At 36.3% G+C, this 60948-nt stretch overlaps 1 protein-coding gene across 1 annotated transcript; it reads left to right on the plus strand.

The window, feature by feature from the left end:
- The first annotated feature begins 6688 nt into the window (after positions 1-6688).
- LOC139739228 (uncharacterized) lies at positions 6689-59031 on the plus strand. The gene is made up of 23 exons (XM_071649845.1): positions 6689-6797; positions 16535-16640; positions 17316-17385; positions 22623-22775; positions 24453-24515; positions 25385-25498; positions 25895-25975; positions 26735-26866; positions 28901-28981; positions 30475-30545; positions 32145-32253; positions 33227-33440; positions 34581-34675; positions 36924-36989; positions 41039-41129; positions 42543-42774; positions 47789-47868; positions 49806-49861; positions 51232-51348; positions 54481-54566; positions 55128-55179; positions 57487-57627; positions 58684-59031. Exons 1-23 carry the CDS (start codon positions 6689-6691, stop codon positions 58804-58806), a joined length of 2442 nt encoding a protein of 813 aa, XP_071505946.1. The 3' UTR covers positions 58807-59031.
- The last annotated feature ends 1917 nt before the right edge of the window (positions 59032-60948 follow it).

Genomic DNA, 60948 nt, shown 5'->3' on the forward strand with positions numbered 1-60948 from the left:
CTTGCACATCTTATGTCCAAATTGATAATGTGAAAAAAAAAATACGGAGACATACCCTTAAAATAATGCTCATATAATGACGACGCAATGATGGCGGTGGCGATGATGGTGATAATGATAATGATGATGATGATGATGATGACAACGATGATGGTGATAATGATAATGATGATGATGATGATGATGATGATGATGATGATGATAATGGTATGACAGTGCTTGAATAGTGTCAGTGATATTTGGCCATAATTAAAGGGATTAAAACAGATTAATAATAAAAGAAACAGACACCCCTCCCCTGCCCCCCCCCAAAAAAAAAAAAATCAAAAAGTAGTAAGCCTTGCAGTAAGGCTAGATGAGACAGTGACCTCTACTTGTGCTTAGAATTCAGTTTGTTTTAGGAAGTAGAAGGCAAAGGTGGATGTTGAACTGAATTTGTCCATCACCAAACCATCCTCACTGACATGTGTAATTGTCCTACCTCTAAGCCGCCACCCGCCTACATGACCCAAACAGACTACCACACCACTGACCCCACCCATCAAGAAAGTCATACCCCAATTGGCCAGGGCAGATTTGACCCACCCAACACATGAACCCTCCACAGCCTGCTTCCTCCACCCACACATGTACAGCAAGTTCACATTCAATCAAAATGACAGGACCAACTGTGTTTTAACTTCTGCAGTTCTGGCCTCTAACCCTATGATCTTTTTGAAGTTCTGACCCCCCCCCCCCCCCCCCCCCCCCCCCCAAAAAAAAAAAAAAAAAAAAAAAAAAAACGGCTGTGGCAGATCTGACCTGACACAAACTCAGCACAGCAAGAGCAGTATGTCTTCCTCGGTATAAACAGATTAAGCGCAGTTCTTGCAACATCAGCAGGATCAACTTTACCAATCTATTAACCCGTTGAGGACGGACTGATTTTGCTACAACACGCATTTCCCATAGACACTTACCCGAGTATACTCAGGACTTGTCCTTATCCCATTGAGGACGATTTGATTTTGCTACAACACGCATTTCCCGTAGACACTTGCCCAATTATGCTCGGGACTCGTCCTCAACGGGTTAATGGGCTAAGATCAACTTGTGGACCCTAATTTCCACCTGCCTATAAGGGACATTCTAAAAACTTACCCTACTATGAGTGCGCATGACTGCCCTCCCCTCCCCTCCCCTCCCCCACCCCCTCCCCCCCCCTCTCCCACCCCCTCCCCCAATCCCTCCTATGACAGGTTGAACACCACCCTTCTATCTTGCACTGGTCTGATCCAACCTGACAACTGCAGTCATTTTTGACTGGCATCAATGGCAGCAGGAATGATCAACAAATATCTACACTTCTATATAACTCTCCCATAGCCAAAGTCAGTCCTACTGAGTATGAAATCAGTGGAATTCTTATGCTCCGGACTACAGAGGGTTAAAGGAAAAGTCCACCTTCAGATACAAAAGGATTGAGAGAATGCAGCAATATTAGTAGAACACATCGGTGAAAGTTTGAGGAAAATTGGACAATCCATTCAAAAGTTACAAATATTTTAAGTATTTGCGCACTCACTGCTGTGAGAAGACTACTACAGTGTATGATGTCACATGCGTACAACTACATGTATATAAGGAAAATAAAAAGAGAATTTCACAAAATTTACTTTTTGAATAAAGTGCACAGTTCTTCGACTTGCTACTGACATATGTTAAGGGTAATATTATTCCCCCTGCCTTCTGAAAGAGAGAAGTCGAGACAGTGTTCTTTTGTTATGCGAGAAAAATGGAAATATGTTGAATTTTCTTTATTCTTTCTTTATATCGTTGTACTCATGTGACATCACAAGCTATAGTACTCTTTTCATCCAGCAGTGACTGAGCAGAAACTTCAAAAATTCCTAACTTTTTAATGGATTGTCCGATTTTGCTCAAACTCTCACTGATGTGTTCTACTAATATTGCTGCATTCACTCAACCCACATGTCTATGAAGGTGAACTTGTCCTTTAAAGATCAGTGGCTGATCAACCCCATTGAGAGGGGGGCAAATACCAGTTGCATTGCATCATCCTCTCTATTTGTTCACACAGCATATTTCAAATATTTTTACCTAAACTTTGAGACTGAGATCACAGCCCAGTGAGCTCACGAGGCAAAGTTGTTGACGTACCTGTGTCAGTTTTCTCTGACCAAATTCTTAACTCCACCAAGAAGGTTACAGGGGCGGATCCAGGAATTCCATAAAAGCGAGAGGGGGCGAAAACAACATTTCTGGTGCTACTTCCGGGGTTTCATCTCATTTTTTTTTGCCTCTACCATGAAGTTTAGAATACAAAAGCGAGCTGTAAGGATTATCAATTGTACCAATTATTTAGCACCGACAAGCCCTCTGTTCAAAAGTAATAACCTCTTAAAGATTTTTGATATATATTCTTACTCCCTTGGGATATTTATGTACCTGTTAACTAAAGACGAATTACCTTATGCTTTCACTCCCATGTTTGTAAAAAATAAAGTTATACATTCCTACCCTACAAGACAGGAAAATTCATTTCACTTTTCTCCCGTGAGAACTGCATTCGCTCTTAAAACAATAGTACATACAGGTCCAACATTCTGGAATGGCCTTGACTCCGACATTATTGAATCGTTGTCATTGAACTGTTTTAAACGTAAACTAAAAAAATCCCTTGTGCAGGCTTATATCTAATAATACAACATGCAATTTTATTTGAACTCCCTCTTCTTTATCAGATTCGTTGTTTATCATATGTATTCCATGGTTGCCTTTTGTTTGTTTTTTACTGAGTCATTTATGTCAAGGCTATTCCTGAATTAATGAATCATTATGTATCATGTGCGTTTTTGCGCATTCTTACAGTTACGTAACTGTGTTGCTCGGGTGACAAGGAGTCTTGTTAACGCGTTACAGGTGGCTACTTTGTATTTCGCTATGCTTTCGTATATTTTATTCCTTTCCTTTGCTCTTTTTGCTCTCTTTTCTTTTACGTCCCTTTCCTTCCTTTCATAGTTTTCGTTTCTAGGTTGTTTAAGAAGACCAACACTTTCATATATACAGGGACCTACACATTACAAGCTTTGCTTTTTAGTAGGTCCCCACATTTCATGTTTGTTAAAGTGTCTTCTCTTGTATTTTTTTTTGTAATTTACGACGCTATGTTCAATCTTATGTTCAATCGATCGTATCATGTTTGATGTTTTGAAATGTGGAACAATAAAATCAAATCAAATCAAATCAAATCAAGTGGTACCAGAGGCATTATTTCTTGTTATTTCTTTTGTTTTAACAACAAATAAAGAGGGGGCGCGCGCCCCGTACACCCCCCTCCCCCCCTCTGGATCCGCCACTGGGTTATGTTTTTGCTGGATGTCGGTTTGTTTGTCTGTTTCAAATATAACTAAAAATAAGCTGAGAATTGCTTCAAATGAAACACACAGGAAACGTTGACAGTGACACAAGAAACAGATGATTATGATTTTGCAGGATTTATATGATTGGCAATTAAGTAAAGCCAACAAACGAGGGAGTTCAAGCTGTGCAAACTTGAGGTGTGCATTATATGTGCCATGAGAGTTCCCTTGAGGCGCAGGTAGCATGCAGTAAATTTGTGAGTGGAAAGAAGGCTTCTTCATCATGTGGGAAATATGGCAATTTTCACCATGCGAGTAAGGGTGGAAGGAGCCGTTTGGCGGAGGACGTACTGCACTCTCTGAGTGTTTTTTCTAGTTGTCTTTTATTTTGTTCTGTCGTGTTTGAAATGAGAATCTAGATCTTCATTCTTCTTCATCTTGTCCAGTTGTTCTATATCTCATTGCCTTTAATCCGTTTAGGATGGTTTGATTTTCCTACAACACACATTTCCCATAGAAGCTTGCTCGAGTATACTCGGGACTTGTCCTCAACGGGTTAAGAATGTAGAGTAATGCATAAACTCTTAGGACTTTGCATTGCCAGAAGAAAGGGAGAAACAAATGTCAGTTTTCCATTTGAGCTTTCATTTATTGCTTTGTCTTAGTAATTTAGCCATTCAGTTTCATGCTGATTACTAAGTTTGCAAATCAGACTGTCATATAATTGGTATTTTTTCTAATTTTTGTTAAATTAAAGTAATGCTCATTCAAGGAAAGTCAATTCTTTCACTGTGTAGCAAGTAAATAGAATCAAGGGAAAATGCTAACCAAGAAATATAGCACAGTAGAATACTGTAAGAGTGGAAATTTTTGTGGTGTTGAAATTTTCGCGTATTTTGTGCAACCAGAAACTAGCGCAAAAATAAATGCACACAAATATTTTTGCTTACCATAATTATGTTCCAATACTTTTTGTGTTGATTACACAGAATTAAAAACATGTGAAACACTTCTTATTCGGCCGAGCACGAAAAATTAGTCGCATGAAATTATCCACTTTTATATTACTGTGGTAAGTTAGTTTGTTAAATAAAAGGAAAGAAATCATCATTTTTAATAGTCATTATCCAAAGAAGAAGTGACAAAACAGAAACATTGAAGTTGACTCTCAGAGAGCTTTCATTTCTTTCATTTGATAAAATGTGTTATGTCAGCAGTGCTGTTCTGACATAAATGCAAATTGTATGCAAAGTAGGATTGAGACTCGGATGAAGCCTGTCTGAGCAGGATTTCCAAACCCAAGCTTGACATTCAGAAAAAATACATACAATAATGTCTACTTGTCATGCCCTTTGAAAAGGATGCACGAATAAAGAAAGAGGAAAAGGAAAAAAAAAAGGCACCGAGAGGATTTTTCTACGACCTTCCTCCAAAATGTCAGCTGCCAACAAACATCTTCCTACATTCATTGATATTGGAGTAGTCTTTCTTTCAGCCCCAAAATATCTATTTTTTATCTCTACACTCCTATGTGGTACTATTCTTTTTTGTTGTTGTTGTCTGTACACTCCTTTATCTTTAATGCCAGGCTTAGGTTCGTGCTTGTGGTGAGATGTTGTGGTAATCATTTGATGCAGTTGACAATATTGTTGTATGTAGGACACCACCAACCATGGGGAATTGGATGCCTCATGTGTTGTTCAGCTCTCTGTACTTTTTTAATGTTGCATGCAGAATTTTTAAGGTTATCAACTTCCCTTTAGCTATTTGTGTGAAAATGGTTTTATTGATTAAAGATATGTGACATTACTGTGTTTTATGTTTACCCATGTACATGTGTCTGAAATACTGAATAAGTAATAATGATAATAAAATAATGATAAAAGTAGTAGCAGTAGTAGTAGTAGTGGTAATAATAATGATGATAATGATAATGATGATGATGATAATAATAATAATAATAATAATAATAATGATAATAATAATAATAATAATAATGATAATAACAAATATACTACTACTATTAGTACTACTACTACTACTACTACCAATAATGATAATGATAATGATAACAATAATGATACTATTCATTGTACTACTACTACTACTACTAATGATAATAATAATTGTTATTATTACTGCAGTTTTTCCTTGAATTCTTTATCACCTGATGAATTGTCACAGTCATTTTCATGTCTCTGTTATCTGTTCTGGCATTTCTCAAAAAATGAACCCCTTCATATGATCCCATAGTTAAAGCTAAGTACCTTTTTTACTTGTACTCTCTATCGAAAATTGAATAGAAACTGTATGACAAAAGGGATTTAATAATACACATTTGCAAACACACATACACATGAAGAGTTTGTTTGCAAAAACCGATAAGTCCATATTTGCCAAATGGAGATATTTGCGATTAAAGGTCAAGAAAAGTAAAGAGAATAATAAGAAAATGTTTGCTTCTTTTGACCATAACTTCAAAAATATGCCTTTATATGTAGTGACCAATATATCATTTAAAAGGTATTATTCTGTACTTTATGACAGAGACCGTACTTCAAAATCTTTAAAAATGGACTTATCGGTTTTTGCAAACAAACCCTTCACATGCAAACAGACATGTACTCAAACACACACAAACAATTACTTACATACTGGAAAATTGGGCATAATACAATGCTTTTAATACCTCGTGGAAGATTCTCTTCACCCAAGGGATTAGAGTTTGCTTGGGGAGGGACGGTAAGAAAGTTGGAGACATAAAGAAGATGAGATAGGTAATACATATCTTACTCCATGACCTTTATTGAACAATGACAGCATTGTTGTTTTTTTTTTGTCTCATTCTTATTATCCATCACAGTATCCACCAGTGTCTATTTCCAATTCCAGTGTTGTAAAGGGTAGTGGTGTAAAAAGGTAGTGGTGACTGCTAAACTTGTCATTGAGGCTTAGCGCCGTCATGCAGCCTTTTGTTGCTAATGGAAGCGTTAAGCCGGCTTCACAGTTTCTGCCCGCCTGCTGCATCCCATTGCATTGGATGCCTAGCCAAAAAGCTGTTACCATGGAGACAGCCGTGCACCTCTTGTCTTTTTTTTTATTGTCTTTATGTTGTTTTGTTCATCGGTGGCAGTGCATCTAGTACTGGTGCAATTTGTTCCCTGAATTTTTTTGTGCCGTTTTGTTTTTTCTTGCGTCGTTGTTGATTGTGGGGGTGCAATAGGAGGACTTGCTAACTGTATATAATGCATGTGTGTGTGTGTGTGTTTGGGAGTGTATGTATGTGTATGTGTGTGTACACGTGTGAGTTTGGACTCTGTGTCAAGATGAAGACCTATCATCCAGTGAAGAATTCAGATTTCAAAACTGACAGTGATGAAGCCGCTCAAGAGGAGGATTCTGATGATGATGGTGATGGTGATTTTGGTGATCATGGTAACGGTTAAGATATTTGAATTAGTGTTTAGAGCGATTATAACAAGATTTTGATAATAATGATGACACCTATGAGTTGAACGCATGCACTGAATGCAATGGTAGTTATGATCCTTTCGGTGCTTTAAAAAAAATGTATGATGATGATGATAATGACAATTTTTTCTTTGTGTGAATGATTCAAGCGTTGATGAAATTGAATGCAGTGATTTGATTGTATTGCTCTTCAACACTATGATGATTGATCTTCACAATTGTGGAAAAGATGTAGGATAATGGGTCAGGGCGGTAATAATGTTATTCGTAATGAATGATGTATACAAGAATATTGTGACAGTGATAGTGAAGCTGATATTGATGATCAGGATGACAATGACATAACTATGACTGTGATTAGAATCCACTGCTGTCCAGCATCAGAAGAGATTTAAAGGGGTGGTATAGTTTTGGTTGAGATGGGAGATTCAGACTTTAACTTTTTTGCAAGATAACCACTTATAAAATACCGGGGAGCATACAATTCTAAGAGGAATTTAAAGTTTAAATTTTGAAGAAAGTTGCTTTTGAAATGACTGAGATATCCAAGAAAAAAGTAAAACAAAGTGGTCATATTAAAAGTTGGGTCCCACCTTTTGCTAGAGCCTCTTGGCTTTTGGATATCTCAGCCATTTCAAAACCAATTTTCATCAAAATGTTGATAAACTTTTAATTTGTCTTTGAATTGTATGCTCTTTCATATTTCATAAGAGGTTTTTTTTCAGTATCTCACAAAAAGGTGGAAACCTGAGACCGATCTCTACCAAAAGTACCCCATCCCTTTAGATTTGTATCATATATGTGTGTCTATGTCCTATTGCATAGGAATACATTTTTTAAAACATGGAGCTACAAACGGCACTCCATGTTTTAAAGGACAAGTCCACCTTCATATACATTAGGATTGAGAGAATGCAGCAATATTAATAGAACACATCAGTGAAAGTTTGAGGAAAATCGGACAATCCGTTCAAAAGTTATGAATATTTTAAGTATCTGCGCAGTCACTGCTGGATGAGAAGACTACTACAGTGTATGATGTCACATGCGTACAACTATATAAAAAAGATAAAAAGAGAATTTCACAAAACTTTACTTTTTGAATAAAGTGCACATTTCTTCGGCTTGCTACTGACGTATGTTAAGGGTAATATTATTCCCCCCGCCTTCTGAAAGAGAGATGTCGAGTGTTCTTTTGTTATGCGAGAAAAATGGAAATATGTTGAATTTTCTTTATTCTTTCTTTATATCGTTGTACTCATGTGACATCACAAGCTTACTTAGTCTTTATCCAGGTGTGACTGAGCAGAAACTTCAAAAATTCATAACTTTTGGCAGGACTTCACAATCATAGTTCATTACCTCCAATATCATGCAAAAAACCAAGCAATGACATATGAATCTTAACCCATTGAAGATAAGCTGCTTTTGCTATCAACACACATTTTCCAATCTATAGGTACACTTATGTAATTGCTTGAGTATACTCCAGGCTAGTCGTCAATGGGTTAATTTACTAGAAGTCATTCAGCATTCACTGGTGTCAAGCCTAACTACAATCTTACAGGGGCTGTGTGCCCTTAGTAACAGGATGCATGTGCCCAAATTATACAAGTTCTGGTTGTGCCTTGCGCAACTTTTATGTAGCTTTAACAATGAGTTCTAATGACCTGATCCCAACTTAAAGTTAGGGGTTGTTCGGTCACTACCTCATCGCGGTTAACAAACTTCTAGTTAACTTTAGAAGTTAAAGGACTTCTGTTGTACAAGGAGGGGGATTAAAAAAAATGTAACATACAATCAGACCAAGATATTGATAGAATTTGTATGAAAATTGAATGGAAAAGGAAGTTATTGTGTTTTAAAGTTTCAACTCTGCTAATTGAATGAAAACAATGCCATCTTTACATACCTCTACCTGTGGTTCTCACACTGAAATCTGTAAATCTTGTGTGTAGTTGAAGATTTAGAAACAACGAAGCTGTCTTGCCCTAAAAGTCATTGCTTTCAAGTTACTTTATGACTGCAGTGATATGATGTAAACAATACAGCTCATAAATTGACTGTGGTACAGTTGAATTGGCGGCTAGCTTATGATGTAATAGTAGCATAACCACATCTGCCAATACAAGTGATTGCAACTAATACCATTGATTTGTGATAACAGGGGATACTTTTTATTCATCATTCTATATTCCACATTTTACACTATTTTACATTATGTTTGATTTCAAGAGGGAGTAGAGCACAATGTAGTCAATTTGAGATGAAAAATAAAAAACCCAACAAATAGCAAATATCAGTAAATTTTAACATGACGAACATACAAAAAGCAGGAGCTCGTAGAATTTAGGCTCTGTAATAATGTCTAAAAAGTTTAATACAATGTCTTAATGACAACAAAATGACAACATATACAAGAATACAAACTGCAGCTGATAATGTATTGAAGTTTAATACATAATGCGTAAAACAATATAGGGCTGAAAGTACTCATGATCAAATCCATGGTAACAGAGCATAGTAACAATTGTCAAACAATTTAGTTTCCATAATGCCTTTTAAAATCAGGTCAGGTCAATTCAAATTAACTCTTTTTACCATTCTGCTTATCTGATATTACTCCATCAACTCTAGCCTATGGGATTATAGTGTATAGTTACCCTTTAAGGACATTTATCCTTGCTGGAGAGTGATTGATTATAGAGTTTGGTGTCCGGCTGTAGAGTGGATTGATATTGGCTCACGGGAGTTTGTGGGGGAATTTCAGCATGCTTATTATCCATGGCACCAAGGAATAAATGAAGAGTTTGTTCGCAGAAACCGATAAGTCCATATTTGCCAAATGGAGATATTTGCAATTAAAGGTCAAGAAAAATAGAGAGAATAATAAGAAAAATTTTGCTTCTTTTGACCATAACTTCAAAAGTTTACCTTTATATGTAGTGACCAATATATCATTTAAAAGGTATTATTTTGTACTTTATGACAGAGACCGTACTACAATATCTTCAAAAATGGACTTATCGGCTTTTGCAAACAAACTCTTCAAATACTCTGGGGAATTATGAAGGTGAGGATGACTCATCAAAACTGATGCATTTTTTTTTTTTTTGCTCTCTTGGTTATACCCCTCATCAGTCCTTCATCATCTGATTGATAACTTGAGACAGATGCTGATTGATTGATACTGAAAGGAATAGGTACAAAAAAATAGGTACCTAAAAAGAACAGAGAGATATATGTTTCACGTACAGAGTCAGTGGTATACCGGAGATCATGGAATAGATGGATAGATAGATATATATGTATATACATATAGAGATAGATGGATAGAGATAGAGATATATGAATAGATAGATAGAGATGTATATACATATAGAGATAGATGGATAGAGATAGAGATATATGAATAGATAGATAGATATGTATATACATATAGAGATAGATGGATAGAGATAGAGATATATGAATAGATAGATAGATATGTATATACATATAGAGATAGATGGATAGAGATATATGAATAGATAGATAGAGATGTATATACATATAGAGATAGATGGATAGAGATAGAGATATATGAATAGATAGATAGAGATGTATATACATATAGAGATAGATGGATAGAGATAGAGATATATGAATAGATAGATAGAGATGTATATACATATAGAGATAGATGGATAGAGATAGAGATAGATGGATAGATATATATGTGTAGAGATGGATGGATAGATAGATGTTAAGATAGATAGGTAGATAGATGGAAGGTTGATGGATGGATGGATAGATAGACAAATAAAGATAGATATACAAATAAAGATAGATATTGTCGCTGGGATGACAAGACCTTGTATCTGCAATTTTGGTGAAAATGACTTCTTTGGATGAATGGTCAGATAATCACTTAAGTGATGTCCTGTCCAAATTCTAGATGTCTTACCCCCAAAATGAAGCCACCATGTCATGTCAAAGGAATGTCTATCCCATTGGATACAGTGCTTTGGCTGCCATGTTTCTTTGCTCTCCTAAACATTTGACATTTTGTAGATACGAGGTTTGTTGCCCCAGCTACGATATGTATATATAGACTAGATTGATAGAAGGGTAGATAGAAATGTGGATGATGGTGGATGAATTGATAGATGGATACAAAAAGAAAAAGAAAAAGAAATGACTAGATATATCAATGTAGATTTTGATTCATCCAGAAAAAGCGTGTAAATTAAATCTGTTTGACCTGGACTTACTTCTGAAATTTCACTGAGCAGTTTTGTGACTAATCCGAGTCACTTCTTCAACTCTGTCTGGTTCTCGAGAAAAGATCGAAAAAGATGATGAATTAGACAGAGATACTAAATGACCTCTCTTGATTTTTTTTTTTGCAAAGCAGATCATATGAAAATGATAAAATGGTGGAGAAATGATTGATAGGTCCTGTGGGATGTCTCTAATCTGGGAAGATTTTTTTTTTGGTCAGTACTCTTTTTTTTTCTTCATAAATAAAAACTACTCGAACAAGAAATCTTGAGTCAGACTAAGAAACATGGACCCAATCCTAATCTTCACCCCTTCATTGGTCCTCTCTCGTTGTAATCCCGAAAGAGATCAAGAAGGAGAAAAAAAAAATTGATACACGAGGCAGAGATAATGAATGAGCCTCTTCTTATGACATAGAAACGAGTTCACTGGCTACTTCTTCAATCTGTTTTTCCCCCGATGAACCTGTGAAAATTGATATCTTCAAATTGCCTACCATCAATTCTCGCTGGTAATATCTATCTATCACAGATGGCACCAAGTGTGACACTTGCACTTTTATAACACATGTGGGTTACAAGTGGAGGTTATAAATTTGTACCTTTTTCATCTTGGCAGAAGTCACGGTGTTCAGGGATTTTTGTTGTACTTCTCTCTTCTTCTTCTTTTTTTTTTTTGAATATAAGTTTTCTTCAAGATATATTTTCTCTTTGGATATCTTATCCTTTTTACTGTATTGCTTTCAATGATATGCATTTCATGTCAGAGATTATGTTTTGTTAGACAAATCTTTTAACCCTTTATATGTCCAGGCACATTCTAGCTTTAACTTCCCAAGTTTTCTCATCAGCATTAAAGTCATACTTCCAAACTTGCCCTAATGTAGTTGTAAATTTTGCAAGCCCAGTCAGGTGTAGCAATGTGCTTCAGTCCAGCAGGCAAAGGCCATATGGTATTACCTGACAAAGTAAGAATTAAGGGATAAGAATAGTCTGTATTCACTTACCATTAGTTTTCTAGACATCATGTTGATTGGTAATGTGAGGGTTGGAATATGGGAAGGTTATTTCTCAATGCAAATTCAAGATGATTCTTTTTTAGGGGCAGTTTTAGTATTTACAGCAAATTCTGATTTTCTGAATCTCCATAGTTCTCTTTTTCAGGCCTCGAAACAGGATTTTGGAGGGGCAAGGCCATTTAGAAAAGGGCACTTTTTCCAAGAGGCCAGGGCACTTAAGTCAGTCAGAAGGGCACCAAGGCCACATTGGAAAGGGCATGTTTGGTGTTTATGAAAAAAGAAAGAAGAAAAACAAACCGAGAAAAACAAACAAACACACACACACACACACACACACAAAGTGCAACACACAACAAAAACCTCTTCCCTACAGCTGTAACACATTCCCGGTCTCCGCGTTTCTATCAGGTGAAACGACATTTTTTAAAACAGGAATAAAACAACAGTAGGTATTGATTGAAACTTGACACCCTTTCAGGCCAGCCAGGCCAGGCTGCCATGAAACTTCAAAGCACATTCCGACAGCTGGCTGGCAAAACCACAAGGCAAAGGAATTTGCATGCGCGTGTAGATTGCTATGATTAGTCTGTGACAGACAGTTCATGACCTCCAAGAATGCGCCAGTACGCGCGGTTTCTTCTGTTGATTGGTCTCTCTCTCTCCACCCCTCCCCATTCCCCAGTCTGGCACACCTTGGCATCGTGGGATTTTTCTTTTTTCTTGGTGAACTTGGTGTTCACTCTTTACTACTTTATCTGAATATGCGCTGCCTTATAGCTAGTACATACTCGACTCGCGGCCGCTGCGCTGCGGAGGCAGTCGGGACGGTAAAAGCCGGTCGGGCGTACATGTACGTACACATCGTCTCGTATCTCGGAAAGATACTTTGAGTTTGAATCAGATATATCGGGACGCGAGTGAACTAAAGGGATGATATTTGAGATCAGGAAAGTTGTTCAAGCTTATTTAAGAGACTTTGAGAAAGGGCATATCATACGTCATAAATAATAACTTTCATTCTAAAAGGGCACCACGGCCCCAAGAAAAAGGGCACATTTTTTTTGGCCGTAACTCTGATAAAAAAACAAAAGGCATTGCGGCCAACGAGAGGGGCACCGACGGCCATGGCCGTCGGTGGCCGTCGGTTAATTTGAGGCCTGCTTTTTGGTACACTCATTAGAAGCATGCCTGGATATGAATGGTGCTTTGAAAATCATGTCATGATGGATTGTTAGACTCCTGGAAAAATGTATGAGTCTTGGTGATTATCGCTCTTTTGCTGTAAAAAGTGAATGCAGTGAGCGAAGATTGATGGTGATGATCCCTTAACATGACGGATGCTCCAAGCAGCGTCCCTTTCTCTCATAAATCAAAAGATGGAACATGAAAATGAGGCAGACATTGCAATTAATTCCACTTTTCTTGGGGAATGTGACCAAATTTTGTCTTCAGTGGAGGGAAAAATGACTTATGACAGTGAGATCCCAGCTCAAGTTGATGAATTCATGGCTTCATTGTAAACATTCACACATTCATCTTCGTAAATTTGGCAAGACCAGGAAGCAAAAGTGGTTAGCCTTATGTCCAGGAGTCTCTGATGAAAAGGAGTTCTTTGCCTGTTGCTCAGTGGTGGGAATCCATTAACCCCTTTACTTCGGGGGTCATTCCACAAAACCAACGCCCACAAGTCATACAGCCCACGAGTTCAACATTGAAAAAAAAAGTCCACAAGTCATTGTACAGTCCATGAGCTTGACACTACGTAGGCAAATAAGGCCCATGAATACAACAGTTGGTAAACAAGCACCACAAGTTTGACACTAGGCAATTAAACAAGGCCCTTGAGTTTGACATACACTAAACAAAAAAGGCCTACATTCGCTAAGAACGTCCCTCAAGTTTGACATTACATCAAAGGGTTTTAATATGTTGGTCTTGTTGTTCTTGTTTGTGTAGTATCAAACTTGTTGTCTTTGTTTTCCTATTGTTAAACTAATAAGCCTTATTTGCATAGTGTTGAGCTCATGGGCTGTATGACTTGTGGGCTCTATGTCTCATGGGCCTTATGATTCCTGGGTGTTGAACTTGTGACTTGCACCCTTACTGCAGAGCATGGTGGTCATCCATATATTCTAAAAGAAAGAATACATAGTTACCCAGGGTATACCAAAATATATGAATTTGATATTAGGATCAACCTTCATAGCAGTGAAAACATTAAAAACCAGTTAACCAAATAACCATAACCTCACTTTTGTATCCATGGAATCAGGATAAGCAAAAAAAATAAAAAAAGTAGAAAAAATATATATATATTGCTGTAATATATATTGCTGTAATGACCTCATTTCTCATGTTGTACTAGTGTGACAAATTGTAATTATCAGTCACCAAACTGCATGAAATTGAAGTTACAAGCATGTATGATACTGAGTATACTTGAAGGGGAATCTACCCCAGAGTTGAGTCATGAAATGTACAAACATTAGTAGTACACATTAGTGGGATTTTAGAAAATATGTAGCAATATGATCTTACTGTTATCAGTACTGTCATTGTTGCTAATTACTTTTATTTACATGACTATCATTAAGTGTTAATATTGTCATTTAGATAATTTCATCATTTATTGTCATCAGTTATCATTAAAATTTTACAATAGCACCAAAACACGTAGGACTCTCAATACAGTGAAACTTCATTCAAAATAAGACAGCCCAGAAATGCATACTAGCAATGCAAATAGAGGGTATGGAAGTGAAAAAGGCCACTTGGAAACAGATTTTACCAGTATCAGGAAATCATAGTTATAATAATTTTTAGTAAATTGTCTGTCTTAAGAATGTCTTGATGGCATTTGTCTTCTTCAGCCACTTTGGTGCATGCATGCATTTTTAACTGTAATAATATTTGTTTTTGATATGGAAATGAAATGAAATGGTATGAATGAAATGAAATGCAATGAAATGAAATGAAATGAAATGAAATGAAATGAAGTGGAATGAAATGAAATGAAATGAAATGAAATGAAGTGGAATGAAATGAAATGAAATGATATGAAATGAAATGAAGTGGAATGAAATGAAATGAAATGAAATGAAGTGAAATGAAATGAAATGAAATGAAATGAAGTGGAATGAAATGAAATGAAACGAAATGAAATGAAGTGGAATGAAATGAAATGAAATGATGTGAAATGAAATGAAGTGGAATGAAATGAAATGAAATGAAATGAAATGAAGTGGAATGAAATGAAATGAAATGAAATGAAGTGGAATGAAATGAAATGAAATGAAATGAAGTGGAATGAAATGAAATGAAATGAAATGAAATGAAGTGGAATGAAATGAAATGAAATGAAATGAAATGAAGTGGAATGAAATGAAATGTCCCATTGTAGAATGTCTCCAGTGCTTCTCAGTATCTTGTATCACATCAGTTGGGCTGAGAGTTCTTTTTGTCAGAGAAGTCGCTAGGAAGCTGGAACGGTCACATGACTGTTGTACCAGATGAGTAGGGGATGAGCACTTACTGTTAACCCAATCTATACTGAATTCTGAAATGTCCATAGACTTAATACACAGGCCACTAGGTTCCTGGAAGGAATGGGTTAATATCCTCTGTCTGATTGGAGACACGACTGTAGCCTTGCTTGATCACGTGACTCACTGCTAGTCTTGACATGTCCAGACTCAAAGATTGATAAACATGCCTGATCTGTATTTTTCATCACATACATTTGTATACATATACATTCTTGCATTTTTCAAGAATGAAAAAAAGAAAACAGAGAGAAATAATTCAACAATCTTCCAAAATATTCCAGAATGCATGGGAATGCCCTTTTGATGTAATTACTTTTTACTTGAGCAGAGATTGTTTAAAATCTGTACCACCAGAGGGTTTGCAGGGCAGACACTTGCTTTTAGGCTTTGCTCATGAAGTTGTGTATTTCCAAGACTGTTGCTTTTAGATGTTCTAAAAGAGAAAACACTTTCAGATTGGTACTAACAAAACATTCACAAACTGTCATACATGTAAAGAACACAACTTTATAAGGGTATTAGCAAGAGAAGAGCAGGAAGAGTAAGACTATGTGATGTGCAAACTTTGAAATCATAATTTTTTTTTTATTACTTGTAATAGTTATCAATAAAATAGGTTTTCGGCCAAATTCATTGAGGTCAATGGTCAAAGTTCATCATACTTTGGCTAAACATGGCATTTTCTAAAGTTCTGTAACTTTATCTAGAAAGGAATGTCCAATGGTAATATGATTTAGCAAAGAGGATTGAAATAATTGGATTAGAATTTCCTTGACATGATAGTGGCAAAAGGTCAAAAGTCCAGGTAAGAGGTCAAAGTGGTTGAAAAATAGATGAAAGTCATTTTCCCTGTTTCCTGTTGCTTGCTTTTTCAGTTGCCGACTTCCACATCCAAGTCTCCAAGACCCACATGGACTTCTCACGTAGTCTTCAATCTCTCGTGGAAACGTTCAAGGAAAAGACGTTATTATCCAAGGAGAGGTGAGTTGGTAGCTTCCAATGCCATTTTTTTCTCCTTTATTCACAAAATGTTTGCCCCTTTATCACAAGTACGACAATATTTCATACGTCCATGACATCCATGCATCATTGATTGATTGAGTGATTTTGCATCTATTTCCACTTTGTGTTTACAGGAACAAAAAAAAAAACCCAAACAAACATAATTGAATTACGTTTGTTATTACTACTCCTGAAACATTAAATTTACAACATTCATTCATTTCTTTTCATTCTATTTCATTTCCAAAGATACAAAACATTTATATACATACACATAATAACACAATATCAGTACGCCCCTACAATATCATAACGAGAAAAATACTGTGAAAATAAACAAAGCTATTTAAATATGCTTCATTCTCGAAAATATTGATTTAGAATGAAACTGATAAAAATGGAGGAAATGTGCTAAAAAGCCAAGCTTTTTTTTTTTTGCAGTCTCTTCATGGACAATATGATTAATCACTAAACAGAACTACTAAACATCGACAATGTCAGTTGTCAAGCGATCACAAGGTGATGATGCTGGCTTTCTCTTTATTGCAATCTTATGCTCATACTAGCATGTTTTGTACATTTTTTTTTCCCTGTAAAGTTCGGGTGTTCATGTTTTGTCCATTCATATTTTTTTTTGTCTCTCTCTCATCGTAGGTGGCAGAGTTGTAAGAATCTCTTTGTGGTCTGGGAGAACCTATTGGATTCATACGGTTCAGCGGCTCAGGTAAGGAAACCCCCAATGGGGGGGGGGGGGGGGGGAGTCATCACTCAAATATTAACATTAACAACAACAACAACAACAACAACAACAACAACAACAAACAACATCAGCAGTAGTAGTAGGTGTAGTAGTAGTAGCAGTAGTAGTAGAAGTACTTGTAGTAGAAGTGCAAGCGTAAAGTAGTAGAAGTAGTTGTAGTAGTAGTAGTAGTAGTAGTGCTAGTGGTAATATAGTAGTAGTAGCAGCTGCAGAGGCAGCATTTGAACAACAAAAACAACAACAGCAACAACAACAACAATAACAACAACAACTACATCAACAACTACATCAACAACAACAGCATCAACAACAATGATAACAACAACAACTTGTCCTTTACATGATATCAACCCTACATTCGTAAGAAACATTAATTCCAAGCACTATAATAGGTTTAACACTTTGTGTTTTGAGTGATGTTTTGACACAGAATTGTACTCACTGTCCAAAGTCCCTGGCACAGATAGGGTTAATATGTAGAACTGCCTGTGAAGACTGTGTGCATAGATAGTCAGCATAGATTCCAAGATATCATTTAGAGAAAGTCAAATGTTGTAATAATATGCTGTAGCAGATAATGGTAATTACAGTAAATGATTATTGCAATACTACTGTCACTACTGCTACTAGTGATGATGATGATAAAGATGATGATGATGATAATGATGATAATAATGACAACGATGATTATGATAATAATGATAATGATAGTAATAATGATAATAACAGTAGTAACAATAATAATCATCATCATCATCATCATTTTCATCATAGCAATCTCAAGAAGAAGAAGAACAACATCAATAATGATAATAGTTCTGATAATAGTTATTTCTTTTGATACTAGAAGGCAACAGGTTAGTAGCACAAATGATGGAAACTGATCATCAGTAGTGCCCAGCAGGCCATGATAGTAATATTAGTAGCTGTAAATCAGTGCATATTTCAGCACATATGTAGACCTTGGTGGGATTTTTGTCGTTATAATTGGTCGATCAGTTAGAGTTGAAGGGCAGGTTGGAGTGCTGTTGATGCTGAAGGAATAAAGCCCCCGTCTAGTGCTGCATGAATAATTTGAGATGAGAGACCATTTGTTGTATAACCATCACGTAGCAACAATAATGACAGCAATGAAAGGCACTGGTCACAGAAGGCTATACAAGACATCTTATTGTTCCATTCTTCACCACTTTAACCACTGAGGACGAGTCCGGAGTATACATGGGCAAGTGCCTATGGGAAGTGCGTGTTACAGTAAAATCAGTCTGTCCTCAAAGGGTTAAAGGGATAGGACACTTTGGGTTGAGATGGGGCTTCAGATTCCCAATTTCTTTTGAGGAAAGTATTTTGAGACAATGAGAAACCTCTCTCAAAATATGGGAGAGCATACATTTCTAAGAGGAATTCAAAGTTTCTTTGATAAAAATTGGCTTTGAAATATCTAAAAATAAAGCGGAATAAAGTGGTCCTAATAAAAATTTGGTGCTAACTTTCTCTAAGATTTATATGAAGTGGTTTCTAAATATCTTGCAGAAAGTTCTTAAAGCTGAATCCTTAAATCAACCAATAATATACCATCCCTGTAAAGGAAGACTATGGAAACCACTGGCAGAGAACATCGAAATATTTGACATCCTTCTATTCTTCTAACCCATTCCATACTGAATTCTGAAATCCCCATAGACTTAATACACAGGCCACCAGGTTCCCGTATGGAATGGGTGAACAATGCCTTTCTCATTGTCATTAGTGCTGCCAAAAAGAAGCAGATAAAACAGCCATTTAGCTGGCATGAAAGCTCTTGCAGCATGTTGCGATGCACAGATGTGATGATTTTACATGAACCTCGTAAAAATCTTAACTGCTGCACGGTTCTAGTAGCACTGTGTCTGCTTAATAATCCAGCACTGAATAATTGGTGTACATACAGTATTTGTCAGATTACCATTGCATCAATTATAATGAATGAATGCCATATCCTGTTATTGCAACTCAGTGGTAAGCTGGTAGATTGGTCATTTGGCATGGTGGATCTTCACTTAGAAATAAAGACCAAATGTGACCAACCTACTCCAAACTCACAAAAATAGGTTGAAATGAATTTCTACTTTTCTCCAACATTGAAATGAAATGTCTGCAAACATTTGCTTAACATTTTAAATTAATTGATTTATTAAACATAATGTATATGACAAATGTGATGGTTATATGACTTACATCTGATATGTGAAGAGTTTTACAGCAAAACGAGCTAACTCCATTCTTATTTAGTTGAGGTATTTGTAATTAAATCTGCCCTAAAACAAAGAAAATGATAAGAACATACAGGATATTCATAATCATAAGTTCTAGAATATTCCTTGTTATGTTACAAGTGAGGTATTACCAGAAAGGTTTAATTGTCCCCGCCGAACGAGTTCGAGCAGGGGACTATGAAACGGGCTCCGTACGTGTGTGTGTCCGTGTGTCTGTCTGTCCGTCCGTCCGTCTGTCTGTCTGTGCATCCGTGTGTGATCAAAATGTTCAATTTGCTACTTCTCTGTCATTTATGAGCCAATTTTAATTCTGTTTGCTTTATATGATAGCACTACATGGGAGCTTTGAAACTTCTACACAGAATTTCAGTTGTGACCTTTGACCTTGACCTTTGACCTATATTGTACATTTTGCTTCAAAATGCTACTCCTTCGCCATTTCTAACCCGATTTCGATTCCGTTTGCTTTATGTGATGGCACTAGGTGAGGGCTTCAAAACTTCTACACAGAATTTTGACCTTTGACTTCTTTGACCTTTGACCTTGATTTTTTACCGATATTGTACATTTTGCTACTAAATGCTACTTCCGGCAGGGACATATTTTACGCACCGCGTAATTTCTACTTTTCCTTGTTTTGCTTAATCTGATGCTGGACTTATTTTGAAATTTGTAAAAATGGTGCTTAGTTCATTTGCAATAAAACTCTTCATTAGATCAACAGTCTCTCATGTTTATAGATGAAGACTTCAGCAGACCTAGATATCACTTGAAGCTCAAGTCTATGTGAAGAATTTCATCAGTAAATGTTATGGCTATAAAACATGGCATGCCAAATCAATTTGGACCCCAAATGATCCATCTTTGTTTTCTTTTTTTTATCGCATTTGACTGAGAACCTCTTCAAAAATGTTATTCCAAGCTCAGTGCCATTTGCAGTAGCTAATGAGCAACTGTTTTAGCTGATGATGGCAACATAATCTTTATAGCAGATGTTCTCCAGCAAGTCGCTGGAAAAGATGTTTTTTATCATCCCTTGGCATCTATTAGTTGCTCTTATCTCTTTTTGATGGTTTGATAAAATGAGCATGCGCCTACCTCTGACTAGGTTTGTTCACCCTTTCCGCAGCATATGGCAAGCATGGCACAGAAAAATACTTGCGAGTACAAGAGAAATATAAGAACATGTAATATATCACTATTTATGTTAGCATTAATCAACATATCCTATAATAAACAATGAGCATTAAATAGTCAGCAAATAATCAACGTTGGTGAAGGTGATGGGACAAACTATCACTTCTGAGGCGATCTGGATGTAGCTATCTTTCCGAAGCGCAGCTGAGGAAAGATAGCGTACACATTCAGATCGCCGAGGAGGTGATAGTTTGTCTCATTGCCTGAAACTAAAAGTTGATTATTTGCTTTATATTCCACATCTAGGGTCCTAGAAATTCCCATTTTATTCCACATCTGAAACTGTTTTAGCTGTCTTTAGGTATCCTTAGGGCTTAGGCTATACGTGTACGCGTAGATGACAAAACAATGAATTTGCTGCGCGCACTGCGCGGCACCGAAGTGAAAGTGTGTTGAATTGTGTACTATCAAGTGACCTAGGTCACATGATAGTCCACAGTGCAACGCACTTTTATTTCGCGCGTACTCATCTTGCGTTAGGACTGTGTGGACTGTGTGGAGATCAGCGAAACAAAAGGGACTATCAACATAGAGTGTAACAAACTTTTCTTCTCAGGTGATATGATGGGCAAAACTGCGCTCCATCACGTGATCAGCTCTTGACCAATCCTATTGCGAAATTCTTAGTATGTGGAATATTATATAGATGATGACTGGCGGGGGAGGGAACATACCGAATGTTCCACCCGAAGGGTTTGAAATGCTATTGAGGGAGGTTTTAAGTCCCGAGCCGAAGTCGAGGGACTTATAGCCTCCCGAAATAGTATTTCAAACCATGAGGGTGGAACGTTTGGTACATGTTCCCGACAACAAAAGTCATCATCTGTTATATTATATGGGTTTAATAGTCAAATACGTCAAATACGTCGACGTCAACCAGCAGCACAACGCACTCGATCGCTCACATCGCTGTGCTCGATCGCGCAGAGCCAAATTCACTGTGCGCGCGCGGTCCTAAGCCTTCTGTCATTTGTTACGTGTAAATGTTTTCCCATGGGAGAACATTCACAAGAATGTTTGCCCATGGGCGAACATAACAAATGTACCTTCATCACGTGACTGTGTTCAGCCAATCAGTAACCGGTATTTGACTAACCCATTTAATATAATGTAATATAAAACAACTTTCTCTGTAAAGGATCATGGTTTTATGTAGAAGAGAGAGAAAAAGAAAGAGAAAGATCTGTAACATCTATTGCAGTGTTTCTTATCTCCATACATATCCTTATGGGGGCACCTTTACGAAATTTCAGGGAGTGGCACACATGCCCCCGTCCATTTTTCTTTTTATTTCGTTTGTATTATAACACAAAAATAAAGGCGCGCGCATACCTTGTGCGCCCCCTCCTGGATCTGCCACTGCTCACACATATACACACTTTTAAGGGTGCTCTGAAGCACCCCACGATTTCAAAGCATTGCCAGAACAGGTGTTCCAGGGGTTAAGGGTGAAATCTTGCTGCTGGAATTATAGCCAGTCTGAAACCCTTAAACTCTTAAACCCTTAAAGTGCATATTGACAATTCTTTCACTTTCGTTACCTTGGCAACTATTGCAATGTATTGATACTGTTAGTTTTTCCCATTTTTGTTGTTTTTTTTGGTACAAATTTACATGCATTGTTTCTGTCACTCAAGAAAGTGAGATTTATGTTTATATTACTTTTTTTGTGGAAAAATGAATAAATTCAAACTTGAACTTGAACTTGAACTCTCATCTTTGCTTTAATATTTTGTTCTGTTTTTGCAGGACCACAATGATGTTGGAGAAGCTGTGGAGGCCTCAGTGACGGATCAGCTTGTGGAGTCAGCGAAAAACAAGCAGCAACTGGTTAGAATACTTGAGAGGTACCATAGGGACTACAATGGTCAGTCTCAAGCCCTGGGCAGTATTGTGGAGAAGGTAAGATATAGCTGGTGCATTGTGGGTCATCTGGTTGGGTTTTGAAAGGGTTTCAAGGACAAGTGAAGAGTTTGTTTGCAAAAACCAATAAGTCCATTTTTGAAGATTTTAGAGTACAGTCTCTGTCATAAAGTACAAAATAATACCTTTTAAATGACATATTGGTCACTACATATAAAGGTACATTTTTGAAGTTATGGTCAAAAGAAGTAAAAATTTTCTTATTATTCTCTTTATTTTTCTTGACCTTTAATGGCAAATATCTCCATTTGACAAATATGGACTTATCGGTTTTTGTAAACAAACTCTTCAAGTTCACCTTAATGTATTTTTTGGATTGAGTGAGGGCAGCAATATTAGTAGAATGAATCAGTGAAAGTTTGAGGAAAATTGAACAATCTGTCAAAAGTAATGATTTTTTTCACTTTTCTGTGCCACCATAGCTGGATGAAAAGAATACTACAGTTTGTGATGTCACATGCCTAGAATGATATTAAGAAAATATTAAGATTTTTCGGCATAACCATTTTTTTTTTTAAAGTAGGAATTTCCTCGACTTATTACTAATGTATGTTCAAAGTAATATTATACCTCCTGCCTCCTGAAAGAGGAAAGTAAAGTGCTTTGTTATAATGCAAGAAAGGCAAAAATATTTGAATTTTCTTTATTTTTCTTTTCATATACAGTACCTAATCATAAGAATACTTCTCTTTTGTTTTCTGTGCTCTGTGTATATATAAGTGAAAACATGCCTCGACAAAGATTGATCAAGTGGTATTTTGAGCAGGTTCAGTGTTTAAAGGCATAATTTACCATTGGCAGATGAAACAAAAACCCAGCATCAATGCTTTAAAATTGGTCTAAAATGTGAGTAAGGGATAGATTCAACCAGTGTAAAAATTTGAGTTGGTAAAACCGATGCTAAGTATTGTTAGATATACAAAATGTGAACAATAGTTATAATTAATATGTTTCCAGACTAGACCGTCTCCAGTTTTGGTTTATTGAGAAAAATACAGATGCAATGTATCTCCTTATATTTTAGCCCTTAACCCAAAAATTTTATATGATAGGATGTTTTGTGGTGCAACAAACCTACACATATGTATTAAATGTCATATCTTGAACATGTTTTAAAGGGTGTGTACAGTTCTGGTCGAGGTGAAGATTTAGCTTTTAACGTTTTGTGAGATATTCAGAAACCACTCTATGAGATGTCAAAGAGCATGCAGTTCTAAGGGGTATCAAAAGTTTATTCGATGAAAATCGGTTTTGAAATGGCTGAGATATCCCAAAACAAAGTGAAACAAAGAGATACTAATAAAGTTGGGGCATGTCGCCTTTTATTATTATCACTTTTTTGGATATCTCAGCCACTTGAAAACCAATTTTCATCAAATAAATGTTGAATCCTTCTTAAAATTACATGGTCTTTCATATTTCATAAGAGGCTTTTTATCATCTCACTTAGGAATGTTAAAACCATGAATCCCCATCTCAACCAGTACTGTACAGCCCCTTTAAATGTCTTATCTTAAAAATTTTTGAAATCACAGTTCACAAAGATAAACAGGACCTTTAACTCTTTGCATGTATGTGTATATAATTGCTTTAATATTCTCCTTTTGTTTATTTTCCCCTAATATTTGTGAACTTCTTATCTGTGTTTTGATTCAGAGTGAACGAGAGTTTGTAGACAGCTTCGCCAGGATGACAAGAGACGGAATGGACAATATCAAGGTAAAATTCATGTGACACCCCCAAGACCCAAAAATGAAAGAGTCCAGTATGGTATGGACCAATGTATGAGTCATCCTTGAACCAAACTGTGGAAGAGTCCATTGTGATGGGGGAATTCAGTTGTCACTTCTAAACCAAACAGTGAAAGATTTCAAAGACTATAAGAAAAAAGACAACAACAAGAAGTAATTTTGTTGTAAATTATTTTCCATGCAAATTAAGTGACTTGGAGGTTGTTGTAGCCTGAATATGTGCTGCGCTTGGCCAACCAGTATAGATAAGCTGTGAATTGCCTAAATATTGACAACAGTTACGGTAATTACCGTAGAGTTTATGAAAGAAGCACTTTTTTTAAAAGTCTGCAATGAGTAGACTAACATTTCTTCACCATTTCTACAAGACAAAAATCCACTAATCTTCTCTCTGCTATTTCCCACTAACCTATATAATGGGTGTCTGCCACAAGCTCAAATCCTATTGAGTTGCATATGACTCGACTGCTTTCTATTGATGATATATGTCTATTTTGAAATGGCACAGATAAAGACTGAATCTTGCACTTTCTTTTGTTACTTAGAACTACAACATCAATCACAGCTCAATTATCAAATGTCTATGTAAAATGTTGTTTAATGTTAAATGAACTGTTTTGTGGGATAAATGTAAACTGACTGTGACAGTTTTTTTTGAACTTTTTGGTTTGAACTCACATTTTTTTCTTTGCTGATCCCAGGAATCATAATGACATTCAGTGCCACAACAAATAAATCGTCTGGAAAGTTAATAGATAGGAACATGCTTTATGTCCCAATTACTAGTTTATGCTGAAACTGAAATCAATTTGTGATTTCTTTTTCGCTGCTTCCCAGAATCACAACACAGCCCTCTGCTACAACAAATTGAATGACTACGTGTTACAGCTGGCTGCAGCGAACCAGCTCAACTCCTCCATTTCTACCGCAGTGCTTCCAAAACTCATCTCAGTAAGTTCATCTATGTATCGGTCATTATCCAAGTTGCTGTCTTTTTTTATCCTTCATGTTTAATGGGAATTTCCCCAAATACATATGTGAATTGAGTGAATAAAGAAATATCAGTAGAATACTTCAGTGAAAGTTTGAGGAAATGTGGATAATCCGCCCAAAAGTTATGAATTGTGAAAATTTTACTGCCGAAATGAAAAAAAAAAATGAAAATATGACTCAATTGAAGGAAAAGTTTTTATTCTAACATATGATATAATGGCAATGAATATACATGTTTCAAAATTATGATAAAAATGTTATGGCAATACCACGCCTAAAGAATATGTTTTTTTTCTCAGTTGATGAGTCACTAATATGAGGTTTAATTTACTTTTTCTTGTCCGCCCACTCCAGGAGACAGAACTTGTTCGACACGAGATCTCCGAGTCGGGTATATCGGGGGTGGTCTGGCACGCAAAGGTTCTTATAGCCAAGGTGGGTTACCTCTTACCTCCGACCTTTGACCTTTGACCTTTCACCCCTTCCTACAGGTAGAGAAGCAGTAATCAGACCATGAGGAGAAATCAAATTCATTTGTTTTGTCCAATTTTGTGTGTATTTGTTTGGTTTGTCAATGTTTGTGTCATATACCCAAAGGCTCGACACTAACTTTTTTATTTGGTGGCCCGATGGGGCCACCAAAATCCTAAATTTCAAATTTTTGGTGGCCCGAGAGAAAAATTTGGTGTCCCCCCAAAAAACAATAAAAACCTTAAAAGTCTTTTTTTTAATGAGTCAAATGTTTAAGATTTATGATAGTAAGAATTAGAAGTCGGACATATCTACTCATAAATAAACTTCAACAAACTTGCAACACTCACTCTCAGGCATTCATTCTGTCCTTTTCATCCATCCTTTGAACAAATTTAACTGCTAATTTCCGGCGCAAAAAGTTACGATTTATTGACATACTTTTCAAAAAATTTTGGTGGCAGGTTGAATAGATACCACACATCCAAAATAATGTCTGCCATTTATGACAGGTTTTCTTTTTTTTTGTGAGAAAAGTTTATTGTGTATGTGTGTGTGTGTGTGTGTGTGTGTGTGTGAAAGAAGAATGCAATGTACCTCAGTATGATATCTGCCCTGTATGGGATGCCATATTGTGCTGATTTATCATATTGATATATTCAATGTTGCACACTTGAACAAAGTCCCCAGAGTCATAAGATATCTGCACCCTCTACCTTGCAGCTGTCAGACCACATCAAAAGGTTGGAAGTGGTGTCAAAGAGGGCGCCATCCGAGAAACCAAAAGCCAGCTCAGGGTCATCCACCGAAGCCAAGCAATACACATTCAGCAAGCCAGAGGGCGCCATTGCAGGAGTAAGTGATCTGTGGTACACTCTATTAAGAAAAATAGGTTTAACTTTGAGCCCTTTGTCGTACTAGGAGCACCTAAGTTTATGGGTGTAACTTTGCACCTTCCCAGACCAGTTAGCTCCTTTTTGGGTGTAACTTCGCACCTTTTAGACCAGTTAGCACCTTTGTGGGACAATGGGTGTAACTTTGCACCTTTGCACCTTTTTGGACCAGTTAGCACCTTTTTTTGGTGTAACTCTGCACCTTTTGGACCATTTAGCACCTTTGTGGGTATAACTTTGCACCTTTCAGACCAGTTAGCACCTTTGTGGGTGTAACTTTGCACCTTTTAGACCAGTTATCACCTTTGTGGGTGTAACTTTGTACCTTTCAGATCAGTTAGCACCTTTGTGGGTGTAACTTTCCACCTTCTAGACCAGTTAACACCTTTAATGGTGCAGACTTACACCTTTCCAGCCGGAATTGTTCAGTGGCGATTCATGGAAAGTTTGTGCCACGAAGAAAGGCCATTGGCTCCAATGGGTAAAAGTATTTCATGCAAATATGTCTTGCTTTACAGTAGATTATAATAAGCAACTCAAAGCTCTAACTTGCACAAGTTGTTATTCGCAGGTTATTACAAGACTTTGGTATTAGATGATGTGAATGTGAAAGAGGCAACATGATATGTAATATTTTGACTGAGTTCATATCAAAGGAGGCTTAATGCGATGATTATGATTAAACAAGGCTTTGAGAGACACAATCATTTCATACTGTGCTATTTTGTATAATCATAGTCTGGAGAAATATCACAATTTTGTGAACTTGTGTGAAAATGTGAAATACCTGCAGTACTTCATTCTTATTTTAGATTTGAATTTCAAGAAATCTCTATGACTATTTTTTGTTTAATTTCACTGTCTCTATCAAAGACCAATTTTACTGTGGCCTAGAATTGCACTGTGCAGACATTTTTTTCTCTGCGAGACTCATACCCATTTCAGTTCCTTGTGCCACCCTGTAGCATTATAGGAAACCTGTAATAAAGATTTAACTCTCAAAGAATTGTAGTAATTATATTCACATCCCTTTTGTTCATTGACATGTTGCTTTCGGGTGTCTGCACTTTTAGTGCAGAAATCAATACACCAAGGACAGCTAAAATGTTATGTTTGACAAAACAACACTCTTGTGTAGTGTCACTTAGAGTGCAGAATTAATACACCAAGGACAGCTAAAGTGTTATGTTTTGACCAAACAACAGTCTTGTGTAGTTATGTTACGTGGAAGAATGATGTTCTGTCTTAAATATTGTATATGATCGAATTTCTTTGGCTAAAAGTGGCTATTTTCCATTGGAGCATTAAACTTCAAATTTCCCTTTCCACATACACAGTTAACTCCCAACTGTCTGGAGCCAATGTTTAGAATAACATACATGTAACTAACTTTGCAAGGAAATTTGCTGAGGATATTATTTACCTGGATGGTTTTAAATTTGATTCCACAGAGGCAAATAAAAGCGTCTCTTATTGCATTTTGTGAAATCGATGCTTTGAAGTGGCTCAGAACTCCTGAGTGTTTTGAAGGAGAAATGATTGTGCTTTGATTTCCCATGGTAACCTGCATCCATTTCAATAACAGCCACAAAGGACATTGATATCCATCTGTACTTAAAAACACTTAAAAGGATTTTTGCTACCTAATGGGTCCACAGCTTGTAACATAACACTTGCTTAAAAGTACTGTAAAAAAAGTGTGCAAATTTGGTCACACAGTTTTTAGAAAGTGCATGTTGATGTCACAAACCATGCACATTACTCTATTAAACTTAGTAAAAATTGTTCATATGGATATTGTTTCTGAATCTTTGCCTGTTGTTATGGCATACGTGTACATGTATGACTTTTGTGCATTGTACACTTAGCTCATCTTGCTTGTAATGTGCAAGTTTCTGCGTAGGTTTTGACATATTTTGATTGTGAAACAATCTTCGAAAATAATCTCATGTTCGGCACATTTTAAACTGATTTAAATTGCCTCTTTCATTTCCAGGACTTTTCACAAAACAGATTGGTCCTCAACCCAGCAACAGAGGGCGTGCTCCATGATAGATACGAGACTCTAAGTCAAGAGGTGAGATAACAAAGAAGGACCAAGTTACAAAAGCTTTCGGTAAAGTTCTGCAGTACTGTTTATTGCTCCTCGCCTATGGAACTCCCTCCCATCTTTCCTCCGTGAAATTGACAAACTGGATCACTTCAAAGCCTCACTCAAGACTCACATTTTTCACCAAGCATTCAATTGCTAACTGTCTTGGAGGAGTCTGCGCCTTTGAATGTTTCTATAACAGATATATGGCGCTCTACAAATGCTGTGGATCATCATCATCATCATACGCCAAATAATGTGTGAGGTTTTTATATTTTGCCAGTCAGGTGCTTCGTTGCACTCCTGTTATAACAAAATTCTGGTTAAAACAAAGTAAAAATTCAGGACGCGACATTATCAACTCTACGTATTTTTATTGTTTATTTATTCGGTTATAAGGAAATTTCGATATAACGAAAGAAAACTGCCAGTCCCGAGGACTTCAGTATAACAGGAGTCCACTGTATTCGCGAAATTAAAGACATGCAAAAATATTGACTCTGATTCCAATGTGAGTGTGATGTACGCATGTTCATTTCTCCATTCAGTGCAGGACTCGTCTATCGCAAATTTAACCACTCGCAAAATCACCAGGAATTCCCGATTCACAAAAATTTAGACTCGCAAAATATGTGGCGTATACAGTATTTGTAGTTACATTGCCTTTGCCATTTGTACTAAATTTGAAGAATCTTATCACAAAACAAGCTATTGCCATTCTTGTTAAGTTGAGATCAAAGCTAGAAAACAAAGAAAATATTAAGAAAACACTGGATATTTGCAATCATAACTTCTAGAACACTCCTTGTTATGTCACAAGTGAAGTCTTACTGGAAAGGTTTCATTTTTGCTCTATCTTATGATGGACCTACCTTTGAAATGTTTAAAAAAGGCACTTGGCTCATTTTGCAATAAAACTCTTCACTTTATACCTGCTCACTATATGAAACAATCTAATTCAGTTTGTCTGATGTAAGGAATTAGTCATTGAGACATTTACAGTAACTTTTCATGGACTTTCAAAATGGATAATGTGCATGCATAGATAAGAATTGATAGAAAAAAAATGCCCAAGAAACTTACACTTGAAGATTTTATATCTTTGCCAATGTATTCACAAGCAATTCGTTATTATTTCAAGTGATTGACAAATTGCCCCTCATTGATGTAAATAGGCACTGATTATTCAGTCTTTTAGTAAAAGACATGATATAAAAATCATGGGCATACATGCTCAGGTTGACTTAAAGCAACAATTTCCGGATTACTAGACAAGCCTCATATCCACCACTTGCCCAAGCTTCTGTCAGCCAGTATTGGCTCTAATCCCACAAAAAATACTTACATCGATGAAGTGCAATATGTATGTATACTGTATGTCAAGGAGTTGCAATACAAACAACTTGATACAAGAATCAGTGAACTTGAGTAATTCATTAAGACACATATGTATTTCTTTTTCCTGACTTTCAACTTAGGTCCAGTCTCTGGAATCTGACATCAATTCTCTCAAGGACCAGACCAACAGGTTAAAAAGACAATATGAGAGGTAAGCCAATTTACTGGATGCACCATATTCATCATTAATCCATTGATGATGAGTCCCGAGTATACTCGGGCAGGTGTCTATGGGAAATGCGTGTTGTAGCAAAATCAGTCCGTCGTCAATGGGTTAATTAGGGCTGGCAGGACAACATCTTCAGTCATTGAAATTCTACCCAGCTACCACATCAAGTGATTGAAAAATTGGTGTTAACATTTTTTGAAACAAAGGGAAACAAAATAGCAATGGCCCACTCCCAGGATGTTATATTACATATTTGAGTTGGACCTACACAAAACAATACTTTCATATTAGATGTAAATTACAATAGTATCACTTCAAAGCAAAATTAGCAATAACATGGTTTTCTCTGATGAACAGAATTTAATGTTTTTTGTTTCCCAGAGAAGACTGTAAGAGAGCATTTCTCAGCCATGTAGTGTCAACTGAAGTTTTATTGTCATAATTATAATGATTAGATATTTGATTCGATCAGTAATTAAACAATGCTCTAACAAGTTATTGTGCAAAACAGGGCAATGAAGCAAAACCATTGTGTAACTTGTGATGACAGCTCCTAGATAAAATTGAAACTTTCCACAGACCCAACGAGAAACAAATGCCTTCGTAAGACCGGGCTCATTGGTATTCATTCCTACAAGAATGTATGATCATTGTTGTTCCATTTATTCTGGTATATCCAGGGACAATATGTTTTTACCCACCATATCCTTGTCAACACAGGTGTAAACATGAGTGTCCGGCAAAGCTAGGATAATATACATGTAAGGCCCTGTGGCCCTTGGGTACAACATTGTCAGCACTGAAGAGGGTAACATTAATAAATTTAAAGTTTCAGTTTCAGTAAGTTTTATTTCTCCACTTGTATATGAAAGGAAATAAGTATAACAATATCAAACTTATCATTTGCAAGTCATGAAAATACAAACAAGAGTTCACATTACAAGTATATAATCATGTGAATTAATACATAAAATTTTATTACAGATCTTTAAGTACACAGGTGGGGGAGACCATTATAAATTAGGAAAATGCTTGACTTTGACTATGGCCTTTAAACATTATGCCTTGTAACATTTTTATTTTTTTCGTAATTATGAAAGGAACGGAACACACACATGTAGAACAAATAACGTAAATCTTTAAAGTATTTTGAATGTCAGTTGACTAAAAAGGACAACACAAGGTGGAATGTAAAAAGTCAAAAATAAAATGAGAATAAAGGACCCGAATAAAGAAGATCTTATTATTATCATTATGATTTGAAGAGTTTGTTCGCAAAAACGGATAAGTCCATTTTTGAAGATTTTGGATTATGGTCTCTGTCATAAAGTACAAAATAATACCTTTTAAATGATATATTGGTCACTATATATAAAGGTAAATTTTTGAAGTTGTGGTCTAAAGAAGCAAAACATTTCTTATTATTCTCTTTATTTTTCTTGACCTTTAATCGCAAATATCTCCATTTGGCAAATATGGACTTATCGGTTTTTGCGAACAAACTGTTCATTTTTTATCATATTTTATTGATCATAATACTGTTTATTTCTCTTTCTCTCTTTTCTCTGTCATCTTGTGCAGCACCAAGTCGAATCCAGCTGCAAACGCACATGAGACTCTCGTTGAGATCCACAAGCTACGCAATGAGAATCGCCAGAATGAGATCCGGCTGGCGTGTAAAAGATCCCAGGTAAGTCTTCAGGCCTCTTACTGTGTTTTGTTGAGGATGATTGTTTTGAAGTCAAAGCAAGTCATATCCATTCTTTTAATTTATAACCAAGAGGTATGACTGAATTGAATTGAATGTTTTACTGTCCACAATGCGAATGTGGAAATGTGCCTTCTACCAGTGTTACATACAAGAGATACGAACAGATAACAATTTGTTCAAAAAACAACATATGCGTGACAAATTACAAATAACGTGAAACAAAAATGTTTTGCAATAATTATTGCAGAAAACGAAAATGATAACCGTTATATTCATAATACATCTTACATATATCTCATTCAATTCAATGATTTAAATGAATTAGTAATCATAATGCTTGTTATCAGAAATTGAACTTTCAAACAAATCTTCCACCTCTAATCGACATTTTTATCTTCTACATTATGATGTTATCATATTGGAATTAATCCTCATGAGATTAGATTCATGAGGTTGTACACCCTACTCAGGATTCTTATATGAAAAATTATCTTTGAATATATTCCTACAAGTTCCTGTATAAGTGAATTGTATGTTTTCTTTTGATATCATTTTTATATTATGTATTGGTATTTTCCATTGTGCTCCACCACGATCTTCAATGAAAGCACCTGAGTACACCAATTTGTATTGTTAACTTTTGAATGTTTGTGAAGACATTTTATATACCTTCCTAGTCTATAACAAACTGGAAAGATTGTGATGGTGTTTGTCACTGCAGATTGTTAGTTTTATGTATAATAATACTGGTTTTGTGCTTCATATTTGATAAATATATGAATGAAGAATAGTGATTTGTCAATAAAGAATTATACGTACATTGGTCTATATGTAGTACCAGATCATGAAAGTAAGTGTAATATGTATATCCTGGAATTATTTTCAATAGCACTAACAAAACTGAGAAATATATAATATATTTCCCATACTATTCTCTTCTCTCCCCATACAGCTCCTTCTTTTTGCTCCAGAGTGGTTCAAGACCAGGTTGAGTAATGGCCATGCCGTCATGGCGAGTCCGGAGAGAGGCGGGTCAGAGTCGGGAGATTCCATTAGAGAGATGGGGGTGTCCAGTGACGGAGGGATCAGTTCTAACTCACACGTCTTCCAGGAGTACAACTTCATTAAGCCCACGTTTTGTGACCAGTGTAAGGGTTTGTTGAAAGGTGAATTCCAAACTGAGTTTCTTCAAAGTGAATTTATGGAGAATGCATAAAATTAGAAATGGAAAAAAGAATGAATAAAAAAATGAATATGAAAATTCAAATATATTCCCTAGATATAATATTGACTCATATCTAAACAAAGTAAGAATATATGAAATATATGCATGAATAAACACTCTTTATGTGAGAGTGTCTGCATTTGTTCCAGTATTTAGTCCATTGAATTGAGTTGTACACCATTGTTAAGCTCAGAGTCTGCTCTTTAAGAATATGTCCCTAAATAAAAATTAATGTCTGATGACTTGTTGGTCTTGTTATGCAGAGTCATATATATTTTATATACTGACCGATTCTGTGATGCGCTATGTGTATTTTTGGCATGGGCAGCCCCATTACTATGGTGTCTCATCCGACCCCCCCTCCCCTCTCCCCCACCCCCCTCCCTACATTAGCACGCGCACGGAATGAAAAACTGATGCATGGTTGTTTTAGCCAATGGGCGTCTCGTACTGAGTGCGCGAACCTTTGTTACAAGTGCATGATAAACATGTTGCCCGTGGGGTGGGGGAGAGGAGGGGGGGTCGGCTGGGACACCGCAAAATGAGCTAATGGATGCGCCCAGTGCCACAAATTGTCTGCTGCCCTCAACAAACCCGAATCGGTCTATATGTTGGTAAAATTTTGTGCATATATTTCTTTTGCGTCAAAGGAATAATGAGGCAAGGACTGCAGAGTCTTATATATTTTATATATATGCATGGCTCGACACTAACTTCATTTTTCGGTGGCCCGATGGGGCCACCAAAATCATCAATTTCAAATTTTTGGTGGCCCGAGAGAAAAATTTTGTGGCCCGAAAAAAAAAAAAACATTGACAAACATTGACATTTTTAAAAAATAAGTCGCACACTCACTGCATGTATTTATGCATTTCCGGCGCAAAAAGTTACGAATTTATTGACACACTTTTCAAAAAATTTTGGTGGCCCGACGTGGGCCACCAAATTTGCCCTTTTCTGAAATTTGGTGGCCCGACTTTCATTTTTGGTGGCCCTGGGCCACCGGGCCACCGTTAGTGTCGAGCCCTGATATATGTATATGTTAGTAAAATTTTGTGCATATATTTCTTTTGCATCAAAGGAATCATGAGGCAAGGACTGCGGTGTAAGGTGTGCAAGAGTAGTATTCATCACAAATGTATGGACACCGTTTCAGCCTGCTCTGGCCCTGCCTCTGTGAGTATAAACACATGAAGAGTTTGTTCGCAAAAACCGATAAGTCCATTTTTGAAGATTTTGAAGTTCGGTCTCTGTCATAAAGTACAAAATAATGCCTTTTAAATGATATATTGGTCATTACATATAAAGGTACATTTTTGAAGCAAACATTTTCTTATTATTCTCTTTATTTTTCTTGACCTTTAATGGCAAATATCTCCATTTTTGCAAATATGGACTTATCGGTTTTTGCGAACAAACTCTTCACATCTCCCTTCGAAGCTGTGCCCACTCCCATGCCTGCGATCCCTGGTCCCTGTTTCTTAAAGCTATTTGTAAAGTTACGAATGACTTAAGAACAACTTGTGGTCATTTCTTGTGCTAAATTATTAAACTTCTGATAAGTACAGCAAACAGAACTGATCACCAGTCGTTCTTAAGTTGTTTGCAACTTTAAGAACAGCTTTATGAAACACCCACCTGGTCCCCGTTTCATAAAGCTGTTCGTAAAGTTACGAAAAACTGGAATATGGCAAACCAAGTGGGTTTCCTAATCATTGCTAATTTCAGTAGCTAAAGTTGAAATTTGCAGATGATAATCATTATTTTTAAACATTAACCACATTTTTAGTTGGAAGTGTATTTTTGCCCAATGAAGATGAAGTGTTGACATACAATTATACTTTATTAGAACATAAGGAAAAAATGGGTACACATATTGGCACTTCATATTCCAACTGTTCGTAAAGTCTTGCATAACTTTACAAACAGCTTTATGAAACAGGGCCCTGTTCCTTTAATCCTGACTCTGCTTTCTTTGTGCCAACTGGTACAGATATCTAGAAATTAAGTTCCAAAGAATAGACAATACTTAATATCCCCCTCGTGTCATTGTGACTTTCCAGTTAGATTTAGGAAAATTATTTTTGCCTGCATGGGCTGGCTTATTGACAATATTAGTTTGAAAGAACTGATTGAATGATACAGTAGTGAAGTGTAATTGCAGACCATGTCTGTGTTTCATAATTAAAGGCTAATGAGCAGATATGTAGAAGTTTCTTTAAAGAAAGAAAGTTAGTGACGTTTTCACTGTACGTTCACGTGACATTACAGTATATATCAATCATTTTATTCCAGTTGAACAGAAAACACTTGTCTAGTGTTCTGTTTTTCGAATAATATCCACTATCTTATCTATACTCTAAATACTGACCATTACTAGAAGTTACACCACAAACTTTCATTTCTAAGGGTGTATTTTCAATGTTATAAGTGTTTTTTCCCCTTTTTCTTTATTTGTGCTTCTGTCAGCAAATATCTTCTTCCTGGAAATAATATTCGTAATTCACTGATGTTACTGAGATAAAAACGTAAGAGTTGAGATGGCTCACATGATCATTTGTTCGTGCATTTTATTGTCACCGGGGTGAGAAGACTTTGCATGTCAGATTTAGTTAAAAATTGTTTGCTTTGATTAATTGCCAGAAATCAGTAAAGTGAGGATCTATCCAAATCCTAGCTGTCTTATTCCTAAAAATGAAGCCACAATGGCATGTCAAAGGAAAGATGATCCAATTTGTTACAGTGCTTTGGCTGCCGTGTTTTGTTGCTCTCCTGAACATTTGACATTTTTGAGATATAAGGATTTGTCATTCCAGCAGTATATGTCTATACTGTGTTTTTTCAGTTCATTTTTTTTTTAATGTGTGATGTAATTTGCTTAAATACCAGGCAACAGAATCTGCCAGTGCTCTTTTTGGGCAATGCTTGAATAGAGTATAGAAGAGAATACAAAGAAATATAAAAGTATATTTCTGTTGTTGTTATTATTGTCATTTATCCCTAGTTTGAAAATCCTCGGAGGGTTTCTCGACGTTTTAGCTTCCGAGATCATGGCGCCTGGGTACCAATCGATTTTGCAGCCACTGACACACTTCTTAATGAGTTTTTTTTGTGTGTGTTTTTCTTTCATCAGTAGAATTCTAAAGAGATGTGCCGATTGAAAATAACCATGTGTTTCTCTTTTTTCTGTAATATTTGATGTTTTTTGTACATTTATGTCAGTGAAACTGACAGTGTCATACATTTCAAGAATTCAACACATAATGTGATGTTGACAACAATGATACACACAACAGTGACTAAACTTTGTAATTGTTCTTTACTTGTAATATCTTGACACTGAATGCATGCTGAACGATTGAAAAGTGAATTTACCGTGGTTCTCAATTAATTTGTTATTTTGTATACATTTATCCATTTACAGCAAGAAGGTCGGGGAGGCAAGAAGCTGTTTTTACGTCAAATGAGTGTTCGAGAGATTCGCAACTTGGTACAGAATTGCACCAGTTTTGTTACCTTTTTTACCTCAAAATACAAAAAACCCTCTACCTATAAATGCCTGGAGTACTTGTACATTGCATCCATCTGTGAACACATTGCTTTATATTGCCCGCTTTTTCTATTGCTGCATGCAAAGTGCAAGTAAAACATCACTAAAATGTCTAGATTTCATGATGATTGAATATATTCAAGTATTTATAGAAACAGATATATGAATATGTTCTTCATGACTTGATAGGTCTATAGTGCACTTGATACATCATGCCTAAATTTCATTTACTTTGTATGATGGTTTGTCTTATTTTCAAAGAGATTGTTTTTACTGAAACATTTCATTTATTCCAGTAAGGTAATTGCAATATGTCATCTAAAATAGGTCATCTGTGGAATGGAAAGATATATTGTGTCAATTGCTATAATATTTGATATTTTAAGACTGCAAAAATAGGCGAGGCTAAGAAAAAACGAATGTTATACTCTCAAAAAGGACATCACATTTCCAGAAATGCTTGACATTAAAGCATAAAGCTTCAAGATTTCTCTTTTCATTGTCTGAATTTCAGCAGCTTGTTCGATTAATTCTTTGCTTTCTTGAGCATGCATGTCACTGCAATCATCCAAATCTATTTTGTGGATACAGTAAATATAGTGAAACAAATCAAAGCATATGTTTTGTATTCATCTGCTGGTAGAAAATTCCTGGGAAGGGAATTTCCATCACTTTGAGTGATGCTGAACATCTGTTTTGACTGGCAAATCATATCTTTAGGGCGCCCACTTTATCAAATGCCTAGACCCTTGATTTTCTTCTTGGTCGTTAAAGCTATAATCCTATGCTACCAAGTAAACTAGTGATGACACCACTATGTCATATTCTGAGTGCTAGTAAGGACAACATGAAATGTGACCATGCACCACAAAACAAACAAAAAGTCGCCAGACATGAATTTTTAGTTAAGACCATATTCTGAAAGAGCAGACTTTAAGTTTTAAAATGATGTATAATTCAAATCAAATGGACTCTCCTAACCTATCTAAATATTGGAAAGAAAGCACAAACTCAGGAAAAGTGTGAACTGAGAAAAGAGGCTGTGAAGTACAGTGTCTATTCAAGTGCTTAATCTTTATCAAACCGTGCTGGCTGTGCGATGAATGAGACAAAAAACAGGAAGTAAACCACCGAGTAATAACAATGAAGGGATTATCAGATTAAACTGAAATCAAGCATGCCTCTTTAACACATTCTGTCCATAATTAATGCCAACTTTCAAAGCAGTAGCGCTATCTTTTCAAAAGTTATTAGAGTTGAAAATGAAGAGTGTGTACAATCTTTTTCAGAAACGAAAAAGGGACTCTAAAACACACCTAATCACACTTTCCTACCAAAATGTTCGAGATAAACTGCTAAAAAACACCTTTTCCCGCCCGTTTTATGACCCCAAATTTTAGCATAATGTAAAAGAAGACTTGCTCTTTCAGAAAATATGGAAAAGTCGATATCGGCTAGGTTGACCGATTTCACATATTTTCAGTCCTCACGCAAAATCAGTGTGTGCGACTTTTTGTTCGTTTTGTGATGCACGGTCACAAATATTGGTGGAGGAATCCATTGGCTTAAGGAAGGGGGTGAAGCAAGAGAGGGAGGGGAAAAAAGTGTTCTTGTATGGATCCAGGGTAAATATTTGGGAGACCATGAAACAGCTGTTGTTTGGGCAGTCAATGACAAATCTGAACTGACGAAAGAAATACCAGGTATTTAAGAATTGTCTGCCAACCATACATTTAGGATGCAAACCTTTGCAATGCAAGTATTCTGTTTGAATCCTGTGCTCTTTAATGCTTATTATGACCTATTTTATGATGTAATTTACCTGCTTTAAAAAATCACTGGATTTCTCTTCTCAGTGGACACACTGATGTATTTTGTGAAGACCACCACGCTTCAGACCTAGCCATTTGTTTTTGTGTTTGCTTACCTCCTTTGACAATCAAACCCTGGCATGATTATTCCTCCGTGAAATACCTTCATTGTAGTGGAAAATGAAAATCTGTCTGGTTAAAATCCCTAAGAATACATTAATTTGTATAAACAATGCAACAACAGTAACATCAACAACAGCAAAAATTTTGTTAAACTGAACAGATAGTATTTTTAAATCAGCATACACTTAGGAGTGAAGGAATTTCACTAGAAGTCTTCAAATGAGGGAGAAAGATTTGTGGTGACACCATGTGTATGTAGTCCTTAACTGGATCGTTGTTTGGCAGAGGAAGAGCCTAGAAAGAGGAGAATTGAAGAGGAAAGCAACATATGGGGGTTGTAAGGATCTCCTCTCTAATTCTCCTCTTTCTAGGCTCTTCTTCTGCCAAACAACTATCCGGTTAAGGACTACATACACATGGTGTCACCACAAATCTTTCTTCCTCATTTACTTCACCATGCAAACCTTCAAGCAACACATAAGTCTTCAAATGCTTTATGTGTCAAATGCCACGTCTGCTTGAAATTGCAAAGCTTTTTTGAACCTTAAGTGCCCTTGTGTGCTTGCCTTCCTACAAGTCCTTTCATTATTTTTATATTTTTTAGATATACAAATCAAGAAAATATATGTTATGGCACACGTATGATGCACACATGTCATTATTTTGTTCAGATTTATGGATATAGGTTTAATGTCAATTTCTGTCAAAAAAAGAAGAAGTATATAATTCAATTTGAATTTCATCGTTTTGTGTCAGATGGCAAGGTGTTTAGGTTTGTCTCCTAAATACTTTTTTTCTTTGTGTTTTTGTTTTTGTAGAGGATAAACGTTTGCAGGATACTACATTTTGTTTATGGAAACATTAGAGCTTGAATCATTCTACGCACAAACACAATTTTTAGTTCAACTTAGTAGGAGATGACACAAAGTCTTGAAAAATGTGTCACTCAGTAATTTTTTACTTGAGTAGAGATTAGTATGATTTTTTGTTTTTACATTTACTATTCTTTCTGCAGCTGTCTGATTACTATTTCATTTTGTTTTAGAATATTGTTAAGTGAGCTAGTCAACTAAAAACAAACTACAACAACAGGAACAAGTTTTAAAGTTTGTTCACTTTCTTTATCACTTAATCAATCCTGACTGCTTTGAGGTGAACTTTAATGTTGCAGATGTTTTTTTTCACTGTCATGATTTGAATTTTATTTTGTATGCCCTTCTAACACCTATATCACCTGTCTAGCGATTCTATCATGGAATGTCTGGAATTTTATGACTAAACTTGCAGTTTGCCGTTTACTTTCTGTAAAATTTTGCTCTGACTCTCACGCAAAGATATGCATGTAACAAGCGTGCATGTGCTGTCACGCTACAATCTGTTTGTTTGATTTGCTATTGTTTGCAGTGGCACAAATATCACCTAAAATGACCTTTCACCTTTTTGTCAATGTGTGTGCATGTGTGTGTGTGTGTTTGATGCAACATTTTGTGTTTTCCTACATCAGACTGTATATGTGGTTTTTTGAGACATATTTCTTTTTTCTATAAGATTTTGCAAGTGATGTGATATTTGCAGAAATTTAAATGTCACAAAGACATTGATTTCTATAAAACAAATGACCCGTATTTTGTCAGCAAGTTTTCATATCACTATCTTTTCTCCAGAGAGAGATGATACAGGCGTCTTATCTTATCACTCTTTTTTTAATTTTGATCACTCATGTGATTGTCTTCAAGGCTTGATTTGTGATATGACATACTCGTGATGTATCTCGCGTATACAATACACAAACACATTGTATGTGTAATAACCTATTTGATTCTTCATTGTTAGCAATTTGTTGATTCGATTGGTGACAATTGTTGCATACATCCAAGAATGTGTTCTTTAAAATTCAAGTTAGAAGTCTATCTTTTCAATTGTTCTTGAGCATTCCTTGAGTATCAGTCGTGGAAAGTGTGATGGTATAGCTGTAAAGCAAATAAGTTCTGAATTGTCAAATATGGATTATGATGGGATTTTTTTTTCCAATTAATTTACCTCTTGCATGATCAGCCAGAGAAGCGGAAAATGCTGAGGAGACAGAAGAGTTCATCGGATCTTGACACGAGGAGTTTGAATGAAGTCAAAGCAAGCATCAAAGAAGGTACAGTGTACAACTATACTACCCTACTTTGGCAAAAGGAAGTAAGTGACATACCATCCGAATTTGAGTATTGATGTTTTCATAATTCACATAATAAGCTCTTCTTCCATGCCAAATTTCATGCAGAAACACTCATCCTACTAAGAGATATGTTAGGTAAGACATCATGATAGTCCATTGACGTCAGTGTAAATGACAGACACATTTTGCTCTTGTACGAGAAATGTCATTTTCGTCACTTGCTTCCTTTTGCCAAAGTAGGGCAGTATAGCTGGTTCAAATTAATGAAATTGTTACGTTGACTTGTTTTTATGACAACTGATTGAAAAATATCCTTACATCAACGTAAATAAGAACAGGGTTAATCAGTGCTTAGAAGTACCAAGTCACGATAAAAATCATAGACATACATACTCAGGCAGGAATTGAAGCTGTTAGCTACCCCCTCCACATTGTGATTCATTCATTTGAATAAATACCCAGTACCCGCTGCTTGGTGTAAGGATTAGAACCAACCCTTGCTGTCTGGCGGAAGTTCAGCGGTCTAGTGAATGAGACGCATGTCCGGAGATCAGGAGGTTGCAGGTTGGAATCCTGCCTGAGTATATACCCATGGTTTTTATCGTGGCCATACTCCTAAACACTGATTATTTTTATGCTTATTTACATTGATGTGGAGCAATTCATCAGTCAGTTGTTGCATAGTGTGCTGAAGGTAATACATATAATTTATCCCTGTATTACATGATTTAATTTGTTTCCAGTTTACATGAGCTGAATGTTTCTTTGTTGGGCTAGCCTTCAGGGAAGTTGCAGGTGTTTTGCAATAACTCTTATCATGAATGCCCTTACTTTTACAAAAACTTGAAGATGTTATAAAATTGATGTATTGATTTGTTGATTTGTCACAATGCATACATTTCTATGTCCAGTATAACCACTTCTTTACCCCCCCCCCCCACACTTGGAGTGGTTTTTAAGTTTGTATTTCCATTTTTGGCTGTCATTACATGCAAGGCAGTTAATGTAAATGATTGTTACATTGTGATCATTAAACACCATTTGTACCACAGTGGTGGATCCAGAGGGGGGGCACAACCGGTGCACGCCCCCCTTTATTTTTCGTTAAAAACAAAAGAAATAAAAAGAACAAAAATGAATTGAAACCTGGAAGTGGAACCAGAAATATTAGTTGCGCCCCTCTTTACAGAATTCCTGGATCCGCCCCTGGTACCACATATTCACCCTGCTTCTTCAAGCCAAAGTAGGGGGCAGACTAGTATCTATCCATCTTATCCATCAATACTATCATGCTATGTAGTAAATGTCTGTGTGGAACAGTGTCAATGCTGATAGACAAAATTAATCTTTGGGATTTTGTCTTCCTCTCTATCTGTACAATTTCACTTGAAGAACCAGTTGATCCCATCTACCGCACGATCAAGTGCGCTGCGAGCTTGTCGGGTTCCACCGCCGACGTATCACGACGCGGCTCCATCTCGTCAAACGTCTCGGCGAGCAGTCCAAAGAGGACGCCCTCGCGGTCGGCATTCCAGCAGTCGTCCGGGAGCGGCGACGGAAACTTTCTCATGGCTCCCGACTCGCCCTCCCGGAGGTCAGGCACGCCCAAGTCTGCCCCTCACAGGTTAGTCATGGCTCCTTAAACCCATAGAAGACTAGTCCCGAGTATGCTCGGTCAAGTATCAATGGGAAATGTGTGTTATGACATTATCAGCTAGTCCTCAATGGGTTAACTCACTCGAGGCCAGCTTTTCTGAAACTCACATCATATAATGACCGTGCATCACAAAAACCAACTAGAGGTCACGCCCCGTGATGTTATGTGAACACTCCAAAGAGGTGTCATGGGTCAACAAAGTCAATCTTGAGTTTTTCATATTTTCTCAAAGAGCTATTCTTCTTTTACATTATTTTTAAGTTTGGGGTCATAAAATGAATATGAATGTGTGTTTTCAGCAGATGTTGTACCATCCTTTCTTGTAGTGCTCTCAGGTATGTCTTAGAGGTTCCTTTTCATTTCTTGATTACCCTTTGCCCACCCTTCACTTTCAACTCTAATAAGTTTTGAAAGGATAGTGCTACTGCCTTGAAAGTTGACATTAATTATGGACAGAATGTGTTAATAGAGAATGGACAATTTCAGCTTAATCAGATAATTCCTTCATTGGTGCTGACAGGTGGTTTACATACTGTTTTTTTTTTCCCATTCATCGCACAGCCAGCATGGTTAAAGATTAAGCGCCTGAATAGACCCTGTACTTCAGAGTCTCTTTTCTTAGTTCACACTTTTCCAGAGTGTGAACTTTCTTTCCAATATTTAGATAGGTTAGGAAAGTCCATTTGAATTGAGTTATACATCATTTTAAAGCTTAAAGTCTGTTCTCTCAGAATCTGCCCTTAACTAATAATCCATATCTGGAGACGTTTTTTGCTGGTTTTTATGATGCAGGGTTACATGTTGTATATTATAAAACAATTAGTGGCCAATGGTAATGAATGCCATGTGGTGACTCTGGGATGGTGTCAGTGGCTCAAAGGGATAAAACTATCACTGCTGTTTAGATGGCTTCATAAAAAAGAAAGAAAGCATGAATAGCGCTCATCCGCCATGTGTCAGCAAATGAGTACATTGAAATGCACAGTCATTAGTACCTGTTGACTCCAGTTGAGATACTTGGGTTGTTGCATTGACCGATTCGGGTTCGTTGAGGGCAGCAGACATTTCATGGCACTGGGCGCAGCCATAGTGGGTGTCTCAGCCGACCCCCCTGCTCTCCCCCACCCCAGGCAACATGTTTATCACGCACTTGTAACAAAGGTTCGCGCACTAAGCAAGCATTCGCATACTCAGTATGAGACGCCCATTGGCTAAAGCAGTTTTCATTCTGTGCGCTAGGGAGAGGGGTGGGGAGTGGGAAGGGGGGGTCGGCTGAGAAACCCACTATGGCTGCGCCCATGCCAAAAATACACATAGCGCGTCACAGAATCGGTCAATACTTACATAAAGATCACTGATGAAGCTGTACACATTTTGTTATGGGGATCCTTGAATATATCCTGACTGGGCAGCCTTCCTACTCCATGGTATCCTGTGGGGCATTTCATGAAGCATTTTGGTCGGATATTTTTCTGCCAAACTGTTACAAGCTACTGAAATCCTTGCATCTGATTGGCTTAGACCAAATTTGTCCGACAACTTTGTCGGACAAAATGCTTCATGAAATACCCCCCATTGGGTTTTTAACACTGCCACCTGTCTACAGCGACCATAAGAACTGTAATCTCTTGGGTGGGTTTTCTAAACAGGTTTTTACCATGCTGTCCAAGCACCTTTCCTTTTAGTTTGACTTTAAAGGATAAGTTTACCTTTGAATAGTATAGGCCTATGTGTGGATTGAGTGAATGTAGCAATGTTAATAGAACACGTCAGTGAAAGTTTGAGAAAAAACAATCCAGGCATAAGTTAGGAATTTTTCAAGTTTCAGTGCTGCCATCGCTGGATGAGAAGACAGCAGTTTTTGATGTCACATGTGTAGAACCATATGAAGAAAACTTAACATATTCTAAATTTTCTCGCATAACGAAAGAACACTTAACTTGCTTCTTTCAAAAGGCATACGGAATGATATTTCCCTTTGAATACATTTCATTTTAGTATCAAGTCGAGGGAATGTGAACTTTGAAGAAAAAAAAACAATATCGTGGAATTCTCCTCATGTTTTCTTAGTATAGTTCTATACTTATGACATCACAAACTGTAACAATCTTTTCATCCAGTGATAATGACAATGAAACTCTGTCCAATTTTCATCAAGATTTCATTAATGTGTTCTTCTAATATTGCTGCATTCACTCAGTCTGCACATTTATAAAGGCAACCTCATCTTTTAACATTTGAAGAGTTTGTTCGCAAAAACCGATGAGTCCATTTTTGAAGATTTTGAAGTACGGTCTCTGTCATAAAGTACAAAATAATACCTTTTAAATGATATATTGGTCACTACATATAAAGGTACATTTTTGGAGTTATGGTCAAAAGAAGCAAAAATTTTCTTATTATTCTCTTTATGTTTCTTGACCTTTTATCGCAAATATCTCCAATTGGCAAATATGGACTTATCGGTTTTTGCGAACAAACTCTTCATTTTCTCGTCAAACTCATCAATTTCTATGTTCATCATATTGCAGACTTTGTAATATCTGCACCCCTTTCAAGTTTTCCAGAGCTAATGCAATTGCTCTCTTTTTCTCTTTTCCCTCTTGCCTCGATGAAATGCTGATTTTTTTTTTTTTGGTTGTTGTTTAAATGTTGATTTTTATCTGCTAATATGAATGTACAAATACAACACGTGATAATTCACTGAATTGTTTTCTGTTCTTGAATTTGTAATTGTCCATTCAATGGGGAGGTCTATATGATTCACGGAAACATTCTTATTGACAAACTAACCATAGTAGTTTTTCCATTATATGTCCATATCCATCATTCCACTAATGACATCCAAGTAACTTTGTTCTCAATTCCTTTTCAAAATTTGCACTCGAATGGCAACAAATAAATTGACCATAATTAAAGGACACTCTCCCATTCTTGATTGAAGTTGACTAACTTTTTGATCTGTGTGTTCTTTCTTTCTTCTATTTTTTTGTGTGCATGTGTCAATGATTTGCTGGACTACTTTAACTCTGAATTTACTTTCTTTCTTTTCTTCTTATGATTTTGTGATGCCTCTATTTTACAACCATCATTTTTTTTTTCTCTCCTGTTGCTACTTATGGTACAAACCACTGTTCCCGTATCTTACTGATACCAACTGGACACATTTTCTCCAAAAAGAAGTGAAATGTATTTTATTCATTTGTCAATTAAATCCATTTTAAATATGCATATAATTTGGAATATATGCCAAAAATGATTGATAAAATGTCTGATATAAGATTTTTCTTGAAATTGTTTTGATATTACTTTTTATATTGCCACTGACGTGATCGTGATATGTCATTTCCAAACTGAATCTTCCATGCAAATCTTTCCTTTTTCACACCACATATGTCACTGTCCGAACTAAGCAATCAATTGTAATGGACACTACTTCCTATTTCCATTTGCACTAGCTTACATTTTTCTCCTCCCAATATCTTTAATACATATTATTGTTTATTTTATTTTGTGATGTTACATTGCCTTTTTTGCTAACCTGTTTAACCCCATTTCCAGCCCCTTCCTTTCAATGTTATGAAATGCTGGCTTTAAATTGTGCACTCTCTTTGTCAAGCTTATGCATTATTCTCCGCTGGGGAAAATACCCTTGTGTGTTTCGATCCATCTACGTTATGTATGTCTGCCTTGCATGCAATAAACGTGTGTTGATGGCATGACACATATATACCATATGTTTATTCTTCTCCTTTAATATATTTCTCTGCCTTCCACTGTTCTCTGTTTCAGTCCTTCTCTCCTTTCTCTTTTCCTCCTTCCACTCTGTCTTCATTCCTCTCTCTCTCTCTCTGCCTGTATACATGTAATATATGAGTGCTTTATGTATATTTATATGTATGTTTTATATGTATATGTATATATATCCACATGCATATATATTTATATGTATGTAATATATATGTATATGTATTTACATGCATATATATTTACTTATATATATAATTTATGTGTATGTAATATATATATGTATCTACATGCTTATATATTTACTTATATACATATATTTATATGTATGTAATATACAGTGTATATGTATATGTATTTAAATGCATATATATTTACTTATATACATATATCTATATGTATATAATATATTGATAAATATATATGTCATGCTTCTTCAAACTCATCTTTCCTTGACTATTTCTCTACCTTCTTTATATCATATTGTTCTTTCCTGTTCTCTGCTATTTTTCTTACCTTGTATGTTTTAAGCTCCTTTCTGCATTGATATACCTTTACTGTATTCCATGTTTGCTTATTTTTCCTATTCCTCACGTTATCCATAAATTTTACACTACTTGCAATATTCTTAGCCCCTTTTCTTTCACACTTCATATATTGGTCTTCCTGTTCTTAACTAATTGCTTCTTTCATGGTCACTTGCATGCGCACTCTCAATATGTCTCAATATGTGTGTTTTCCCCTTTGCAAATTTCATAAACTTTGTTTGCATTTCCTTAATCATCCTTTGTATGTATACACCATGTGGTATGTCTATTGTGTCTTAAAATAATGTTGCCTTTGCGCCCTCCCCCATGTTAAAAGAAATCTTAACTTGACATCTTATGTTATGTAACTGTATCAAAGGCTATCCCTGTATTCATCTCAAACTTCTTTCTTTGTTGAGTATACTCCCTATTCCCATGTCATTAAGCCCTTCCCCCTTGCCCCGCCCATCTTCCCTTAGCCCCGCCCAACTCCTCTTGTGCTGCATTTTGATTGGTAGATTTGGGATGGGGTATGGAAGCCTCGGTAGGAGTAGCTCCCCGCCCTTCTCTGACTTTAACCAGACTCGTGAACACCGTGTTTTCATTTTCCCGTCTGCTGTCCCTCCCACCACCAACACCACCACCGCCACCACCCACGCTGTCCCCACCCCTAACTACGTCGGTCGCCCCCGGATACGCTCCTTCAGCCCTAGCAACGGAGGGGAGGAGTCACGAAGGAAGATCCTGCAGTCGTATGGGAAAAGCATGTCCTTCGACACTGAGCCATGTGAGTTGATGGTTGACTCTCCTATTTATACATAGCTTTGAATAAATGTTGTGAGCCAGTCTTTGTGCAATTTCAATATATTCAGTTCCATTTCAAGTTTTTACTAAGGAAATCGACAAATGCATGTGTTGCGTTAACGAACCCTCCCTTGTGTAGCGATGTGCCTCAGTCTAAAGGGCTTTTTACACTTGTGTTTCTTAACCCCGGACTTTCTCTGACCCAGGACTATCGTTAGTCCCGTACCAATTTTTTCAGCTTTTTACACTCGCCAATTAGTCCCGTACTATCTCTTGTCCGGGGCTAAGGAGAAAACTGACCTTTTTACACTCGTATTTCTTAGCCCCGGACTTTCCAAACCACATGAATTTTCATAATTACGCTGTGTACTGTACACGTACACGCACGCACCGGCAGCACTTGATTACCTCGTTTCTGATTGGTCAGTGAGGGTCGGACTTCGTCTCCGTCGCTTAGCCCAGGATTATTTTTTCGTTCTGTTTACACTCACTTGCTTGGCACCGCAATTGCGGTGCTAGCACCGCAATTGTGGTGCTAACCCCTGCTATTTTGCAGGGCCAGATAGTACCGTACTATCGGTGGGGCTAGCCCACTTTGGCAAAAACGAGTGTAAACAGAAAGTGGGCTAAGGATAGTCCTGTACCAACGGTGGGGCTAAGGCCCCCCCTTAGCCCCACCGTTGGTCCGGGGCTAAGCAAAAATTTACAAGTGTAAAAAGCCCTTAACAGAAAGGTCATTTTAGTGACACAAAAGGAATTAGGGGATTAAGTAATCCAGTTGTTTGTTTTTAGACATATATGCCTCAACCATATCGGCGATCTACTATATATTTAAAGAGTTTGTTTGCAAAAACCGATAAGTCCATATTTGCCAAATGGAGATATTTGCGATTAAAGGTCAAGAAAAATAAAGAGAATAATAAGAAAATTTTTGCTTCTTTTGACCATAACTTCAAAATCTTCAAAAATTGACTTATCGGTTTTTGCAAACAAATTCTTCATTTCATCATGATGTATCTATAATGTGTATGTTTTGGATGTATCTTTAAAAAGGAAATCCACCCCCAAAATATATATCCACTTCGAAAGAAAGTGACAAATTTAGTATTCCCTACTGAGCAATGTAAATGTGACAAAAATTGTATAAGAAGTAAGGAAGATATGATATTTTGAAATGTCACTGTTTTGGGAATTAAAAAAATCTTACTGGTACTTATGAATATTCGAATAAGCAAATTGATGATGTCATGATCTTAAAATTCCTTCTTCATTTTGTGTACAGAAATGACAAAAGTCTCATATTCAAGTTATATTTATGTAAAACTTGCCCTTATAACCTCCCAGATTATAAAAGAATTATAAAATCTTTTTTTTAACATGCTTGTACTTGTATTAGCTTAAAATGATGTTTACCTCCCCCCCCCAAAAAAAAAAACCAATAACAAATAAATAAATAAATGAAAATAATGTATTACATACATTAAAAAGAATATGAGGGTATGACATCATCAACTCACTCATTTGAACATTCATAAGGACTGGTCAAGAAATGTTTCCCAAAAAATGTTTCATTTCAAAATGTCATATCTTCCTTATTTTTCATCTGATGTTTTGACATATTTGTATTGTTCTGTAGGGAATAATTTTCTCCATGTTTTGAAGTTCATCTGAGTTTGTGTTGGATTTTTTTCTGTAATATATATTTTTGATGTATCTTTCCTTTCTACTTTGGATGTATCTTCTGTATGTTTTTTGGATGTATCTTTTGCGTATATATTTTGGATATATATTTCATATAATTCGTCTTGTGAAACTCTTAAGATTTCATACATACATTTAAGGATGAACTCAAAACTCCTTGCCACTTATTGATCGATATTTTCATGTTTTTATATATTTTATTTCAATTCTTGCTGTTAGCTCACAAGACAGTTACAAGTGGAAGAAGAAGTGAGCCTCCAATACCTGTTGAAACTGTAAGTGGAAGAAACATTGAATTAATTATCTTTGAAAATCATCTTTGATGACATCAACTGCCTAATCATATAGTTCACATTTTCATATACAGTGACTAATTCTGGGTGTTTAGTCAAGATGATGTTCTGTCATCAGCCAAACCTTGGCCAAAGCCTTGTTTTTCATATTAGTAAGTTTCATTAAAGATCCTTCCAATTAATGAAATTAGACGAGTGTAAACTGAAATAGAAAAGCAGGAACATAAAATGTAATCTGAAAAATGATAGTTTTATGCAAAAATGGCAGTGAATTCTTGATCATGTTAATTGCAGGTCAGTTGGAAGAGTAGAATGGTTATTCTATACTAAGGCTGACATCATGTTTATGAAACTTTGCTGTAACCAATGCTTTTTCAAATGTATGTTGGTTCAAGGTTATGAATAAAAAAGAAACAAATGAATGTGAAGTGATAGCTAGTCTGGCAGTTGTTGCTTAAAGCTTGCCTTTCTTTTTCTCATTCTCAAAAAAAAGATCTTTAAGATTGTATTCTGACTCTATTTCATGAGTCCTAAACAGCATCGTGCTGCCAAAGGCCATTACAGAATTGCCTTGCTTTGAATTTCCCTGTCTTTTAGATTTGATGACTTGTCAATTGCTCTTTGAGCAACTTGCAAGTTACCGAAAAAGTTTCTGATCTAATGTTGCCAACTTCATCATTCCTGGTGTTGCCAGATTGGTCCAACCTTATACAATGATTGTTTGGTTGCAGTGTAGAGTGGTTGTTATTATTTCTTTGTGTGAAATAGTAAAGAAAATTGTTCATTTCATTTGCTTTCTTTGATTTAAACTTTTTTGTTTATAAAGCGTGCATTTTTGTTTCTTTGTTTTACAATTCAATTCCTTTTGCCGTGCTTCAACATCGATCTTTGCAACACAGTATTTTATGATTTCAATGTTTTGGAGACAATGCTTATACTTTATTTTTGTTTTAGCTTGAATTAAAATCTAAACAGGGAAACTGAGTCCCCTCATGATCAATCTGCAATAACTTCAACATTATGCCTTTAATGGTCTGTGCTATTTTTTGTGTTTAATAATTGTCTTCTGTCATCACTCTCTCATCATAAAATGCTAAAACAAAATTCTTTCAAAATGATCTTAAAACTGATACCTGTGTGCATTTTTGTTGAAATCATTCTCTTCAGTAATTTCTGGTCTCTCTGCAGTACATGATTGTTGTGTTTATCATTTTGCCACTTCCTCAGTTGTCTAATTTCCACTTTTTTCTTTCATTCTTCCTCTTATATGCTCCCCTTGTGTACTCCCGAAAAATAAATCTGACCGAATCCAACTCATCTGCGATCTCTTAAAAACAAACTTGACTTTAAAGCCCCCGCGCCATTGTTCTTCCGCGTCTGACGTAATGAGCGTTCGTCTCACCTCCACCGTTCCGTCCCGGCATAGGTACTCGGGTCGAGTTATATCCGGCTCCTATAACTCTTGTCAGGTGACTCTCTCTTAACCTTTGACCTTTGACCCCCACTGTCTGAACTTCTGCTGCAATGTAAACTACGTCCTTCTTTTGTATGTCCGAGCTGTTGATTGTATGTCTGTCTGGATGTTGCAGAGTACCATGTAAGTTAAAATAGCAAGATCAGAGAATATCTGTAAATCTTAATTCACTTGTTGCCTCACTATACTAAGTAAAATGGAAAAACCTATTTACACATTGAAAGGGCACTGTGCAAATTCATCTTTATTTGGAGTTTATTCCTTTATAAAAAGCATTTAAAGTTGTTCCAAAATGATTGTGGCATTACATTATTTTCCAGTGCTCTTAAGCTATGAATCACCATCAGGTTAACATTTTCAAGATTCGGTTTCGGAGTTTCAGACCAATCTTTGAAGGAAACTTGCCATGTCTTTTGAGGATACATGGAAAAATAGGGTTGAGATGAGCATTTCCTTCATAGATTGTTCTTATATCTGTTATATGTTGGATATATCAAGGACATTCATTTTGGCAAGGGTTTAAAATTTATGAACATTAGTAATTTATCAAAAAAAAATAACATTCTATTACAAAAAAAAGTATGGAAGCAAGGTGTTAAAAGCTATCAGACTTCAATGCTGCCTGAGATATATAAATTAGATCCAATTTCTAGAAATTTTACTTTTATAGCTGTGTTGTGCCACTGTGATCACAATAGTATACCCCAGTTCTATAATAAGCTTGAATATGAATATTAGTTTTTAGCTACAAGCATGTGCAGTTTATAAAGTGCAAATAAAAGTGTAATTAGTTATGTGTATACAGTATATTTGTTATATTATTGTATATATTTGTAAATATATTCACATATATATGCGTGTATATCTGCATGTACTATTTTATCTGGTCACTATGAAAGTGCATTAAAATTCCTGGAGAAGCATGGTGACCAAATGATCACATTTTAAAGAAAATAGCAGAAGGTATGGAAACAGACCATTCAAATATCATATGTCTGCCATACTCATGCCATGGTATCCATCTAAATTATTGGTAGACCTTACATTTCAGAGCATACAAATACAAGTTTAATTTTGGGGGCAAGGATTATGTCCTTTGCAGTTCTTACAACTGTAAATGTAACATTATTGGATCAATGTGCACAAACATTCTCAAATGTATGCAAGGCTCAACACAAGCTCTTTTTTTAGTACCTAGTTTCAGACCACTTAAGCATTTATATATATGAAGAGTTTGTTCAAGTCCATATTTGCCAAATGGAGATATTTGCGATTAAAGGTCAAGAAAAATAAAGAGAATGATAAGAAAAATTTTGTTTCTTTTGACCATAACTTCAAAAATGTACCTTTACATGTAGTGACCAATATATCATTTAAAAGGTATTATTTTGTACTTTATGACAGAGACCGTACTTCAAAATCTTCAAAAATGGACTTATCGGTTTTGCAAACAAACTCTTCATATACTGTACAGTGTTGGCCCGGCCAGGAAATTTAGTGGCTGAAAATAGAAAGAAAAACAAGAGGAATTAAATCATGTTATAATATGATAAGATAAAGTAGTGTGTGATAATCATATAAAAATTGGCAGGGAGGATAAAGTACTTTCAATACCACATACTGTGACAAAAAAAAAGTTTACACCGAAAAACATAAGGAATCAGCAGATTTGATAAAATACTGAAATATTGGACCAGATTGTTCTCCTCACATATAGAGCTTCACTGAATTATACAAACGTGTTATTATGTCTTAAGTCTTTGCACTGTCTACACTCTAGTGTAGAGTTTGATGGATTCACAACATGATATATCAAGTTATATGCATAAACCTCAGAAAAAAGTATTCCGAACTACAATTCTATTATCATTATTATTATCATCATCACCATCAATGTTATCATTGAATAACAGAACCATTATTATCATTGTTATCATTGTCATCATATTCTACCATAGATATGATTATAAAGATATGATGATAACATTGATGCTTTGCAGTGAGACTAGTATATCAAAATATTTCTTTATCAAAATTTAATTTGGTTGTGATGACTGTGATTCTTTTGACACTCCTCTTAATGCTATCTTCTAATGTTAGCTGTTGGCATTGCAGTGAATTATAAATCCACTAGTTTCTGTGCTGAGTTCATATATTGTGATGCTGCATTAACTCTGAGATTGCCAAGATGTTCCTCTCTTGTTACCATAGCAACCTTACCCATAGGCTCATCTTTCCTTTTGAAACTAACCTCCACCCTTCATGCTTTGTTGATCCTTTCATCATTTTGATTTTGTGTTCAATAGTCCACATCGTTCACCGACTTCGTTTCTCCCCCTTGGTTTCATGAATCTTCACTTCTCTCTCCTATCTCTCTGATTTTCCAACCATCAACTTGAAGAGTTTGTTCGCAAAAACCGATAAGTCCATATTTGCCAAATGGAGATATTTGCAATTAAAGGTCAAGAAAAATAAGGAGAATAATAAGAAAATGTTTGCTTCTTGTGACCATAACGTCAAAAATGAACCTTTATATGTAGTGACCAATATGTCATTTAAAAGGTATTATTTTGTACTTTATGACAGAGACCGTACTTCAAAATCTTCAAAAATGGACTTATCGGTTTTTGCAAACAAACTCTTCTCATTGTGTCACTGCAAACCTTTCTCCCTCCCTTACTCCTCTCTCATCTTGTTAGACAATATTGTCCATCTGAGTAGAAGCTGATGTCTCTTTACTTTCGCATGCTTGTGCTGAATGTGTTTAATGTAAGCATATTTTATATGTGTGTGTGTGTGTGTGTGTGTTTGTTAGCAAACTCTGCACTGTGTAAGTTGGATGCAGTTTTTTAAAAGGCACTGCATTATTTTCACTGATTTAGTAATATTGTGAAGGTGGAAGAATGCTAAGAAGTATGTGTAGCATAGAAACAGGTAGAAATTGAGCAATGATTATTTGCCCAGCATTTTAATAGGAAACAATGCTGCGTGCACTCTTTATATTTCCCTCTTTTTCAACCTTCTCTCTCTCTTTTCTTATTTCTGTTTCTGTTTTTTTTTAATCATTTTAATGCATGAGAGTGAAGATTCTCTGTAACCATGGTAACCCCTCTGTTTCTCCTCCCAGGATTCTTCAGCTAGTCCTCCACCTGGCAGGGAGTACATCTGTCTTTATGATTTTGAAGGGATGTTAAAGGACGACCTCACACTAAGGTGTGTATACAGTTTTTAGTTAAGGGCAGATTCTAAAAGAGCACACTCTAAGCTTTAAAGTGACGTATAGGTTGATTGAAGTGGACTCTCCTCACCCACTCTAGAAAAATTGTGAACCGAGAAGAAAAGGCTCTGAATCACATGGTCTATTTCAGCGCTTAATCTTTACCAAGTGATGTTAGCCATGCTATGAATGGGACAAAAAACCAGGATGTAAACCACCATAGCAACAACGATGAAGGGATTATCAGATTAAGCTGAAATTAGGCGTGTTTTATTAGCATATTCTGTCCATGATTAATATTAACTTTCAAAGCATTAGCAACATCTTTGAGTTAACAGTGAAGAGTGTGTAATGGATTTTTTTTTAAAGAAATGAAAATGGGACCTCTAAGACATACCTAATCACACAAATCTATGAAAAACACACTTTCCCACTTTCTCATGTTGAACGAATTAGAACATTCACTCATTGAAGACCAGTCCTAAATGTGTGTTGTACCAAAATCAGCTCATCCTCAACGAGTTTTACGAGATTTTCATCTCATTTCTGTCCTGCAGAGCTGGACAACGTGTTCGGGTCGCTGAAGATGAGGGATCGGATTGGTGGAAGGTAAGAAGGAAGCTTGGTTGCTATGGAGCTTTAAAGAGGCATTCCAGATGATTTTCATAATTTCGTAATTTTGTTATCATATAGTACTTAACTCAACAGTTCCATGTATAGATTTGTAGATTTTATTGCAGCTCTTGAGCAGAGAAACATTACTTAGGATGATGACATAGGAGGCTCACATAGTGATGAATAATTCATCACCAACAAATTGTGTGCACACAAAATAGCACTTAAAGGAGACCTCCAGATGATTTTCTGATTTTTACATTTGAACAAGGATAAATTACTAATACTGAGTACAAAGTTTAATTGGGATGAAGAATAAGAGTATTTTCAAAATTTATAACAAATTGAAAAGAGCAAGGAGGGTGATATGGCAGGGTCACCATAATGCTTCAGTTGGGGCTCAAGGAAGTAGAACAAAAGAAGGAGGTAGGCATAGATTATACACAGGACTGGTGAACTCGCAAGCAAGTGGTATTGTAATGGAATTACACTGCTAATTTGTTTTTGAAGTATGTGAGCCTCCTATGTCATCATCCTTGTTCAGTGTAATTTGATTAAGGTTTTTCAAAGTAATGTTTCTCTGCTCAAGAGCCACAATAGCACCTGCCAAATGTATGTTTCAGAATGCAGGGTACTCAATTTTGAGATTTTGGTGCAATATAGTGGTAGAAGGTGTGGTCTATCGTGTGACCAAATTTTAGACCTAGATTTGATATAATGTCAGAGAAAAGTGGCTTTGCTGGTTCGCAATTGAAAATTAATTGCATAAAATGTGAAACTTAAAATATTGTTTGTTTGTTTGTTTGTTTGCTTTAAAGTAGCTTTTGGGTTCTCTATGTAGGATTTGGCTGTTTTGATTTATCGCCAACGAATTAATGTGTTAAGTGCGCATGCGCATGAAGAGAGGCCAAAAGAGCCACGCGTCTTCTGGCCTCTCTCCTCCAATCACCGCAGCTCGCGGTGACAATGTTTGTGTATGATGCGTACACACACACGCACACACACACACGTGTCTCAGTGGCAGCATTGTCCCACATGTTTAAGGATATAGCACCGAGTCTGGCATTGCGCAATTGCATGCACAAACTTCGGTCATTTGGAGTTTACATACCATTAGGGATGGCGATCGGCTGCCTTTAAGAATTGGTTAGCACTTACATAGAGCTTCTTAAGAATTCCTGAATGAGCATTGGCAAGTGAACAAAGTAAGTTTGAAATGTAAAGATAAGTTTGAACTCTTCCTTGTAAAATACAACCAATGGATATTGAGATTATTTACCAATAAGAAAGAAAAAGAAAGAATTCCAATCAACAGAAATGTGATTCTAGAAACTTTGTCAATATCTACTGAAGATCAGTGAGTGTGTCAGTTCAATATTTGATTTTACAATACCAAGCAGTTATTATGAGCTGAAAGATGTGATTCCAAAGAAGAACAAAAGCACTTTCAATGAGTTGTGCAATGATCCAGGTGCGTTGCTATGTCAGTGCACAAATCATCTCTTATTAGGCATGCTTGAAGCCTCCAGTTAGAAAAAGAAAAAAACATAAAAAACAGTACCCAAACCAAAGTGGTCTATACAAGGTTCCCCTATGGAGTGGGTTAACTTGTAGAGTTCATAAACATAAGGATTGAGAGAATGTAGCAATATTAGAAGAACACATCATCGAAAGTTTGAGGAAAATCGGACAATCCGTTCAAAAGTTATGAATTTTTGAAGTTTTTCTGCAGTAACCGCTGGATGAGAAGACTACTGCAGTGTATGAATAACTTAGATATCACATGCGTACAACAATATAAGGAAAATATAAAGAGAATTTCACAAAATTTAATCTTTTGAAAAAAGTACACATTCCCTTGACTCGTTACCGACATATGTTATGGGTAATATTATTCCCCCTGCCCTTAGAAAGAGGCAAGTCAAGTGCTCTTGTATTATGTGTAAAAAGTGAAAATATGTTGAATTTTCTTTACATTTTCTTTATACTGTTGTACGCATATGACTCACAAGCTGTAGTAGTCTCCTCATCCAGCGGTTCCAACACAAAAATTTTAAAAATTCATAACTTTTGCATCGAATGTCCAATTTTCCTCAAACTTTCACTGATGTGTTCTACCAATATTGCTGCATTCTCTCAATCCTTATGTTTATGAAGGTGAACTTGTCCTTTAAGAGATTTCTCATTACCTCACCAAAAAAAAAATTAGAAACCTGAAATTAGGTCTCAACTAAAACTATACTATCCCTTTAACTTGTACAACGTTTCTCATGACTTGGTTTGTTTTGTTTCCGTTGCCAGGGCGACTGCGAGGGCAGGTTTGGCTACTTCCCTGCATTCTGCGTTACCTTCCTTCAACCCTGGGAGCGCGTGATGCAGGTGGCGCACCCCTTCAAGGCCTCCATGGAGAAGAAGGATGGTCTCACCCTTCGGAAGGACCAGGTAAGTTGAGTTCCAGTTTCCTTTAACCCCTTAGTAACTCACTGGCAGACCAGAGGGGATGCACCTGGGGGGGGGGGGGGGGGGTGTTTGTCAGCGCTGACAAGTTGTCATCGCTGACAATCACCATAGTAACAGTCAGTGACGAGAGCTTCTCAGCCAATCAAAACCACGGATTTTGCTTAAATTGTTAGCGCTGACGAACGTTGATGAAACACCCCCCAGGTGTATACTCTCTCTTTATTTTTTGTTTTAAAAAAAAATAAGGGGGAGAGAATGGGGAGGGGGTGCGCCCCATTGAATTTCATAAAGGCGCCTCCCAATTAAAGATTCCTGGATCCACGGCCTGTAACTGAACTGCCAGAAACCACCTGTCTGCTTTTTTTTTGTAGTTTTATGTTCACCATCTGTATTGTTTTCATATAAAATATATAGTTATGTCATTTGAAAGATTTCAAGGATCAACAACAGTATATCAAAAGTATTTCTGTGATACCACATTATCTTGGTAAAGTCTAAGCAGGCTTTCAAATATATTCAACTTATAAAAGGCGAAAATAAACTTGTGGTGAGCTATTTTTCATAATTTGGAAAGTTGTCCAATTGAAAGCAATATTGCTGTACCTTCTAGGGAATTGTAGGCCATTATGTAGAGAATCTTCACTTTCAAATTGGGCCTGCATAAGAATTTTCTTTGAAATTTTGTGATATTGTTGCCCTACTAATCTGTAGTCTTCTAATCAATTGACGAAGGCACATAAATTCAAACAAATTACATTTTTTATATTAATAAAGAAAATCATAACTGTTAAATGGATTGTTGGATTTTCCTCAAAATTTACTGATGTTTTTTGCATTATTATCTTCATTTACTAAACACACTTGTATTACATTTCATTTCGATTTCCCTGTAATGTGCTACGTTGTAATTGGTACAACACACTCTCAAACTTTTCTTTTGGCACTGTTCATATGGGAAAGGACTTCGTATTATATTATTAGTGGCATTATAATTCCTCTTTCTTCTCTCTCTCTCTCTCTCTCTCTCTCATCCCTCAGGTTGTTATCCAAATGTCTCCTGAAGATAATGGTTGGGTCCAGGTCAGGACAGGTCGCAAGAGTGGCTACTACCCATATCAATACCTCGAAATGTATGAGGCTGTCAGGACCTCCAAACGCTAATGGTTCAGTCCAGAAGCCCGGGCCTTCCAGTTAAAGACTTATCTAATGACTTGGAAGAATCCATTCCCATCAAGGGGCGAATGTTGTGAGGGTGATGAAAAATGTGGAAAATCAAGGCTGATCTTGTGGTGTATCCAGATGTATGAATGATTGTTTCATGGCAACATCTTCAAGTTTGATATGAATGGTGACACTAGAGGGCAGCAGACAAGAGCAGTGGCCAACAATATCTAAGTTGGAGAGATGTAATTGATATGAACATTTTCTTTATTTATTGGATTTTGTGCTTCAAATGGGAGTTGAGGATATTTTGAAAGAGGATCTCCTAAGGTTTCTCAATCTCTATATTCATTTTTGTTGAGATGGTAAAAGAGAGCGATTTTAAAAGCGAATTACCTCTGAGGTCTTACTGATTGTTTTAGTAGGAATTGGTGACATTTCAGGCACGTTTTCTGTGTGTAACTCAGTGGGTCTGAATACCTAGACTAATTCTTAAACCAAGATGAGTAATACTGGTAGTATATTTGGCACATGTGATAAGTTCACTGTTGTCGACTCTCTTGCCATCACAGGTTTAAAGGACAAGTCCACCTTCATAACCATGTAGATTGAGTGAATGCAACAATATTAATAGAACATATCAGTGATAGTATTGGGGAAATCCGACAATCCATTCCAAAGTTATTAATTTTTTTTTAGTATCTGCGCACTCACTGCTGGATGAGAAGACTACTACAGTGTATGATGTCACATGCATTCAACAATTAAGGAAAATCAAAAGAGATTTTCACAAAAATTTACTTTTTGAATAAAGTGCACATTTCTTTGACTTGTTACTGACATTAATAAGGGAAATGTTATTCCCCCTGCAATCTGAAAGAGAGAAGTCGAGTGTTCTTTTGTTATGCGAGAAAAGTGAAATATGTTGAATTTTCTTTATTCTTTCTTTAAATCGTTGTGTACCTGTGACATCACAAGCTATAGTAGGCTTCTCATCCAGCTGTGACTGAGCAGAAACTTAAAAATTCATAATTTTTGAATGGATTGTCTGATTTTCCTCAAACTCTAACTGAGGTGTTCTACTAATATTGCTGCATTCACTCAACCTACATGTCTGATTGGAAGGTGGATTTGTCCTTAACCCGTTGAGGACGAGTCACGAGTATACTCGGGCAGGTGTCTATGGGAAATGTGTGTTGTAGCAAATTCGGTCCATCCTCAACGGGTTAAAGCAAGAAGGGCTCATTGGTTGTGATGGCCCAGGAGCCCAGGGCCACTAGAAATTGATATGGGGCAACCAAAAATATGGTGGTTGTGTGGTTTAGGTGCATGTGACTGGTCACCCAGCAGGTTAGGGGTTCTTACCCTTGTGAAAATAGAGATTCCATGTACACTTACTGCTGCTTGTAAAGCTATCCCACCTCGCCCATTCTGAAGTAGGAGATAGATAATGGACACAAGGGTGCAGGGACTGCAGTAACAGGTGGTTTTGGATTGGTAGGCTCTGCTGGAATGAGTGATGAGAGTTACATCACCAGGTAGCGGAGACCATGCACATAGTGCAGAGGTGATTGATACCAAATCAGGAACCCAATCCCAACAATAGAATACAGTCATGCCAGAAGGAGTTGAAGAGTTTTAGCGCAAAATGAGCTAACTCCATTCTCGCTAAGTTGGGATATTTGTGATTAAAGCTGCAAAAAACAACAACAACAAACAAACAAACAAACAAACAAACAAACAAACAAACAAAAATTAAATAACAAAGAAAATACAGGATATTCTTAATCATAGTTTACAGAATGTTTCTTGTTATGTCACAAGTGAAGTATGACCGGAAAGGTTTAATTTTGATCTATCTGATGATGGACTTAGTTTGAAATGTTTAAATATAGCTCTTAGCTCATTTTGCAACAAAACTCTTCAGTTGGTGGTGATGGTGATTTGAAAAACCAGACGGGATTAAAAAAGGTAGTAATTGTTTTGGAAGTGCATGTTAATTGTCACCTTATGAAGGAGGTGGTATTGATTGTCACTAGCAAAAAGTAAGGGAAGAAAAAATGGTGCTATTTTTTTGAAGGGAATCAATTCAATTGAGCCTCAAACACAATGCAGACATTGTTTGAAATTTGAATGCTCTGC

The sequence above is a fragment of the Diadema antillarum genome, unplaced genomic scaffold, assembly GCF_040938485.1.
Source record: "Diadema antillarum isolate AM-2024a unplaced genomic scaffold, OU_Dant_1.0 seq00000791_RagTag, whole genome shotgun sequence".
Taxonomy (NCBI): Eukaryota; Metazoa; Echinodermata; class Echinoidea; order Diadematoida; family Diadematidae; genus Diadema; species Diadema antillarum.

Coding starts and splice junctions, on each gene's coding strand:
- LOC139739228 (XM_071649845.1), top strand. CDS start 6,689: ATGAAGACCTATCATCCAGTGAAGAATTCAGATTTCAAAACTGACAGT. Junction 51,349..54,480: donor GCTCCTATAACTCTTGTCAG/GTGACTCTCTCT, acceptor TTCTCCTCCCAG/GATTCTTCAGCTAGTCCTCC. Junction 54,567..55,127: donor AAGGACGACCTCACACTAAG/GTGTGTATACAG, acceptor TCTGTCCTGCAG/AGCTGGACAACGTGTTCGGG.